General features: G+C 41.9%; 3 protein-coding genes across 3 annotated transcripts in view; 1 reads left to right on the top strand and 2 right to left on the bottom strand.

Annotated features, from left to right (window-relative positions):
- The window catches only part of LOC112259575 (transmembrane protein 125-like), a 2650-nt gene extending 2356 nt beyond the window's left edge, over window positions 1-294 (top strand). The window contains exon 2 of the mRNA XM_042329551.1: window positions 1-294. This exon is cut by the window's left edge and continues 1358 nt beyond it. The gene's annotated coding sequence lies outside the window, so the exon portion shown is untranslated.
- A 20281-nt stretch (window positions 295-20575) lies between these two features.
- Window positions 20576-50340, bottom strand: sec62 (SEC62 homolog, preprotein translocation factor). The gene is made up of 8 exons (XM_024435173.1): window positions 50260-50340; window positions 38796-38904; window positions 30419-30524; window positions 29993-30194; window positions 29763-29858; window positions 27453-27513; window positions 27157-27276; window positions 20576-23974 (listed from the first exon to the last, which is right to left on the bottom strand). Exons 1-8 carry the CDS (start codon window positions 50293-50295, stop codon window positions 23436-23438), a joined length of 1269 nt encoding a protein of 422 aa, XP_024290941.1. The 5' UTR covers window positions 50296-50340; the 3' UTR covers window positions 20576-23435.
- Window positions 50341-55888: 5548 nt separating this feature from the next.
- Window positions 55889-72089, bottom strand: part of LOC112261079 (sterile alpha motif domain-containing protein 7-like) — a 20065-nt gene continuing 3864 nt past the window's right edge. The window contains exons 2-7 of the mRNA XM_042329549.1: window positions 59215-59329; window positions 58596-58920; window positions 57640-58280; window positions 57362-57483; window positions 56867-56977; window positions 55889-56664 (exon numbers count right to left, since the gene is read on the bottom strand). Of these exons, the coding sequence (XP_042185483.1) occupies window positions 56416-56664; window positions 56867-56977; window positions 57362-57483; window positions 57640-58280; window positions 58596-58920; window positions 59215-59317 (1551 nt within the window). The 5' untranslated portion in view covers window positions 59318-59329 and the 3' untranslated portion in view covers window positions 55889-56415. The remainder of the gene's footprint in view (window positions 56665-56866; window positions 56978-57361; window positions 57484-57639; window positions 58281-58595; window positions 58921-59214; window positions 59330-72089) is intronic.

Below are 72089 nucleotides of genomic sequence, written 5' to 3'. Positions count from 1 at the left end.
TAGTTCCTCTGTGTTGTTTTGACTCACTTGTCCTATTTGATGTTATTATATTGACCCAAATTTGGTAGTCTTATCAGTGCTTAATTTGTAGATCGGAAGGTACAGGAACACTTTTTTTGCATGAAATCAGGTGACCTGGGGGGCTCAGAGGTACTGGAAAACATGACAAAATAGATTCACCTTTATAATAAAGCATAACGTGCATATCGTCGCATTCAGCTAGTGGCATAGAGTAGAGGCGCTTACAGAAGTTGCACACATGGGCAGTGGTGGAAAAAGTACTCAATTGTCATACTTGAGTAAAAGTAAAGATACCTTAATGGAAAATAACTCAAGTAAAAGTGAAAGTCACCCAGTAAAATACTACTTGAGTAAAAGTATTTGGTTTTCAATATAGTTAAGTATCAAAAGCACATTTAATTGCTAAAATATACCTAAGTATCAAAGTACAAATCATTTAAAATTCCTTTAAATTCCTTTAAGCAAATCAGACGGCACCATGTTATTTTTTAAATTTTAATGAACGGATAGCCAGGGGCACACTCCCACACTCAGACATTATTTACAAACTAAGCATTTGTGTTTAATGAGTCCGCCAGAACAGAGGCAGTAGGGATGACAAGGGATGTTCTCTTGATAAGTGTGTGAATTGGACCTGCTAAGCATTCAAAATGGAACCAGAACTTTTGGGTGTCAGGGAAAACGTACGGAGTAAAAAGTACATTATTTTCTTTGAGAATATAGTGAAGTAAAAGTTGTCCAAAATGTAAATAGTGAAGTAAAGTACAGATACCTAAAATAACGACTTAAGTAGAACCCTTAGTAGCCTAGGATGTGGGGAAAATGTGCCCTTTTATAAACGCATTTCATGCAACTCTACGTACTTTTATGACTGCAGACTTTGGAAGAATCTTTTTTAATACCATACAGATGATTGAAATGACAGGCTGGTTTGACACTGACAAACTGAGAATCTGAATTCATTAAAAAATGACCTAGTCTTGAATCCATCAATAGCCTAGGCCTAGATGTGTGGAGACACAAATGTATTTCAATGTATCATGGGTGCTGACTCTATAAGGAAAAATTGGCATATTAAATAACTGAACAAACAAATGTGAGGAAGTGCAATGCTGGAGAAATGAGAGTTGCAGGATCATGTCTTTCAGAGCAGAGAGAGGGCGAGAGAGCATAGAAAGTGACTCATTCTAGTTCTGTGAGAGACAAGCGTGCTTTTCTCTCGCACCACAGCAACGGCCATTCGTTGGTCTCAAATATAGGCTACAGTGTTGCGCAAACCTCAATCAACTTTTTTTAGGGGGCAGGAAAATGAATGGCAAGGCAACTCAAATGAACTTTGATCGCTTTTATTCACATTTTTACATTGCAAACAGTGAAAGTTATTTATCGTGCCACAAGAGGTACCGGATCCTACCAAATAGGTTTCCCGGAAAGGAACAGTCCAAAAATTAGAGGTGCCGGAATCCTGTTTAAATTAAGTACGGGTAGTCTTTCTAATTAACAGTTATGTGTAAAAAAAAAAAAAAATAGGACCAAACGCAGGGATGGTTGCAAGGTCCATATTAGGACAGTCTCAGCAGCACTTGTTCTAAGCTGTCCTAATATGGACACCGCACACTTATTTTGTATGTACTGTATCAGATGAATATCAACTTCTTTACAAATATGATGATATGGACTCAACAGCTACAGGTCAATCTGTCTGTATAGATTGTATATTCTACTGTTTTTAGCTAAATGCTGAGAAAAAAAGTGACAGTGTAAATAAACCTGAGAACTGTAAACAATTGATGAGAACAAACTAAGGTTAATCTTTTCTCCATGAGACTTATTGTCTTAATTCTTCATCAATTATGATAAAGTGGCAAAGAAAATGACTGAAAATATGTTTTTTTTTGTACAAGAGCCGCATTTCAATAATTTATTACCAAGTAGATTATAATAAATGTATCAATATCAATGGTGACATGGAAGTGTTGTTCATTTTTAAGGGTTGACAAAACAACATCACTTCAGCATAGTGTTTGATGGATCTCGCATCTTGAACATAATACAATTTTTACATCATATAAAAAGTGTCAAAAGACTACACAAAGTGCCATCAGAAAGTATTTATACCCCTGGACTTATTTCACATTTTGATTAATTACAGCCTGAATTCAAAATGGATTACATTGATAAATTGTCTCACCGATCTAGACACAATACCCCATAATAACAAAGTGAAAACATGTGTTTAGAAAAGTTTGCACATTTATTGAAAATAAAATACAGAAATATCCAATTTACATGAGTATTCACACCCCTGAGTCAATACATGTTAGAATGATATTTGGAAGTGATTACAGCTGTGAGTGTTTCTGGGTACGTCTCGAAGAGTTTTTCATACCTGGATTGTACAATATTTGCCCATTATTCTTTTCAAGCTCTGACAAATTGGTTGTTGATCATTACTAGACAACCATTTTCAAGTCTTGCCATTTTCAAGTCAAAACTGGAACTTGGCCACTCAGGAACATTCACTGTCTTCTTGGTAAGCAACTCCAGTGCAGATTTAGCCTTGTGTTTTAGGTTATTGTCCTGCTGAAAGGTGACTCCATCTCCCAGTGAATGGCTCAAAGCAGACTGAACCAGGGATTCCTCTAGGATTTTGCCTGTGCTTACAGTTGGAGTCGGAAGTTTACATACGCCTTAGCCAAATACATTTAAACTCAGTTTTTCACAATTCCTGACATTTAATCCTAGTAAAAATTCCCTGTCTTAGGTCAGTTAGGATTACCACTTTATTTTAAGAATGTGAAATGTCAGAATAATAGTAGAGAGAATGATTTATTTCAGCTTGTAATTCTTTCATCACATTCCCAGTGGGTCAGAAGTTTACATACACTCAATTATTATTTGGTAGCATTGCCTTTAAATTGTTTAACTTGGGACAAATGTTTCGGGTAGACTTCCACAATCTTCCCTCAGTAAGATGGGTGAATTTTGGCCCATTCCTCCTGACAGAGCTGGTGTAACTGAGTCAGGTTTGTAGGCCTCCTTGCTCGCACACGCTTTTACAGTTCTGCCCACAAATGTTCTATGGAATTGAGATTAGGGCTTTGTGATGACCACTCCAATACCTTGACTTTGTTGTACTTAAGTCATTTTGCCACAACTTTGGAAGTATGCTTGGGGTCATTGTCCATTTGGAAGACCCATTTGCGACCAAGCTTTTACTTCCTGACTGATGTCTTGAGATGTTGCTTCAATATATCCACGCAATTTTCCTTCTCATGATGCCATCTATTTTGTGAAGTGCACCAGTCCCTCCTGCAGCAAAGCACACCCACAACATGATGCTGCCACCCATGTGCTTCACGGTTGGGATGGGATTCTTCGGCTTGCAAGCACCTCTCTTTTTCCTCCAAACATAACGATAGTCATTATGGCCAAACACTTCTATTTTTGTTTCATTAGACCAGAGAACATTTCTCCCAAAAGTATGATCTTTGTCCCCATGTGCAGTTGCAAACCGTAGTCTGGCTTTTTCATGGCGGTATTGGAGCAGTGGCTTCTTCCTTGCTGACCGGCCTTTCAGGTTAGGTCTATATAGGACTTGTTTTATAGTGGATATAGATACTTTTGTACCTGTTTCCTCCAGCATATTCACAAGGTCCTTTGCTGTTGTTCTGGGATTGATTTGCACTTTTCGCACCAAAATACGTTTGATCAACAGGAGACAGAACTCATCTCCTTCCTGAGCGGTATGACGGCTGCATGGTCCATTGGTGTTTAAACTTGTGTACTATTGTACTATTGTTTGTACAGATGAACGTGGTACCTTCATGCGTTTGGAAATTGCTCCCAAGGATGAACCAGACTTGTGGAGGTCTACAAATTTTTTTCTGAGGTCTTGGCTGATTTCTTTTGATTTTCCCATGATGTCAAGCAAAGAGGCACTGAGTTTGGAGGTAAGCCTCAAAATACATCCACATGTACCCCTCCAATTGCCTCAAATGATGTCAATCAGCCTATCAGAAGCTTCTAATGCCATTACATAATTTTCTGGAATTTTCCAAGCTGTTTAAAGGCACAGTCAACTTAGTGTATGTAAACTTCTGACCCACTTGAATTGTGATACAGTGAATTATAAGTGAAATAATCGGTCTGTAAACAATTGTTGGAAAAATGACTTGTGTCATGCACAAAGTAGATCCTAACCGACTAGCCAAAACTATAGTTTGTTAACGAGAAATTTGTGGAGTGGTTGATGACTCCAACCTAAGTGTATGTAAACTTCCGACTTCAACTGTAGCTCCATACCTTTTCTTTTTTTGTCCTGAAAAACTCCCCAGTTCGTAACGATTACAAGCATACCCGTAACATGATGCAGCCACCACTATGCTTGAAAATATGAAGAGTGGTACTCAGTAATGTGTTGTATTGGATTTGCCCCAAACATAACTCTTTGTGTATAAAAGGAAGGAATAGGAATAAAAGGAATAAAAGTTAATTGCTTTGCCACATTTTTTGCTGTATTACTTTAGTGCCTTGTTGCAAACAGGAAGCATGTTATGAAATATTTTTATTCTGTGCAGGCTTCTTTATTTTCACTCTGTCAATTAGGTTAGCATTGTGTATTAACTACAATGTTGTTGATCCATCCTCAATTTTCTCCTATTATAGCCATTAAACTCAATAACTGTTTTAAATTCACCATTGGCCTCATGGTGAAATCCCTGAGTGGTTTCCTTCCTCTCTGGAAACTGAGTTAGGAAGACCCCCTGTATCTTTGTAGTGACTGGGTGTATTGATACACCATCCAAACTGTAATTAATAACTTCACCATGCTCAAAGGGATATTCAATGTCTGCTTTGTATTATGGTACTTGCTAAGCACATTTTTACTCCTGATCGTATTTAGGCATGCCATAATAAACGGGTTGAATACTTATTGACTCAGGACATTTCAGCTTTAAATTTTTTTAATCATTTGTAAACATTTTGAAAAACATAATTCCACTTTGACATTATGGAGTATTGTGTGTAGGCCAGTGTCAAATAAATATAAATTTGAACCATTTTAAATTGAGGCTGTAACACAACAAAATGTGGAAAAAGTCAAGGGTTGTGAATACTTTCTGAAGGCACTGTACATTCTTTAAAAAAGTACATGTTGTTTTTACAAACAGATCATCAGCATTGCAGAGCGTCTTCAGAAAATGAAAATCATTGCAACTATAACAATTTGCATCATCATTACTCATCTTCAATATGCAATATCCTTATCAAACTACATTTAAAAGAACTTCTCATTCGATGAGCCACCCTTAATAAAGGGTGGCTCATTTAGTCCCACACCTGAGAAAAGTCCAACTTTAAACTAAACATGACTCTTAAGTCTTAATGAAGCCGTCATAAAACCTTTATAAGGCTGACATTTAAATCATTCATAAGCAAACATCATGCCATATAAGTTTGGATTGGGTTAAATCCAACAATGTATAGTTGGTGTCCCTGTAAGGTGGTGTCCCCCAAGGTTCTATTCTGGGCCCTGTGCTTTTCTAAACTGTTATTAGGCATAATTAGATGTAATTACCATTTATATCATAATTTATGTATGTGTTTGCTTACAAATTATTTCAGTGGAACAAAACATTAGGAACACCTGTTATTTCCATGACAGACTAACCAGGTGAACCCAGCTGAAAGATTTGATCCCTTAGTGATTTCACTTAAATCCACTTTCGAGTAGTGTAGATGAAGGGGAAGAGAGGTTAAATTAGGATTTTTACACCTTGAGACAATTGAGACATACACATTGTATGTGTGCCATTCAGAGGTTGTATGGTAGTAGGTGCCAAGGGCACTGGTTTGAGTGTGTCCAGAACTGCAATGCTGCTGGGTTTTTCATGCTCAACTATCAAAGGACATCCAGCCAACTTGACACATCTTGTAGAGTCCATGTCATGCCAAGGCTGTTTAGGCTGTTGTTATGAGGGCAAAAGTGGTTGCAACTCAATATTAGGAAGGTGTTCCTAATGTTTGGTACACTCAGTGCACAAAGTGTGCTCTTCAGGAATGAATCCCGGTTTCAAATGTACTGGGCAGATGGTGTGTAATTGTGTCGTGTGAGTGAGCGGTTTGCTGATGTCAACATTGTGAACAGAGTGCCGCAAGCTGGTGGTGGGGTTATGGTATAGGCAATCATAAGCTACGGACAACGAACACAATTACATTTTATCAATGACAATTTGAGATAACGTGACAAGATCATGGGGCCCATTGTCATGCCATTCATCCACCGCCATCACCTCATATTTCACCATGATAATTTACGGCCCCATGTTGCAAGGATCTGTACACAATTCCTGGAAGCTGAAAATGTCCCAGTTCTTCCATGGCCTGCAAACTCGCCAGACACGTCGCCCATTAAGCATGTTTGGGATGCTCTGGATCGATGTGTACGACAGCATGTTCCAATTCCCGCCAATATCCAGCAACTTTGTACAGCCATTGAAGCGGAGTGGGGCAACATTCCACAAGCCAAAATCAACAGCCTGATCAACTCTCTCCGAAGGAAATGTCCCGCTGTATGAGCTATCTGTGACCAACATATCTGCATTCCCATTAATGTTAAATCTACAGATTAGGTCCTAATGAATTGATTTCAATTGACTGATTTCCTTATATGAACTGTAACTCAGTAAAAGCTTTGACATTTTTGCATGTTGCGTTTATATTTTTGTTCAATGTAGTATTTATGAAGACTTGATGAATGTTCTATAAAGCCTTAATAGGTTGTTGTTTGTTTAAAATGGGACCATGATCATTTCTCAGTATCTTTCATCTATCAACATATTCTCACCAGACTTGGATTCAAATACAAATTGTTTTCTTTCAAATACGTTGAGTGTTTGATTGAGACTGCCTGAAGTGCCTGTTTCACCTGGAGGGTGGATTTTTCCACTTTAGGGTGCCACACAAGCTCAATTAAGCACAGCTGGAGCATCTGAAAGAAAACAAATTTTATTTGAATCCTGGGCAGCATCTGCTCTGTGAAGTGAACCCACCACTGTCACCCAATCAACAGTAAATAATCATTTTCAACCAGTCCTGAAATCACCCAATGGTGAACTGAAGATCATCATCACTATCCTCCACCACCTCTCCTTCCATCCCTTCGTCCTCGTGACTCTCTGCCCTCGCCCTCTCGCTGGCCTGGATGTAATTATCCTCTATGAAGCCATCGTCGTCATCAGTATCCAACCCTCGATGGGTCCCATTACCGCCACGTCCTCGGCCCACCATGCCGTGCCCAGGGAAGGTCACCTCATCTGGGCTCTGCTGGCTGGCTGTGTCCCCCTCGGGGAGCAAGGAGTGGTGGTAGCTGGCTAGGTAGCGGTGGAAAAGGCGGCACTTGATGGCCACCACAATGAACAGGGAGACGGTCAGGGCGGAGGCCAGCACTGCAGCCATGTAGGGCCAGGTCTGGGAGCTAACGTCCTCACCAGGGGGAACAGCCTTGGTGGAGTTGACAGCTGTGGGATGCAGGGGACAGGAGAATGGGGTAAATTCTGAGAATATCCTGAGAATTTACCAAATACCCACCACACTAGCATACTACATAGATTGAAGCAATGTATTGAGCAAGCACCCTAGGTGGTATGCTAGTGTGAAAATTGGAACATAAGCATATTTATAGTAATTGAATGATTATTAATTACTGAACATGGTTATTTGTTCACTTTGTCCAAACTAATACTGTATTTAGCCTATACCAAACCAAAGATAACTTGTCAAGGTATGTCAAGGGTTAACATATGCCAGTAAACTGAAACAGTGTTATAATTTAGCACTGGATTAGTGAGCTTTATATGTAGTCTGGGAAGGTGTTTAATGTAACCTGGGCTGGCGTTATGGGCGGGACATAGGGGGCCTGGCCTGCCCTACCAACTCAAATTGTATTGGTCACATACACATGATTAGCAGATGTTATTGCGAGTGTAGCAAAATGCTTGTGCTTCTAGCTCCGACAGTGCAGTAATATCTAACATATTACACAACATAAACCCAATACACACAAATCTAAGTAGGAATGAATTAAGACTATATACATATTGACGAGCGATGCCATAGCGGAACGGACTAAGATACAGTAGAATAGTATAGAACACAGTATACACATATGAGATGAGTAATGCAAGATACGTAAGCATTATTAAGTGAATGAGATACCATAGAATAGTATATAAAACAGTATATACATATGAGATGAGAAAATGCAAGATATGTAAACATTATTAAGTGACTAAGATACTGTAGAATAGTATATAATACAATATATACATATCAGATGAGTAATGCCAGATATGTAAACATTATTAAAGTGACTAGTGTTCCGTACCTACCTCGCACATCGAAATAAAATATTGAAATATTAATCATTTATCTGTCCAGACAGCATCAGATACATAGACTACATGTAGTAAAACAGTGGCGCTGTTTCGCTCACTAGGATGCATTCTCTGGTGAGAGTTTCAGCAGAGAAGAGGAGAAGCGAGAGGACTCACTCTCACACGAATACGTCCAGAATAAGCACAATGGGTTGCTATGGACATAATATGCAGACCTAAGATCGTTACTAGCCTTCCCGCCTTTGGGACAACAGCTCCCATTGTTAGGGTTGAGACATGAGCATCTCGTCATTATATACAGATCTCCGGTTTCAGCCTCTCGCAAATTGGAAAGGAAAGTTGGCATGTGCACAGGGCACTGTTAAGATGCTGGCTTCCCCTAAAGTAAATAAATGTTTTGCCAGAATTATGTAATTACTCCTGTCTAAATAAAAACATCCAAAATACACCAGAGAGCATAACTTAACCAGAGGACCATTAGCTTATTTGAATATAGCTGTGGATTGTTTCAAATCATTTGTATGTAGGCCTATTTGGGAATCTAGCCATTTGAGCAGTGCACATTGCAAAATGTCTAGCCAATTAAGTTGCGGCTGTCAGTGAAAAGCATCTAAAATATGTGTGAAGATAATGTGTCTTGAGTATAACTTCAAATGCTGCAACAAGTGGGAGGGGTGTGTGACGAAGATATGGTGTCTCGCTCCAGAATGCGCTCAGCTGTCTCCCGCCAATTATTGCCCATTCATTGTTTCCTTGTGTGAATTATTTGCCCTTTGGTGGTTTATTGTTGATCAATTCTACATCACATATGTCACCAGTGGCCTAGTAAATGTACTATTAATCCCACTTCATTTGGTTACATACATTTCTGTTAAAGCATTAATTACAGTAATTTGCCATTCTCATTCTCGGAGGGGAAACATTGTTTGCAGAGTTCCCAACATGCTACACTTGTGAGTAAAACGTTTTGGTTGATTTCATAACCATTACGCGTTTTGTCAATCTTGTCATTGTCTTTTGTTTAGAGTGCTTCGTGAGCAATGAGCATGTGTCTGGTTTCACCGTCCTGATAACACCGAGGAAGTACGGGCCTGCGTGTATGCATTAAAAGTAGGCCTATCTGGTGCCGATTTGGCAATGTCTGATTTCTGATTGTCTTAACTCACCACATCCACCACTAATAAACGGAGCTTCTCAGTCATTTTTATTCACCTTACATATTGTAAATTAAGTATTTGTTTTAACATACATTGCGAATTATAGTTCCTCGGTATTTGATAAATATGTCCAACACTCACGGCCTTGATAAAAACCAAGCCTCGGTGTGAAAGAGCAAAACATCATGATCCCATATATCCAGTGGAAACGTCACTGGCGTGGGAAACTGATGGCCCAGAATAGGCTAGTTGATACAATGTTGCAACTTCGCTAGAGACAGGGCGGAGGAATAGCTAAAGTCAAACGGATAGAAAGGGAGGCAGACAGACGGAGTAGAATCTGATTGAAATAGCGATAATTTTCATCAGGATATTTTATACTGTTTTTTCCCCCCGGCTTTAGGCCTATGTACTGTATTCTACGCAGTTAATGATGGAAGTTATATGCCTACTGCAAATATTTATATAATAACCATCATATCGAAGTAAACTTGGAGTTACGCCATGACATGTTGTGTGGTCCTTCCACTACGACTCATCAGAAAAGCATGCCGTTCATTAGGCTACAGATTAAATAAATTATGATGAACTTCACAGGGTGGTGAAAGTGCAAGGTGATGAGCTTGATGCTCCTTTCCAATAAATATCGAGGGTTTTATTCTGGTGAAATCATCGATGCTTGCCTGGTGTGTGATAAATAAAAATAATCTTGCTCTTCTGTCCATAATAATCTCATCATGTAGGTTAAATGTGTGAGTTCATTAGAACGTGCGTTGAAGATGTCGTTCCCATAGCAACGATTAAAACATTCCCTAACCAGAAACCGTGGATTGATGGCATCATTCATGTGAAACTGAAAGCGCAAACCACTGCTTTTAATCAGGGCAAGGTGTCTGGTAACATGACTGAATACAAACAGTGCAGCTATTCCCTCCGCAAGGCTATCAAACAAGCTAAGCGTCAGTACAGAGACAAAGTAGAATCTCAATTCAACGGCTCAGACACAAGAGGCATGTGGCAGGGTCTACAGTCAATCACGGACTACAGGAAGAAATCCAGCCCAGTCACGGACCAGGATGTCTTGCTCCCAGGCAGACTAAATAACTTTTTGCCCGCTTTGAGGACAATACAGTGCCACTGACACGGCCTGCAATGGTTTCTCCTTCACTGCAGCCGAGGTGAGTAAGACATTTAAACGTGTTAACCCTCGCAAGGCTGCAGGCCCAGACTAAATAACTTTTTGCCCGCTTGAGGACAATACAGTGCCACTGACACGGCCTGCAACGGAATCGGCATCGCAAGGCTGCAGGCCCAGACGGCATCCAGCCGCGCCCTCAGAGCATGCGCAGACCAGCTGGCCGGTGTGTTTACGGACATATTCAATCAATCCCTATACCAGTCTGCTGTTCCCACATGCTTCAAGAGGGCCACCATTGTTCCTGTTCCCAAGAAAGCTAAGGTAACTGAGCTAAACGACTACCGCCCGTAGCACTCACATCCGTCATCATGAAGTGCTTTGAGAGACTAGTCAAGGACCATATCACCTCCACCCTACCTGACACCCTAGACCCACTCCAATTTGCTTACCGCCCAAATAGGTCTACAGACGATGCAATCTCAACCACACTGCACACTGCCCTAACCCATCTGGACAAGAGGAATACCTATGTGAGAATGCTGTTCATCAACTACAGCTCGGCATTCAACACCATAGTACCCTCCAAGCTCGTCATCAAGCTCGAGACCCTGGGTCTCGACCCCGCCCTGTGGAACTGGGTACTGGACTTCCTGGCGGGCCGCCCCCAGGTGGTGAGGGTAGGCAACAACATCTCCTCCCCGCTGATCCTCAACACTGGGGCCCCACAAGGGTGCGTTCTGAGCCCTCTCCTGTACTCCCTGTTCACCCACGACTGTGTGGCCACGCACGCCTCCAACTCAATCATCAAGTTTGCGGACGACACAACAGTGGTAGGCTTGATTACCAACAACGACGAGACGGCCTACAGGGAGGAGGTGAGGGCCCTCGGAGTGTGGTGTCAGGAAAATAACCTCACACTCAACGTCAACAAAACTAAGGAGATGATTGTGGACTTCAGGAAACAGCAGAGGGAACACCCCCTATCCACATCGATGGAACAGTAGTGGAGAGGGTAGCAAGTTTTAAGTTCCTCGGCATACACATCACAGACAAACTGAATTGGTCCACTCACACAGACAGCATCGTGAGGAAGGTGCAGCAGCGCCTCTTCAACCTCAGGAGGCTGAAGAAATTCGGCTTGTCACCAAAAGCACTCACAAACTTCTACAGATGCACAATCGAGAGCATCCTGGCGGGCTGTATCACCGCCTGGTACGGCAACTGCTCCGCCCTCAACCGTAAGGCTCTCCAGAGGGTAGTGTGGTCTGCACAACGCACCACCGGGGGCAAACTACCTGCTCTCCAGGACACCTACACCACCCGATGTTACAGGAAGGCCATAAAGATCATCAAGGACATCAACCACCCGAGCCACTGCCTGTTCACCCCGCTATCATCCAGAAGGCGAGGTCAGTACAGGTGCATCAAAGCTGGGACCGAGAGACTGAAAAACAGCTTCTATCTCAAGGCCATCAGACTGTTAAACAGCCACCACTAACATTGAGTGGCTGCTGCCAACACACTGACAATGACACTGACTCAACTCCAGCCACTTTAATAATGGGAATTGATGGGAAATGATGTAAATATATAAACAATGCTACCTTATATAATGTTACTTACCCTACATTATTCATCTCATATGCATACGTATATACTGTACTCTATATCATCGACTGCATCCTTATGTAATACATGTATCACTAGCCACTTTAACTATGCCACTTTGTTTACATACTCATCTCATATGTATATACTGTACTCGATATCAGCTACTGTATCTTGCCTATGCTGCTCTGTACCATCACTCATTCATATATCCTTATGTACATATTCTTTATCCCCTTACACTGTGTATAAGACAGTAGTTTTGGAATTGTTAGTTAGATTACTTGTTGGTTATTACTGCATTGTCGGAACTAGAAGCACAAGCATTTTGCTACACTCGCATTAACATTTGCTAACCATGTGTATGTGACAAATAAAATTTGATTTGATTTGATTTGATGTGTGAGTGCCAATACCAGAGTGGGCACACACATTTTTTTGAGAGAAAACCATCAGTAGAGTTGAAAATGCGAATGAAACCCATTTAATTTGTATTTTTTATTTGGTACATGGGAATTTACGGCAAACTGTATTTTGATCCCTACGACATCACGCACAGCCTTTTATCTGCAACAAGTATATTTGATGGAAACATCTCTGGTGGGAAAATTCACAAATTGTTTTTATGCAGATTTTAGAATATTCTCATGAAAATATAGCGCCAATTGGATGGAAACCTAGCTAATGTGTCCATATGGCAGAGACTGGTGATCTCCCCTTATTTGAATTTTAACTTTGAGATTTTAATCATTTTACTTCAAATTGTTATTATTTACCATGTGTCAATGCTTTTGAGAAACGAAAACATTATTATTGAAATGAAACTGTTCCACGAAAATGCGCATACAAAAATAATCATAATTTTCACGCAGATCGATAGAAATGATAGGATAAATTGTAAGCTTCGCCTATGGTCTTTACTAAAACGGTAATTTAAAAAAATATCAAAGGCCCGTCCAACTGATTCGTTCTGGCGCCGGCCCTGAATTTAACACTCTTCGAATTAAAGATACAGGTGAATTTGCTGTGAAAATGACACGAATGAAATGCATGTATTTGTCTGTTGACAGTGAATTATTTACTGTTTGTTGAGGCAAGGTTCTCATCACCTTCCATCGGGAAGTTGCTTTGAAATGCTTGACTTTCTCCCAGGACTGATCGAGGAGGATGTGCACCTGTAATAAGTGCCATCCAGAAACAAAAGGCCAGGATCGCACTGCAGCCCAGATGTTCCATGATGATCCTACAGAAACAAGAAGATTTGAGTGACATGTTGAGCAAGTGTACTTTAGAGAATCATTGTACCATCTAAACCGCTGTGAAATATATTTTCTATAACCAAAAATATAGTAATTTCTGCCATTGGAAGCTGGGAGAAGGGTGGAATTGTGGCCCACAATTCAGGGCGTCCTGCATGTGGGCATTCCTGCTCATGCAGGAACCCCTCTCTATACTTCTATTGGTACATTTTTAAGTTAGGACAGGTGGGGGGGCGTTAATGCACAATAACATTGGATGCCAGCCGTGATAAACCCCTCAGAAGAAGGGGCGACAACAGTAACTAGCTAGCCATACACAAGTGGTAGACAGTGTCCATTGCCCTCGACTGTCAGGCACTGTTTTCCTACAGTTCTGTTGATGACGGTGAGGGCGGGTGTTCGGCAGGTGGGAGTGAAGGACACTGTGTGCTAGCTTATCCAGCTAGTCTTAAGGAGGACGCCGGTACACAGTTAGCTAGTACACAATGTCACCCTAGCCTCCAGTCTGCTGTGCTAGCGGGAAGCGGGGACGACTGGTAGACTAGTACACAGCAGGCGGTGGTGAAACTATGCTAGCTAGCTAACTTGCAAGCTAGCATACAGTGTCGCTAACTAGCACATGGTGTTGCCCTAGTCTCCCCTCTGCTGTGTACCGGAGAAAACTGCGCCCGAAGGACACTGTCTACCCGTCTGTCGGTCACGGTTTTCTCCAGTACACAGCAGGCAGGGGTGACACTGTGTGCTAGCTAGCTAACTAGTGTCCTTCATCCCCAGATAATACTTTTATTTCCCTTTTTACCCAAATTCAAAACTGTCACACAAGCATGAAGATGTCGTGCTCATGCAGGAATCAATGGGGTGCTCTGTGGGGGTGGGGGGCGTGGGGATGGCCAACATGCAGTAACATCTCGAATTTTAGGCTGCAGTTGCACGCTATTAGAATCTGGTATTTTACCGAAAGTAAAATTTGCTAAATCAAAACTTAAGAACAGGAAGCATAGAAATTGCGCACATAGAAAATATCTACCGCTTCTTAGACTTGCTTTCAAAGAATATGGCAGATCTATAACACACATTTCTTAGTGAATTTGGTCAGGTGGGACAAAAATGGTCATATTACATGTTACACAGAGATACTAAACTCATCTGCCCTGTTCCACTCTAGCTCTTGGATTGGACACATTGATAGACTGAAGGGTCGTCTCTTGGACTCAATAGCGTAAACAGTTTATGCATAAGAATGAGAGTTAACAAAATTAAGGAAAAGTATGGAATTTACACAATACTGTCCAATCCATAATTAACACTCATTCTAATGCACCAACTACACCTGTTGATAAAAACAAGATGAGAGTAATAATATGATATTCAACACAGTGACAAAACAACCACTGGGGTGACACATTTTCAATAACAACCCACAATCAACCAAGGTTGACAGTAACAATTACATTATATCAAGGTTGTCACCACAAGTATTGTTTTGATTATCTTAATATTGCTCATAAACATTTTCCAAAACAAATTCTGAAAATAAAAGAGGGAATCTCCAGATTAAATGTTGAGTCTCGTGATACAGACAGGGTACATCAAGTCCTTTCTAGGTCAACAATATACCGTGGTCATATGACCACTGCATGCCTATAACTGACATGACTCAAAAGTATAGCTAACTCCCTCTCCATACTAATATTAACACATGATTTATATTACATACCTGACAAACAATATTTGTTGATATCCAAGTGGATTACAGAAGCTTCAAGATTTTACAGGTGTTTTGTCCCCTTGTTTAGCCTTTAAATAGCCTACTGTGACTTGTGCTAAAGGTTAAAGGACGTGTCACTGACTGCTCCATACATAGCCTTAAGAAAGAGAAAGTTAATAAGTAACTTTATTACTGGGTTTGGTTTGTCATTCATTCCTTAATTCCTATCTCTGTCCCTTAATTCAGTCCGCTATTTAAGGCTCAACAATGTGCTGGTAATTGGCTTAGTAATGTATTAAATGGATTCAGTGGGGCTCCCGAGTGACGCAGCGGTCTTGAGACGTCACTACAGACCCGGGTTCAATCCCAGGCTGTGTCAAAGCCAGCAGTGACCAAGAGACCCATGAGGCGGCACACAATTGGCACAGTATCGTTAGGGTAGGGGAGGGTTTGGCCGGCCGGCATTTCCTTGTCCCATCGCGCTCTAGCGAGTCCTTGTGGCGGGCCGTGCGCCTGCAAGCTGACAGCGGTCGCCAGCTGGACAGTGTTCCTCCAACATATTGGCGCAGCTGGCTTCCGGGTAAAGCGAGCAGTGTCAAGAAGCGTGTTTCGGAGGACGCATGGACCTTCGCCTCTCCCAAATCCATAGGGGAGTTGTGGCAATGGGACAAGACTGTAACTACCAATTGGATATCACAGACTTGGGGGGAAAAGTACAACAACAAAAATATATAATAATGGATTCAGTGGGGAGAGTAGTAGTATTTTCCTTGGAAATTACTTGCTGGCTGAAGCACCCATTTCTGTAAGCCTTGATTTCATTTGAGATGGTTCAAATGGAGTGTCAATAATAGGTACAGTGCATTCAGACCCCTTGACTTTTTCCACATTTTGTTACGTTACAGCCTTATTCTAAAATGGATTACATAAAAACATTTCACTCATCAATTACACTCAATACCCCATAATGACGAAACAAAAAACGTTTTAAAGAATTTTTTGCAAATGTATAAAAAAAAACAATTCAGAAATACCTTATTTACATAAGTATTCAGACCCTTTGCTATGAGACTTGAAATTGAGCTCAGGTGCATCCTGTTTCCATTGATCATCCTTGAGCTGTTTCTACAACTTCATTGGAGTCCACTTGCGGTCAATTCAATTGATTGGACATGATTTGGAAAGGCACACACCGGTCTATATAAGGTTCCACAATTGACAGTGCATGGCAGAGCAAAATCAAACCATGACGTGGAAGAAATTGCCCGAAGAGCTACGAGACAGGATTGTGTCGAGGCACAGATCTGGGGAAGAGTACCCAAAGATTTCTGCAGCATTGAAGGTCCCCAATAACACTGTGGCCTCCATTATGCTTAAATGGAAGAAGTTTGGAACCACCAAGACTCTCCATAGAGCTGGCCATCCAGACAAACTGAACAATTGGGGGAAAAGGGCCTTGGTCAGGGAGGTGAACAAGAACCCAATGGTCACTCTGACAGAGCACTAGAGTTCCTCTGTGGAGATGGGAGAATGTTCCAGAAGGACAACCATCTCTGCAGCACTCCACCAATCAGGCCTTTATAGTAGAGTGGCCAGACGGAAGCCACTCCTCAGTAAAAGGCACATGATAGCCCGCTTTGAGTTTGACAAAAGGCACCTAAAGGGTTCTCAGGTCTGATGGAACCAATATTGAACTCTTTGGTCTTATGGATGCGTTAATGCAACATTAAAGGTCCTCAATGATGTCACCATTGCCCTTAATTATAAGCAATGTTGTGCTGCTATTTTTATTGACTTGGCCAAAGCTATTGATACGGTAGACCATTCCATTCTTGTGGGCCGGCTAAGGAATATTGGTGTCTCTGAGGGGTCTTTGGCCTGGTTTGCTAACTACCTCTCTCAAAGAGTGCAGTGTATAAAGTCAGAAAATCTGCTGTCTCAGCCACTGCCTGTCACCAAGGGAGTACCCCAAGGCTCAATCTTAGGCCCCACGCTCTTCTCAATTTTCATCAACAACATAGCTCAGGCAGTAGGAAGCTCTCTCATCCATTTATATACAGATTATACTGTCTTATACTCAGCTGGCCCCTTTATAGTGACTGGGTGTATTGATACACCATCAAAAGCCTAATCAATAACTTTACCATGCATTGGAAAAGCCCCCTGGCCTTTGCGGTTGAATTTGTGCTTCAAATACACTACCTGACTGAGGGACCTCAGATAGTTTCAAGGTTACTAATGTAAAGTTTTATTAGTCCTATTTACAGGATACACATGGTATACATCGTCCAATGAAATGCTTACTTGTATGTTCCTTCTCGACAATGATAATTGTATGTCTGGGGTAAAAAAAAAAATGCTGTTAACCCCTATCATTGCACACAGATTGAGTCCATGCAACTTATTATATCATCTTCTAAGCACAAGTTGACTCCTGAACTTATTTAGGCTTGCTATAACAAAGGGGGGAAATACTTATGTAACCAAGAAATTTGACATTTCAATCCCACTTTGTAATGCAACAATGTGAAAAAACCCAAGGTGGTGAATACTTATGATATGCACTGTATGCCCGGAAACACATGTACTTAAACACACACACACACACACGAGTAATGAGCAAAGTTATTGATATGTCCACGCTTCTTCCCAAATTAGCCATTGGTAAACATACATCCTTTATCACTACCATAACAGAAACTCCAGGGGGATGATGCAGACCAGAACACTACTGCCCACAATGGCTATGGCCAATACATAGCATCAGCAAACCAGGGTTTATATACATCACTTGTTGTAACATACTGTACCTGACTGTATCCAGATGCTTTGATTGAGTCATTTGATCCCAACTTTGATGCATGATGTTTTTCTCTGCTCAGGATTTGTTTACAAAGGTGATGTTTTGACTCACCATGACTGAAGGCTTGATGTGCAGACATAACACAGATCTCATCTTTGTCTTTTGATCCAAAAGGTTTGCACCAATATGTCTACAGTACATTGATCCAAATGGTTTGCACCAATATGTCTACAGTACATTGATCCAAAAGGTTTGCACCAATATGTCTACAGTACATTGCACATTGAAAATATTCTGCGTGTTGAGTTAAATGGTGGTATGAAGATGTCCTTGATTTCGTTGTTGACCTATATGTCTTTACAATCAGTAATGGGGGTGGGGGAGTTATGCTTGTTGTGTAGCTGTGGAACATATTTCCTCCTAAAGGTCAGTAAAGATTACCATCATCAGCAGAAGCAGCAGCAGTAGTATAAGAGCAGCTATATAGCGTGTAGCCTTAGGGCTGCACTCACTCAGTAGCTTTTCTTTGTTTCGAGACAAAAATACAGTACAAGCACATACACAATCTTGGCTGAATCAAAGGAAAAACCTCCAATATCTCTCTTCTTTGATTTTTCACTTGGAATGACCCTCCCCCTCAGTCCCCCCAAACAAGCGAGTGTTATTTGGCCAAACTGTTGACAAGTAATTGAGGCTACGGATTGTACCTGTAATATTACTCCTGAACTTCTTCCTCCCCTCAAGGCATACAATATTGACAAGCTGACTTCTGTGTGCATGTCACGGACATGGCTCCACAATGCACCTGGCAGCACTGGAGAGAGAAGGTATTGGACAAAGCAGCAAGTTTTTCGACGGGGCCAATATTTATATTTATATTTCCCTTAGTATGCTGGTATTCATAATTCTTCAATACAATGGGAAAGTATGTACACACTAGCACTGTAAATGGTACGCCAAATTCATTATATTAATTATATACATTTACATTTGGATGTTGTCATTTATTTATTATGAATGAATGGCATAACAATATAGAAAGGTAAATGTTTATTTTATTGTGAATTTGGCATACTATTGAAAGTACGTACACACCACAAACACAAGCAGTACACACTAAAGGCTATGGCAACAGTGCTAGAAGACCAATATGTGACTGTGCGTTGGCTCTATCTAGGGGCCAAATAGGGAAGCACCTAAATGCCACGACACCTGGATCAGCTTGTTATACAGTACCAGTCAAAAGTTTGAACACACCTACTCATTCAAGGGTTTTTCATTATTTGTACTATTTTCTGCATTGTATAATAATAGTGACGACAATCAAAACTATGAAATAACACATATGGAATCATTTAGTAACCAAAAAAGTATTAAACAAATCAAAATATATTTGAGATTTGAGATTCTTCAAATATCCACCCTTTGCCTTTATGACAGCTTTTAAAGATTGAAATTCAAATCTCCAATATCAACCAACTTTACCTTGGTCCCGAACCGAACCATATACCTACCGGCTTAATAAAAAGTTGAGTAAAAAATATTTCCCTCTGGATATTTTGTCTCAAATTTCAAGCAGCAGAAGGACAAACTTCACAGACAACCAGTTGAGTAAGTTTACATGTAATTGTATTCAACATTATGGGTTGTAAGGAATAATGTCTCAGGCTGTACATACATACCAATTCATTCTGTATTACAGCCTGATTAATCGGACTATAGCTAGCCTAGCATGCTGACCAAAAAGGCAGATTAAAGGCCCAGTGCAGCCAAACATGATTTCCTTGTTTTATATATTTCCACACTGAAGTTGGAATAATACTGTGGATTTCAAAATGTTTTTTTAATGATACAGCTTACACTAAAAGGGAATTAAGACAGATTGAATTTTAAGCCTGTTTTTGTCTGCCTGGGTACATCACCAGGCAGTAAAACTATTAAATACACCAATAAGAAAGAGTTCCAAACCACTCTGCCAATAACAGCTAGTTTTCCATTTTCCCCTCCCCACTCAAACCACTGTCAGACAGTCCTAGCAAAATTATTGCTTGAGAAATTGGTGTTTGCTAAGAAGCTATTGTTTTTTTACCATTTTAAATGAAAACAAATCGCAGTAAGGTACTTAATTGTTACAAGAAATGATTTGATAATGAGAAAACTGGCTGCATTGGACCTTTAATTAAAAACTAACAGAATTTCAATCTTCTAATGATATAATTAACCCAGCAGCAAATGACACCTTTCATCCCTGGATTGAGGTATGTTTTCAAGCCATATCTCTGGTTCATCACAGCGATGCAAATATTACGGGATAGCTGCTTTACGACTTGAGAAGGTACTGCTTTTCGACTTGAGAAGGTACTTAACTTCAAGTCGAGTTTTGGCGAGCTCTTTCGAAGCCTGGGGTTACCTGCAGATGAAAAACTTTTTTTTAAATGCATAATTTCATGCACTAACAATTAATACAAATAAGCCAGGAAACTCAATTGCGTTCTATATTTATTGCAATGATAAGATACAGATATACAATTAAATTATATTCCAATATTGCAACAGACAGTCTCTCTGATATTGATCCAAATATGGTCAACTACATGACTAAAGACATTTTGACCAGATAGAACATGTATTTTGATTGGGGAAAAGCAGCATAGTTTAATACTACAATATACAACAGACTGTGCACGAAGAACACTCAAAAGAACAATTAGAGATTTTCATGAAAAAGCCCAAATTCATAATACAGCTACTGGCACCTCGCTTTCCAGAAGACATCAGGAAACAGAAAAGCAATTAAAAAAAACATACTTAGAAAAAGACAAAAAAAAGCTACACGATGTGCAGTTGTTAGTAGTATACGTGTCCTGTAGAAGAGCTACACGCTGTTGAGAAGAGTTCAGGGAAACACGTCGATGAAGAAACCAGCTGGAGGCCTAAAAATCGGAGGTTAACATGCTCTTCGAAGAGGAAAGCAAGACTGAGTACTTGTACCCCTTTTCACACTAGTGAGCCTGAACAGAGATGTACTGCCGCCTGTCTGGTTACACATCCAGCATAGTTCCAGGAACAAGCCGGCACTACAAAATAGTGTGATATGAGTGTCTTGAAGATACTCCTCAGTCGACTACATTGGGTCGATCTGTCGATCTGGGGAGAACATTCCACCCAGAACATTTTGTGTGGAAGAGCAATATAAATGTTATGCAAACCACTGCCAATGAGTTTCTCAACCACTAGTTAATCATTCACTATTCTTACGTGACTTACAGTAAGTAGCCAAATGGACAAACTAGCTACATTACTCTTCACACATTCAAAGAAATGACAGTGTAAAATCGATCAATATAAAATAAAACAAAATTAGGTAGCCCATCTGATCCACACATAACATAATCCACATTTCTAGTGCTTGAAGGTACCCAATAATGAGTACAGTACACTCTTGACAATATGCCTATTAGAGGTCAAAATTATAGCAAAAGTTTAATAAAAATACAAATAAATTATGAAAATAAGTCTTGATACCAAAAACCTAAACAAAAATGTTTCTGTTCAGGTTGAACAAAGTAGGTTCATAATTTCTCAGACTAAGTTTGTGTGTGTGTGTGTGTGTATATATCCATATATATATATTTATATAAACATATATATACACACACACACATTTGATATATCAATAGATATCATTATATAAATGATACATTTATCTATTTTATCCTCACTATGAGTAAAAAATGTGACCTTACGAATGGACAGTCTTGGACCACAGCCCACGTATTGCAACAATTGAGGAGAATTGGACCACGACCCCATTTGGTTTCAAATGGAGTCTCCATGCATTCACAGGGGTCTTCATCGTCGTCTGTTAGCTTGACTAGAATACCAATGAAGGCAACACAACAAACACAAACATGAAAGGATGGGCATCCGAGTTGAACTGACAACAAGCCTACCATCTTCATTATACGATAGTTTGTTATAATAGTATTAAGTACACTGTCTGCTTTGCATGGCTTAAATAGAACTGAAGGGAGAATGAGATCGAAGTCTACAAACCAATGCCCTGGCTCCTATACTGCTCTGCATTCAAAAGGTTAGGAATTTGACACTTGTTAAAAAAAAGAGTAATTGTACCAAAATCCCTTGCTGACACTTTTGACATGTCTTCTCGTATGAAAACAGCATGCATTGCAACAACAATTTACGTGTTTGGCACTATTTCATTTTGACGCCTCATTCTAAATGATGCATACAAACCTCAAACCGTTTTCCCATTCTATCTTTGCTGCCTGCACATGTGTGGCCTCAAATAAAGTTATTCTAGTAAGGAATATTTTAGATGATCAGTTTTACACTTAAAATGAGTGCCACTGCTCATGGACACTACTCTTATGTAATGGACATGACTCTTGCGAAACTCTGATTTTATGTGTGTGCAGAACTGCACGATGATCATTATCAACCATACAAACAAGCATTTCTCATTGAAAATAGAAAGCACTGCAAAATAAAACAAGGCTGGGGGAGAAACTACAGATTCTGGTCCATCCAGATTAGTTATATTGGCGCAGGCAGCGGTTGGTCAATTGTAACGTGATGGCCGCCTACGAGAGATCAGATTCTGGCTTTAGTCCAAATACAAGAGCTGAACTGTGTACAGAGGGCCAGTTGCCACTGCTAGTACAGGACACTTGACCCAGTTGTGTGACAATGGTCCAAAGGAAAGGTTTGAGTAGGGAAAACGTGCCTACTGGACACAACACTGGGCTTAACTTTACTTTGATTGTACCAATCACACATCTTTCATAAGACCACAGTCAGGTGGGACAGGTAGAGAAGATGGCAGTATTTATCCTGGCAAAACAAGGATTCCATTGTTCTATAATTCCCTCATCTGTGGAGATTGACTAAAAACTTTGCCTCACGTACAAAAACAAGACATACAAGGGACCATTGTACACATAACATGTAGAGCAGATGAGTCTTTCTGAACTAGGATGATATGGGATAAAGTCATAACGCAAGTACCAAAAAATTGGGAAAACATCGGGAGAACAATCATGACAACTTCCTCAGACAAGCACATCTGTTAAGTTAGTTTGCATTTCTCAGTTGAAATAATTTCAGAACCACAATAAGGCGTTTTTTTTTCTCTTCTCTTTTCCATTGTCATAGCCGATTGCTTCGTTTCACCGGTGTCAATACCAAGACAGACATGGTACAGTATAGTTAGTGGAAGATCGGAGCAGACAAGATGGGGAGGTGTCTCCTCAGCGAGGTTGAGAGAGGACCTGGAGGAGATCCTTCAGAGGAGGAGAAGGTGGTGGTGGTAGTGATAATGTTTATGTTTGAACAGACAAGGGCTTTGCCTCACCGTCTCCCTTCTCCTCCACTCCTCTTTCCCCCTCTCCTTCCCCTTCCGTGTGCTGCTCCAGCTCTTCGCGGGTGATCATCTCAAAGTCGTTTCCGTTGCTGTGCTGCGAGCCCTCGTCCTCCCGGCGGTCGCTGTCCGTGTCCGAGTGGCGCCCGGCGGCCCTCGCCAACGTCCCAGCCGCCTCAGTCACCTCGCTTTCTTCCGTCCCTTTTGGCGCTGTGCCCTCACCCTCTTCTATTTCCACCTCTCCTTCCTCCTCTTCCTCCCCACCATCACCCTTCTCCTCGCTGTCTGACTTCTGGGCCTTGGCTGCGTCTGCATCGGTGGATTTGCCTTCCGTCTTGTCCGGGCTCTTCTTGCTGTAGCCCCGTGGGCCCTTGTACTCGTGCGTGTAGAGCGGGCGGAATGAGTCGATGAAGCCCACATCGGCAGTCAGGTTGGGCAGGAACCAGAAGTGGTGGCGACCGCCCGTCACCAGCCAGATGATCAGGAACAGGATGCAGCGAGCTGATGGGAGACAAACAAAAACCATGTCAAATGGCATTGTAATGTTAAGGTAAAAGCCTGCAAGTAACATCATTGGTTCTGAGGGGAGGTAATGAAGTCCTATGAAGTCAACTTAGGTGCATTGTTACCAGTTTTGACTAGGGTAAACAAGTGGTAAACTTACCAGGGCTGGGTTTCCCAAAAGCATCTTAGGGCTAACTTCGTTGCAAGAACCTTTCTAAATCTCCGAGCTGTTCCCCAAAATCATTGTTAACTGAAGTTGCACTTAAAAATGCTCGTTATTTACAGACTGGCTCAAGCCACTCGTACAATAGCTAAGCGAGACGTTAGATCATTTGCCTTTGTTCACAGAAGACCTCCGCTAAACAGAATCAAGATGTTTATCGGTCTTTTTGTGACCGCCGATAACTTCAGAACGATACGCGTGTGTGTATATAATGTGTAACATGTGCAATGACTTGCCAAATCTACAATTTAGTGCATTATTATAGGGTAAGCATGAGAATAAGCTGCCTCAATATTTGCAGCAATATGGTTGATAATATACACTACATTACCAAAAGTATGTGGACACCTACTCATCGAACATCTCAATCCAAAACCATGGGCATTAATATAGAGTTGGTCCCCTCTTTGCTGCTATAACAGCCTCCACTCTTCTGGGAAGGCTTTCCACTAGACGTTGGTACATTGCTGCGGAACTTGCTTCCATTCAGCCACAAGAGCATTAGAGAGGTCCAGCACCGATGTGGGCGATTATGCCTGTTTTGCAGTCAGCCATCCCAAATGTGTTCCATAAGGTTGAGGTTAGGGCTCTGAGCCAGCCAGCCAGTCAAGTTCTTCCACACAGATCTCAACAAACCATTTCTGTATGAACCTCACTTTGTGCACGGGGGCATTGTCATGCTGAAACAACTTCCAATAATAAACATTTGCTGAACAAAACACATAATAAGTTGCATGGACTCACTCAGTAACAGACTTTAACATAATTTTTGAATGACCTCATCTCTGTACCCCACACATCCAGTACAATTATCTGTAAGGTCCCTCAGCTGAGCAGCGAATTTCAAACCAACAATTTCAACCACAAACACCAGGGATGCCTTGCAAAGAAGGGGACCTATTGATAGATGGGTACAAAAAAAACAATGAACATCCCTTTGAGTATGGTGAAGTTATTAACTACACTTTGTATCAATACACCCAGTCACTACAAAGATACTGGCGTCCTTCCTAGCTCAAGAGAGGAAGAAAACCACTCAGGGATTTCACCATGAGGCCAATGGTGACTTTAAAACAGTTACAGGGTTTAAATGGCTGAGATATAAGAAAACTGAGGATAGATCAACAACATTGTAGTTCACTCCACAATAATAACCTTATTGACAGAGTGAAAGGAAGCCTGTACAGAATAAAACTATTCCAAAAACATGCATCCCGATTGCAATAAAGCACTAAAGTAATACTGTAAAAAATGTGGCAAAGAAATTCACGTTTTGTTCTGAATACAAATAGTTGTGTTTGGGGCAAATCTAATACAACACATTACTGAGTACCACTCTCCATATTTTCAAGCATAGCGGTGGGCTGCATCATGTTATCAGTATGCTTGTAATCGTTACGGATTGGCGAGTTTCAGGATAAAAAAAGAAACGGAATAGATCTAAGCACAGGCAAAATCCTAGAGGAAAAACTGGTTCAGTCGGCTTTCCACCAGACATTGGGAGATGAATTCACGTTTCAGCAGGACAATAACTAAAAACGCAAGGGCAAATCTACACTGGAGTTGCCTACCAAGAAGACAATGAATATTCCTGAGTGTCCGAGTTACAGTTTTTACTTAAATCTACGGCAAAACCTGAAAACGGTTCTCTTGCAATGATCAACAACCAATTTGACAGAGCTTGAAGAATGTTGAAAATAATAAATGGGCAAATATTTACAATCCAAGTCTGCAAAGCTCTTCGAGACTTACCCAGAAAGACTCACAGCTGTAATCACTGCCAAAGGTGATTGTAACATGTATTGACTCAGGGGTGTGAACACTTGTGTAAATGAGGCATTTCATTTTCAATACATTTGCAAAAAAAAACTAAAATCATGTTTTCATTTTGTCATTATGGGGTAATTTGTGTAATGGGTGAGAAATCAACTTGAATCAATTTTGAATTTATGTTGTAACAACAAAATGTAAAAGGGGTATGAATACTTTCTGAAGGCACTGTAGATAAAATATAGTGTTAATGCATATGATTGTGTTGACTCCCAATCACCTCCGTTTTTAACCAAAAGATTGGGCGAAACAGTTCATCCCCTGAATGACTGAAGGCAGCAGACAATATACTAGGTGTGATTTACAACCTGATAGCAATATTTAGACTACTTAACGATTTATGGGTGAATTTTGTTAATCATGCATTGACTGCATCCATTTAATTCTGCCAACGGTGCCTTATTGTATGTAATGTTTTTTTTGTCAAGGCATAAACTGTGAATGATATTTTAGATGGATATTGTGATCATCTATGCATTTCATTTCTGTAAAGTACTTAAAACAGTGTCGGTTCCACTAAGTTCCATTGGGCCCAGATCAACTATTAAAAGGGTAAAGAACAAAACAAACTTTTTATTGGAATTTCATTTAAGGGTTGGATAGGTGTGATTGTGCTTTATTCTACCTAGCATATTAGGAGAACATGTTGAAAGTACCATATTGATTGAAACTAACCAATCTTTTCAGGGAGTACACAAGTGTCTAGAGCAGGGATGGGCAACTTTGATGGGGGTGGGGGCTCATTGGCTCGTGCAGTCACGAGTCTGCCTTAGCCTGTTGGGGGCCTTAAGTGGAATGTTGTTCAATCAAGGCTGGAATGAAAACCCGCAGACACTCGGTCCTTATATTTGAGTAGCACAAGATTAATTCATTACATCAGTCAACACAAACCGATATTGAAACAATAAAAACATCTACCTGCAATAGAGCTTGCTGGGAAATATGATGGGTGTGGTTTTGGTTCAAAGTGAATTGCATGAGTTCAGGCGAGTTCATTTTTACACTGGAGAATTCTGTGAATACGAATCCAAAATGTTGTTTTTTTTTGCTGCTGAAATGGGTTAATTGAGTGACTGACAAGAGAAACCCCCCCCCCCAAAAGGCGTGTTTTCTTTCTGTCACTTACCAACAGCTAACAGCAGTATACTGGCCACGAAACAGCCTGCTGCCACGCTCAGGTAGTACACACCCACACGCATCTCAGCCGGCCACAGTGGGAAAAGAGTGGCCGCAATCACTGCAATTACTACAAACACAGGGACAGACACGCCTTAGTAGAGTGCAAAATAACCATTGTTATTCTCTTCTTTACCAATTCAGTTGCAGTTCAGTCATTTGTGTGAATGACTGTTTAATCAGGTAGTTTAAAAAATGTCAACAAAATTTAATATTCTGGGTAATTAACACTACAATGCCACTCACCCAGAATCAGTCCCATGGCAAAGGTTTTAAAATGGACCGGATCATAGATCCAAACAAACACCTGGGAAGTGGAGTAAATGTCAATTTTACATTTTATCTTAAATATTTGTTTATTTGGGAAAGAAAATCTGAATGCACCACAATTCACCATTTTCAGATATTACATGGTGTAGTCAGCGCATGTCACATTGAACCATCTGCCATCATATGGAAACAAGCTAGCCTGGCAAACTGACGCCGCAAAGAATTTGGGTCTTATCATGACATGTCATGGAGAATTTGTCTCGTAAAGTGCACCCTCACAGTTATTTTGTGAAATAACCTTTTTTCTTGGAATTCTCTCAAATGCCACATGGAAACACGAACACCAAAGTGCTGAATTCATGTACAGTTGAAGTCGGAAGTTTACATGCACTTAGGTTGGAGTCATTAAAACACGTTTTTCAACCACTCCACAAATGTATTGTTAACAAACTATAGTTTTGGCAATTCGGTGAGGACATTACCTTGTGCATGACAAGTAATTTTTCCAACAATTGTTTACAGACAGATTATTTCACTTATAATTCACTGTATCACAATTCCAGTGGGTCAGAAGTTGACATACACCAAGTTGACTGTGCCTTTAAACAGCTTGGAAAATTCCAGTAAATGATGTCATGGCTTTAGAAGCTTCTCATAATAGGCTAATTGACATAATTTGAGTCAATTGGAGGTGTACATGTGGACACGGAGGTGTACATGTGGAAACTGTATTTCAAGGCCTACCTTCAAACTCAGTGGCTCTTTGCTTGACATTATGGGAAAATCAAAAGAAATCAGCCAAGACCTCAGGAAAAAAAACTGTAGACCTCCACAAGTCTGGTTCATCCTTGGGAACAATTTACAAACACCTGAAGGTACCACGTTCATCTGTACAAACAATAGGACACAAGTATAAACACCATGGGACCACGCAACCGTCATACCGCTCAGGAAGGAGACGCGTTCTGTCTCCTGGAGATGAACGTACTTTGGTGCGAAAAGTGGAAATCAATCCCAGATCAACAGCAAAGGATGCTGGAGGAAACAGGTACAAAGGTATCTATATCCACAGTAAAATTAGTCCTATATCGACATAACCTGAATGGCCGCTCAGCAAGGAAGAAGCCACTGCTCCAAACCGCCATAAAAGAAAAGCCAGACTACAGTTTGCAACTGCACATGGGGACAAAGATTGCACTTTTTGGAGAAATGTCCTCTGGTCTAATGAAACAAAAATGGAACTTTTTGGCCATAATGACTGTCGTTATGTTTGGAGGAAAAAGGGGGAGGGCTTGCAAGCCGAAGAACACCATCCCAACTGTGAAGCACGGGGTGGCAGCATCATGTTGTGGGAGTGCTTTGCTGCAGGAGGGGCTGGTGCACCTCACAAAATAGATGGCATCATGAGAAAATAAAAATTATGTGGATATATTAAAACATCATCTCAAGACATCAGGCAGGAAGTTAAAGCTTGGCCGCCTATGGGTCTTCCAAATGGACAACGAAACCAAGCAAACTTCCAAAGTTGTGGCAAAATGGCTTAAGGACAACAAAGTCAAGGTATTGGAGTGGTCATCACAAAGTCCTGACCTCAATCCCATAGAAAATGTGTGGGCACAACTGAAAAAGTGTGTGCGAGCAAGGAGGCCTACAAACCTAACTCAGTTACACCAGCTGTGTCAGGAGGAATGGGCCAAAATTCACCTAACTTATTGTGGGAAGCTTGTGGAAGGCTACCCAAAACATTTGACCCAAGTTAAACCATTTAAAGGCAATGCTACCAAATACTAATTGAGAGTATGTAAACTTGTGACCCACTGGGAATGTGATGAAAGAAATAAGCTGAAATAAATCACTGTCTCTACTATTATTCTGACATTTCACATTCTTAAAATAAAGTGGGGATCCTAACTGACCTAAGACAGGGAATTTTTACTGGGATTAAATGTCAGGAATGGTGAAAAACTGAGTTTAAATGTATTTGGCTAAGGTGTATGTAAACCTCCGATTAAACTGTACTTACAAAAACGCTCAAACTGTACAATTTCTCTGATTCAGAGGGGTTGGGTTAAATGCAGAAGACACATTTCAGCTGAATACATTGTTGGACAACTGACTAGGTATCCCCCTTTCCCCTTCCTTCAAAGCGGATATTACAAATACCTCTGGCTAAAGAGGTTTCTCATCTACATGTCAACTGAAACATGCTCACTTTTCCAGAAATTCTTGCCTTCATATTTCCCTATCCTAACCTGTTATCCGAGGTTACCCTGTGTTCCAACTCACCTCATTCCCATCCAGGAAGAGCTGGTCCTCATGAGGCTCCAGTTTGAACTTCTTCTTCGCATCTTTCTTCTTCTTTGGCATTCCGGGGCTTTCATCCTGAACAAAAATAGACTGCAAGATCAGATCCATGGTCTTTATAGAAATATGACTGATCCATGTCTATGATGAGACTGCTTTAGTGGTCTACTTATAACATGCATATGGCCTACATATTCACAGAATTTACTTACACTCTTCTCCTTCTTTACATCTGAAGCCTCGGCATCCTTGGCATCCTTCTTCTCTTTCTTCCCCTTCTTCTCCTCCTCCTTGCCGCTGTCGCCCTTAGCCTTCTCTTTTTCTTTCTCTTTCTCCTTATCTTTCTTGATGTCCTTCTCTGGCTTCTTCTTCATGACTTTCAGAGCGCGGTGGAAGAACTGTTTCTTCAGCAGCCTGAACAAGGAGAGCAGAAACAGTGTGGTAGATAGTTAGTCTAGTGTAAAGTTGTCGTTAGCTAGTCAGGGTAGGGTGGTAGTTAACGGTAAATAGTGAAGTGTATAGTCAATGTGGTAGTAAGTGTGGTGTAGCGTGGTAGTGATATTAGTTAGTCTAGTATACAGTGGTAGTGATGGTAGTTAGTCTGGTGTGGTATGTTGTTGAAGGTAGGTGGGTCCCACCTATTGCAGTAGTCCACCACAGAGTCTCTGGTGGTGAACACAGCCTCCTCTCCCTTCTTGGCCTTGGCCCACTTGGAGTCCAGCAGAGAGTCTACTGCCTTGGAGGCTGACATGGGGAAACCGATAACATGTTCAAACATACAGACATAGAGATACGGAGTGTTGAAGCTCAATGGCTATCATGCCATGTCAACCGCTGATGTGTGGGACCAGTTATCAGAAGGCTCAATCCAGGTCAAAAGTATCCCTTGTTGTCGCAATTCTGTTCATAAAGAGACAGTGATTAAATATTCCAAACAATTGTTGTGGGATCATAGACAACATCTTGGTTGTAGCATGTGGTATATAGAGCTTTGGTCTAGTTTTGTCGTCAAGACTCATCCAAGGGGGGCATAGGCTCACTGAAAACAATTATTTTGTTCTGGGTGAACATTCTGAAATCCTGGCCCCTGGGGATATGATGTGTACAAAAACTACTCTCCAACAGACACAGAAGCTCACACAGACATTTAACCCACAACTGTGCAAACAACATTTACTGACACTGTTGAGTGCAGCAGCTCTGCTATGGGGCTAACATTGAAAAGGTACTAAAACGTGATAGGATATCAGTCTTTGGCCTAAACAAGTAACCCTCTTTGAATATTGTATTAATCCACATCTTCATTTGAGACAGACCAAATGGCACAGTTCCAAGCCATCTTGTATCTATACCATTTCAAGCCAAACCCATGGCTTGAATGTACAAAACATTAGGAACACCTTACGAATATTGCACCCCCTTTTACTCTCAGAACAGCCTCAATTCATTGGCGCATAGACTACAGGGTGTCGAAAGCCTTCCACAGGGATGCTGGCCCATGTTGACGCCAATGCTTCCCACAGTTGTGTGAAGTTGGCTGAATGCCCTTTGGTTGGTGGACCATGTGATAAACAGGAGAAAGTGTGAAAAGCCCAGCAGGGGTGCAGTTCTTGACTCTCAAACCGGTGCGCCTGGCACCTCCTACCAGACCCTGTTCAAAGGCACTTAAAATCTTTTGTCTTGTCCATTCGCCCTCTGAATGGCAGATAGACAATCCATGTCCAGGCTTAAAAATCCTTCTTCAACCTGCCTCCCCCGTTCATCTACACTGACTGAAGTGGATTTATCAATAAGGGATCATAGCTGTCGCCTGGATTCATCTGTTCAATCTGTCATGGAAAGAGCAGGTGTTCCTAATGTTTTTAGTGTAGTGTTACCTACTGATCATAGCATGTTTGTGTTGGAGAAGGTCTGATCTGAAATCCCACAGCTGAGGCCATGAACTGATTCATGTAAATGTCAAGTTTGATTTTGAAAATAGATCTTATTGCAATTCTGGCTTTTCAAACTAACACAGACATTTAGATGATTACTGATACTTGGTTAAAGTCTGTGCCGGGCGCTGATGTGTCTCTGAATGGATACAATGTTTATAGATCTGACAGAGGTGTGGGTGTCACCATATTCATAAAGAACAACTTGCATGTTGCGGTGTGTACATCCACCTCAGTCCACGAACAATTTTAATATCTTGTCCTAAATGTAGGCCTGGGTATTTGTGCCCAACTAACATTAGTGGCAATTTATCACCCTTCCCAATAGATCTTAGCAAATTGTCTGACTTGCTGTCTAACTACGCTGAATCTGAATGATTAACATTGGGTGATCTTAACCTGGATTGGTTGATGCCGGTATCAGACAGACCTAAATATATTTGTACTGAGCTAAATTAACTCAACTGATAACTAAACCAACCCGCCCCAACTTAAAAACACCATGAAAAATCTACTCTTTTGGAAATCATTCTGACAAACACCCCTTATAAAAGTATACAGCCAATGGAGTCTTTGCTAACGAGCTCAGTGACCATTGTCCCATTGCCTGAATTAAAGATACTAAGCGATCTAAAATTGTGTCCATGCATTATTACAAAGAGACATTTCAATGACCAACATTTCCTGTATGACATGGTTGGGAGGGTGTGTTGTCCTCTATCTCCGATTCGGAACAGGCCCTGAAATGTTTTACCTCTCTGTTTAACTCTGATGCAGATAAGTATGCCCCATATAAGAGATTAAGGGTAAAAGACTGCTATAACCCTTGGTTCACACATGAATGGCCTGAAAGATTTCATGAAAAAAAACTTAGCTTGGGCCAAGGCTAGACTGACATTCTACTTCAAAGGCAGTCCTTCAGATATTCAAGAAATAGACGTCTTACTCTGTTCAGAAAAGCAAAGTGAACATACTTCTTGAATTGTGTATCTGAGAGGTTGAAATCCCCCCTCGAATTGCCCCAGCAGGTTAAGACAGCCTCTGGTCCCATAACAGACTAAATAGACCACATTTGTGGTGCTTTGCTTAACCATTTTGCCTCATTCAAATAGATATTTGAAATAATGGTTTCTGAAAATAGCTCAAGCTCCACGAGGAGTCCTTTATTAATCTCTAAACAGACAGCAGAGACTGATGCACTTCAAGGCACTCTTTTTCCCTTTGAATCATTTTGTGTCAATGATGTAAAGTGCCATGTAAAAAATGTATCAAAAGATATCCACTGGAGTTTATTTGCTTTACCACTTTCTACCTCAGCTTTCTGTCCCCCCCCCTCACTGTAGAACCTTTGACCCGCATTTTTTATTTAACAATTGCCTCTGGTGCAATCCATATTATCTGGAAGGGGTTACATGTCCTCCCTTTTTACAAAAGGTTGAGAGGCTTCTGACCTAGACATCTACCACCCAAATTTCTAAACTATCCTGCAAAAATATTGGAATCACTTGCAAACTCTCAGCTAAGAACTTTTTAACTTCAAATGATATTCTTAATGTGTACCAGTCTGGTTTTTAGAACTGGACATAGCACGGTGTCAGTCTTAAATGACATTAAATTGCTTAGATCATAAGAATCACTATGTTGCCATATTTATAGACCTATCCAATGCCTTCAATACTGTCAACCATCCCCTACTCATTCAAAGGTTGTCTGAAATGGGCCTCGACCAGGTGTCTTGCAAGTGGTTTGGGAGCCATCTGTCAGAAAGGACGCAATGTGAGCTTTCTGATGGTGTCAAGTCACCTCGATATTACTAAAGGTGTCCCGCAGGAGTCGATTTTGGGACCTGCCCTCTTTACTATTTATATAAATAATATTGGTCTATCTGCAAAAAGTGTAACATTCATCTATATGTAGATTACATTTATGTACTCTATTGCCCCTACCAATTTTGTCGCCCTGCAGAAAGCCCTTCTTGTTTTACAAATTAGTACTTAATGTGGGAAAAAATAAATGTATGCTGTTCTTGTAGAAATATTTCAGATGGCTTAAGTAGGCTTCTTTTATATAAATAGATCATGCCTCTCCTTAATTAGGAGGAAACAGACTGACCAAAAGTATGTGGACACTAGGGATGAACATTCAGGTGGAAACTTTGTGGGAATTAACGGGAGTATATGGGAATTAACGGGAATATATGCAATTAATATAATTTAAATGTATATGTTTTTTTGTATTGGATATATTTACCATATTACATGGAGACAGAAACATTAACCTTTTACCTTGTGAGTAGACAATTGCAAATTATTAAATCCTTCCAATACAAATAAAAAACAAAACAATTTAGTTACGAATTGAACTTTAATTAAATGAGTTGACTATTCACATGGGATGATTTCACTGAACAACAAAAGGGAATATTGAATGATCCCCAATGACCCCATCGCATCTCCCCAAAAACAGACTCTGTAAAATGATAGTCTGGAAACTAAAGCTTGGGTTGTCTTCCTCTCAGGCTTCTCCCTGGACCGCCTCAATGTCCACCTCTTGAACAGACTCTGAGGCCTCATCTTCACTGTCACTTTCCAACCTTGTTGAGGATGACTTCGTTGTCAGGCTCAAAAAAGCCTCAAATTTGCCCGAATGGCCACCAATTTTTCAACCCTTGTATTGGTCAGCCTGGTGCATGCTTTGGTGTGTGTGTTCCCAAACAAGGACCAGTTGCGCACTGTGGCGGCTGATGTTGGTGGGATTTGGAGGATGATGGAGGCAACAGGGGAAAGAGCCTCAGATCCACAAAGTCCCTTCCATCAGGTGGCTGATGAGATATGTTAGCATGACTGCCATATTGCATGTCCATCCCAATGCCCTTGCTTGGAAGTGTCCTTTGCCAGACTGCCAAGAACCTTGCCCTCAGCCAGACCAAGTTGGCGAGACACGGTAGTGATGACACTATAGGCCTTGTTGATCTCTGCACCAGACAGGATGCTCTTGCCAGCATACTTGGGATCCAACATGTACGCTGCGGCGTGTAAGGGCTTCAGGCATAAGTCTTCACGCTTTTTGATGTATTTCAGAACTGGAGCAACAGTGAAGTGGGCAGGGCAGTACAGATTTATTCTCTTATATTCTCTTACAATCAGAATCTGAACATCAGACAGGATGCGATTGTCTCCCTCAATCCCTGCAAAGGCTACTGCTATAGGTTTCAGGAGCTTCAGGCGGCTTACCACGCTCTCCCAAAATACAAGATCCAGGAGGATCCTCTTGATGGGGTGTCCATATCGGCAGACTGTGATATGGCCATTTATTGGAGAGACTCCTTCCCCTCCAGGAAACTGTCAAACACGATGACAACACCACCAAAACAGGTGTTGCTGGGCAGCTTCAATGCGGTGCTCTTATTCTTCTCACTCTGCTTGATGAGGTAGATTGCTGCTATAATTTGATGACACTTCACACGCCTAACCATTTCCTTGGCTCTCTTGTAGAGTGTATCCATTGTTTTCAGTGCCATGACGTCCTTGAGGAGCAGATTCAATGCATGAGCAGCGCGGCTAATGAGTGTGATGTGAGGGTAAGATCCCTCCACTTTAGAAAAAGCAGCCTCGATGTTCGCAGCATTGTCTGTCACCAGTGCAAATACCTTCTGTGGTCCAAGGTCATTGATGACTGCCTTCAACTCATCTGCAATGTAGAGACCAGTGTGTCTGTGCTCTTGTAGAATACTGGTTGAGGGGTGGAGATGTAGTTAATTATTCCTTGCCCACAAACATTTGACCACCCATCAGAGATGATTGCAATACAGTCTGCTTTCTCTATGATTTGCTTAACCTTCACTTGAACTCTGTTGAACTCTGCATCCAGCAAATGAGTAGATAGAGCATGCCTGGTTGGAGGGGTGTATGCTGGGCGAAGAACATTCAGAAATATCAGAAACATCTTGGCCATGTTCTGTTATAATCTCCACCCAGCACAGCCAGAAGTGTACTGGCCACCCCTCATAGCCTGGTTCTCTCTCTTCTTCCTAGGGAGTTTTTCCTAGCCACCATGCTTCTACACCTGCATTGCTTGCTGTTTGGGGTTTTAGCATGGGTTTCTGTACAGCACTTTGTGACATCTGCTGATGTAAGAAGGGCTTTATAAATACATTTGATTGATTGGACTTTTCTGTAGGCTACTATTCACTAGTTAACTTCTTTGGGACAGGGGGCAGTATTTTCACGTCCGGATGAAAAGTGTGTCCAAAGTAAACGTCCTGCTACTCAGACCCAGAAGCTAATATATGCATATTAGTAGATTTGGATAGAAAACACTCTGAAGTTTCTAAAACTGTTTGTATCGTGTCTGTGAGTATAACAGAACTTATTTGGCAGGCAAAACCCAGAGGACAAACCGTTCAGATTTTTGTTTGTTTTTTGAGGTCACTCTTTTCAATGGGTTTTCATTGGGAATCCAGATTTCTAAATCGACTTTCCTGCAGTTCCTATCGCTTCCACTGGATGTCAACAGTCTTCAGAAATGTGAGTTTTTTCCTTTGAGAAATGAAGTAACAATGTTCAGAATGACGGTAGAGAGAAGTGTACTCTGATAGAGGCGCACAGATCATCCCGTCTTCAATTTTATCGATTATTTACGTTAAAAAATACCAAAAGTTCTATTAGGAAAGTAGTTTGACATGTTTGGACAAAGCTTACAAGTAACTTATGAGACATTTTGTAGTCATGTTGCGCGACTTGGAACCGGTGTTTTTCTGGATCAAACGCGCCATATAAATGGACATTTTGGATATATAATCGACAGAATTAAATCGAACGAAAGGACCATTTGTGATATGTATGGGACATATTGGAATGCCAACAGAAGAAGTTTGTCAAAGGCAAGGCATGAAATATATCTTTATTTCTGCATTTTGTGTCGCGCTTACAGGGTTGAAATATGCTTTTCTGTCTTTGTTTCCTGGGGTGCTATCCTCAGATAATAGCATTGCTTGCTTTCGCTGAAAAGCCTTTTTGAAATCTGACACGTTGGCTGGATTCACAACAAGTGAGGCTTTAATTTGGTATCTTACAAGTGTGATTTCATGAAAGTTACATTTTTATAGTAATATATTTGTATTTGAAACTCATGTATGTCATATAAAATATATAAAACAGTGCATTCGGAAAGTATTCAGATCCTTTGACTTTTTCCACATTTTCTTACATTACAGCCTTATTCTAAAATGGATTAAATTGCAATCTACACACAATACCCCATAATGACAAAGCAAAAACAGGTTTTTAGAATGTTTTGCTAATTTATTAGAAATAAAAACTGAAATAACATTTACATAAGTATTCAGACCCTTTACTCAGTACTTTGTTGAAGCGCCTTTGGCAGCGATTACAGCCTCGAGTCTTCTTGGGTATTGCGCTACAAGCTTGGCACACCTGTATTTGGGGAGTTTCTCCCATTATTCTCTGCATATCCTCTCAAGCTATGTCAGGTTGGATGGGGACCGTCACTGCACAGCTATTTCCAGGTCCCGAGGCTGAGGTCCTGAGCGTTCTGGAGCAGGTTTTCATCAAGGATCTCTGTACTTTGCCCTCGATCCTGACTAGACTCCCAGTCCCTGCCGTTGAAAAACACCCCCACAGCACGATGCTGCCACCACCATGCTTCACCGTAGGGATGGTATTGGCCAGGTGATGAGCGGTGCTTGGTTTCCTCCAGACATGAAGCTTGGCATTCAGGCCAAAGAGCTCAATCTTGGTTTCATCAGAGCAGAGAATCTTGTTTCTCATGCCCTGAGCCCTTGAGGTGCCCTTTGGCAAACTCCAAGCGGGCGGTCATGGGCTTTTTGCTGAGGAGTGGCTTCCGTCTGGCTACTCTACCATAAAAGCCTGATTAGTGGAGTGCTCTCTGACCAAGGCACTTCTCCCCTAATCACTCAGTTTGGCTGGGTTGCCAGCTCTAGGAAGAGTTGGAAAACGTTTTGAACCACCATTTAAGAAGGAAGGAGGCCACTGTGTTCTTGGGGACCTTCAATGCTGTAGACATTTTTTGGTACCTTGGCATCAACACAATCCTGTCTCTGAGGTCTACCGACAATTGCTTCGACCTGGTTTTTGCTGTGACATGCACTGTCAACTGCGGGACATTATATAGACAAGGTGCGCCTTTCCAAATCATGTCCAATCAATTGAATTTACCACAGGTGGACTCCAATCAAGTTGTAAAAACATCAAGGATGATCAATGGAAACTGGATGCACCTGAGCTCAATTTACAGTCTCATAGCAAAGGGTCTGAATACTTACCTTATTTAGGCATCAGTTTATTTTTAATACATTTGCAACAATTTCTAAAAACCTGTTTTTGCTTTTTCAATATAGGGTATTGTGTGTAGATTGATGATGACGTATTTTTTATTATTAATCTATTTTTGAAAAATTGAAGGGGTCTGAATACTTTCTGAATGCACTGTACTTCTAGTAATTTTTTCAACTGATACCGGGGAGACCTTCAGACGAGTCTTGTGAGACCTGTGGGCTTCCTAGAGCAAAACAACCAACATGTACGTGTTTGTGAGAGTCTATTGTGTAGCCCAAACTGTTCTGACAAGAGACGGAAGTTGGCAAAGCCATTAAGAAAACCCGCTAAGACCTCCAACATTTTCAACCTGTCTCTGTAATGCCTAAATGTTTAAAGCAGACCACATAGTCCCTGTGCCCAAGATCGCCATGGTAACCTTAAGGCAAATATTTGTCTATTGTATTCTATACATGCTGGTTTTCGCAGGCTATACCTGAGACATGAAACAGATAGGTGGGAGGGCATACAGGCTGTCGCCAATTTATTAAAGCTCAATTTGCCTAAATGGGTAATGGAAACACTTCAACCACTACTTTTTATTCAACGCTAGGTTTTCGCGACACTGGGTGTTTAATTGTGGCGCTCATTACGTCCAGCTGGTTTTAAATCGACAAGATCGTTACATGGAAACGCAACCAAGTAGGCAATAGTCACATCTATTTTCTATGCTAACTTCCTAAATGTCGACCAAAAAAAAGCTTATGGAAAACATATTTACTGACCGATGAAGTAGTCCACCCGATGGCCCATCATGTTAGTGGATTTGGTGGGGCAGTTGAAACGGAGGAACTTGGCCACTGCCTTCTCCTCCTTGGTGGGCTCGCTCACCTCCTACACACACACAGACACACGTGAGGAAGGCACAAAATAAAGTAGGCCTAAATGTTGTCCTTTCACTACTTCTACTTTCACTACTTCTACAGAGCAAGACTTCCGGCGCCGACAGAGATGGCCGCCTCGCTTCGCGTTCCTAGGAAACTATGCAGTTTTTTGTTTTTTTACGTGTTATTTCTTACACTAGTACCCCAGGTCATCTTAGGTTTCTTTACATACAGCCGACAAGAACTACTGAATATAAGATCAGCGTCAACTCACCATCAGTACGACCAAGAATATGTTTTTCGCGATGCGGATCCTGAGTTCTGCCTTACAACCAGTGTAACCGAGTGGATCACATGCAGCGACCAAAAAAAAACGACTCAGAAAAAGAGGGAAACGAAGCGGTCTTCTGGTCAGACTCCGGAGACGGGCACATCGTGCACCACTCCCCAGCATTCTTCTTGCCAATGTCCAGTCTCTTGACAACAAGGTTGATGAAATCCGAGCAAGGGTAGCATTCCAGAGGGACATCAGAGACTGTAACGTTCTCTGCTTCACGGAAACATGGCTCACTGGAGAGACGCAATCCGAGCGGTGCAGCCAGCGGGTTTCTCCACGCATCGCGCCGACAGAAACAAACATCTCTCTGGTAAGAAGACGGGCGGGGGCGTATGCCTTATGGCCAACGTGACATGGTGTGATGAAGGAAACATACAGGAACTCAAATCCTTCTGTTCACCTGATTTAGAATTCCTCACAATCAAATGTAGACCGCATTATCTACCAAGAGAATTCTCTTCGATTATAATCACAGCCGTATATATCCCCCAAGCAGACACATCGATGGCTCTGAACGAACTTTATTTAACTCTCTGCAAACTGGAAACGATTTATCCGGAGGCTGCATTCATTGTAGCTGGGGATTTTAACAAGGCTAATCTGAAAACAAGACTCCCTAAATTTTATCAGCATATTGATTGCGCAACCAGGGGTGGAAAGACCCTGGATCATTGTTACTCTAACTTCCGCGACGCATATAAGGCCCTGCCCCGCCCCCTTTCGGAAAAGCTGACCACGACTCCATTTTGTTGATCCCTGCCTACAGACAGAAACTAAAACAAGAAGCTCCCACGCTGAGGTCTGTCCAACGCTGGTCCGACCAAGCTGACTCCACACTCCAAGACTGCTTCCATCACGTGGACTGGGAGATGTTTCGTATTGCGTCAGACAACAACATTGACGAATACGCTGATACGGTGTGCGAGTTCATTAGAACGTGCGTTGAAGATGTCGTTCCCATAGCAACGATTAAAACATTCCCTAACCAGAAACCGTGGATTGATGGCAGCATTCGTGTGAAACTGAAGGCACGAACCACTGCTTTTAATCAGGGCAAGGTGTCTGGTAACATGACTGAATACAAACAGTGCAGCTATTCCCTCCGCAAGGCTATCAAACAAGCTAAGCGCCAGTACAGAGACAAAGTAGAATCTCAATTCAACGGCTCAGACACAAGAGGTATGTGGCAGGGTCTACAATCAATCACGGACTACAGGAAGAAACCCAGCCCAGTCACGGACCAGGATGTCTTGCTCCCAGGCAGACTAAATAACTTTTTGCCCGCTTTGAGGACAATACAGTGCCACTGACACGGCCTGCAACGGAATCATGCGGTCTCTCCTTCACTGCAGCCGAAGTGAGTAAGACATTTAAACGTGTTAACCCTCGCAAGGCTGCAGGCCCAGACGGCATCCCCAGCCGCGCCCTCAGAGCATGCGCAGACCAGCTGGCCGGTGTGTTTACGGACATATTCAACCAATCCCTATACCAGTCTGCTGTTCCCACATGCTTCAAGAGGGCCACCATTGTTCCTGTTCCCAAGAAAGCTAAGGTAACTGAGCTAAACGACTACCGCCCGTAGCACTCACATCCGTCATCATGAAGTGCTTTGAGAGACTAGTCAAGGACCATATCACCTCCACCCTACCCGACACCCTTGACCCACTCCAATTTGCTTACCGCCCAAATAGGTCCACAGACGATGCAATCTCAACCACACTGCACACTGCCCTAACCCATCTGGACAAGAGGAATACCTATGTGAGAATGCTGTTCATCGACTACAGCTCGGCATTCAACACCATAGTACCCTCCAAGCTCGTCATCAAGCTCGAGACCCTGGGTCTCGACCCCGCCCTGTGCAACTGGGTACTGGACTTCCTGACGGGCCGCCCCCAGGTGGTGAGGGTAGGCAACAACATCTCCTCCCCGCTGATCCTCAACACTGGGGCCCCACAAGGGTGCGTTCTGAGCCCCCTCCTGTACTCCCTGTTCACCCACGACTGCGTGGCCATGCACGCCTCCAACTCAATCATCAAGTTTGCGGACGACACAACAGTGGTAGGCTTGATTACCAACAACGACGAGACGGCCTACAGGGAGGAGGTGAGGGCCCTCGGAGTGTGGTGTCAGGAAAATAACCTCACACTCAACGTCAACAAAACTAAGGAGATGATTGTGGACTTCAGGAAACAGCAGAGGGAACACCCCCATCCACATCGATGGAACAGTAGTGGAGAGGGTAGCAAGTTTTAAGTTCCTCGGCATACACATCACAGACAAACTGAATTGGTCCACTCACACAGACAGCATCGTGAGGAAGGCGCAGCAGCGCCTCTTCAACCTCAGGAGGCTGAAGAAATTTGGCTTGTCACCAAAAGCACTCACAAACTTCTACAGATGCACAATCGAGAGCATCCTGGCGGGCTGTATCACCGCCTGGTATGGCAACTGCACCGCCCTCAACCGTAAGGCTCTCCAGAGGGTAGTGAGGTCTGCACAACGCATCACCGGGGCAAACTACCTGCCCTCCAGGACACCTACACCACCCGATGCTACAGGAAGGCCATAAAGATCATCAAGGACATCAACCACCCGAGCCACTGCCTGTTCACCCCGCTGTCATCCAGAAGGCGAGGTCAGTACAGGTGCATCAAAGCTGGGACCGAGAGACTGAAAAACAGCTTCTATCTCAAGGCCATCAGACTGTTAAACAGCCACCACTAACATTGAGTGGCTACTGCCAACACACTGTCAATGACACTGACTCTACTCCAGCCACTTTAATCATGGGAATTGATGGGAAATTATGTAAATATATCACTAGCCACTTTAAACAATGCTACCTTATATAATGTTACTTACCCTACATTGTTCATCTCATATGCATACGTTGATACTGTACTCTATATCATCGACTGCATCCTTATGTAATACATGTATCACTAGCCACTTTAACTATGCCACTTGGTTTACATACTTATCTCATATGTATATACTGTACTCGATATCATCTACTGTATCTTGCCTATGCTGCTCTGTACCATCACTCATTCATATATCCTTATGTACATATTCTTTACCCCCTTACACTGTGTATAAGACAGTAGTTTTTTTTTTTTTTTGGAATTGTTAGTTAGATTACTTGCTCGTTATTACTGCATTGTCGGAACTAGAAGCACAAGCATTTCGCTACACTCGCATTAACATCTGCTAACCATGTGTATGTGACAAATAAAATTTGATTTGATTTGATTTTGAGCATAGTAAATAACTTCTATATCAGACCAGTGAAGCAGATCAGCCAGTTAACCCAGGGCAGGGGTGGGCTTTAGGTCAAGTTGAAGGAAACTCCCACTCACTTCCTCACACGCAACCCAGTACCAGTTGCATACATTTCCAGGTTCCTGCAGGGTCGGGACTTCCTTCCCCAGCACACCTTAACTGGACTCACCTGCACCCTAATCAGTTGATTCCTTCTTTGTTTTCTTCTTTATCCTCATGTGTGGAACCAAAGAGGAAGAGATGAAGCGAGAGGTTTTACTCATCCCAAAATCTATCCACGAAATTATGCCCACGAAGTGAGGATTTTTTTTATGGTCAATGAGTGTCGAATTTGGGCAACAAATAATATAATTGCTAATTTGCTACGCGAGTCTTATTTAATCTAATATAAGCTTCGTAATGGTTAGGTTGTTACAAATGTAGTGATAAGTAAAACACGTGGCATTTTTGGAACTTTGAAAGAAAGAAAAAAGAACTTCATATCAGAGTTATATCTGTTGTAATAGATCTGTATATAACCCGTTTTGGCGTGTACATTGCCATTTAGGGCTTCCACCATTTTAAAGTGTGGGTATTCCTAGGAGCTGGGAGCGATCAGCCAATGAAGAAGAAAATGTACTACTTTATAATGGAGATAGCCTCAATGGCGCTGCTAATGATGACACAGACACTATAATGGCACTCATCCAAATATGCGTTCTCTAGCTCTATGGCCTGTTCACACGAGTATCTGCCCTTTCATTGGCTAGAATGGTCCCATCTGATCTCAACCTCTCCCGCCTGCGATCCATCTTTGAGGGCATGTATTTCCATTGTTAGAGCGCTTACTTGTCTATCTAGTCAACATTATAGACAGTCTTAGGTTGGAGTTATATGCAAGCTGGCGAGGGCCCAAAAAGGTAACAATGATTTTTCACAGAAACATGCGGAACATGAGTGTAAACTGCATTTCAGAATGAGGCTGTCACAATATCAACATTTTACTAAAGATGTGATACCAGAGCAAGTATCACGATAATGAGTAGTATTGGGATATCACAGGTGATATCCTGCTATTGACACACGTTGAATTATGCAACAGAATGTGACAACCGTAATTAATGAGGCAGTCTAGACAGCGCAGGTGAGTGCCGGTAGGCCTACACAGAGGAAGTTTGTGGTTGCAGCCCTGTTCCACCACGTTGCATATATGCAAATACACCCAGAGTATAACAAACATAGGCTTGAGAGAAACAGGAACCCCATCACTGTCTGCACACCTCAGCTCGCCATTGCTGCAAAATAACATTTTAAAACCGATGGAGATGCGAACGGACGGAGAGAAGCAGCTGGGTAGGATAATGGCTGGTTTGGGAACGCGTGATATTGGATGAAGAACTCGTTCTGATAGGACATCACGCTCTGGACTTGGTCTGATATTCTATTTTTAGGATTCGTAAGAATGCATTCTGTGCTCAGTCATTCATTTCGATATGAGAAACTTACACAATTATCCATTTGGGGGTGGTAATGTTAGATTGGCAACTTAGATGCTTGCTAACTAACGTACATTGTGTGTATAATAATTTGCGCTATTGAAACACACAGTACCAGTCAAAAGTTGACACACCTACTCATTCCAGGGTTTTGCCTTTATTTTATTATTTTATACATTGTAGAATAATAGCGAAGACATCTAAACAACAAAATAACACATGAAATCATGTAGTAACCAAAAAAGTATTAAACAAATCAAAATATATTTTAGATTCTTCAAAGTAGTCACCCTTTGCCTTGATGACAGCTTTGCACACTCGTGGCCTTTTTCTCAACACGCTTCATGAGGTAGTCACCTGGAATGCATTTCAATTAACAGGTGTGCCTTGTTAAAAGTTAATTTGTGGAATTTCTTTCCTTCTGAATGCTTTTGAGCCAATCAGTTGTGTTGTGACATGGTACGGATGGTATACAGAACATAACCCTATTTGGTAAAAGACCAAGTCCATATTATGGCAAGAACAGCACAAATAAGCAAAGAGAAATAACAGTCCATTACTTTAAGACATCATCAAGCGCTATGATGAAACTGTCTCCCATGAGGACCGCCACAGGAAAGGAAAACCCAGAGATACCTCTGCAGCAGAGGATAAGTTCATTAGAATTAACTGCACCTCAGAATGCAGCCCAAATAAATGCACCAGTGTTCAAGTAACAGACATCTCAACATCAACTGTTCAGATGAGAATCAGGTCTCTGTGTGAATCAGGTCTCCATGGTCGAATTCCTGCAAAGAAACCACTACTAAAGGAAACCAATAAGAACAGCCTTGCTTGGGCCAAGAAACACTCACAATGGACATTAGACTGGTGGAAATCTGTCCTTTGGTCTGATGGGTCCGAATTTGAGATGTTTGGTTCCAACTGCTGCGAGACACAGAGTAGGAGAACAGATCTCTGCATCTGTGGTTCCCACCGTGAAGCATGGAGGAGGTGTGATGGTGCTTTGCTGGTGACACTGATTTATTTAGAATTCAAGGCAACTTAACCAGTATGGCTACCACAGCTTTCTGCAGCGATACGCCATCCCATCTGGTTTGCACTTTGTTTGAATTTGTTTTTCAACAGGACAATGACCCAACACACCTCCAGGCTAGAGGTCGACCGATTATGATTTTTCAATGCCGATACCGATAATTGGAGGACCAAAAAAAGACGATACCGGTTAATCGGACGATTTTTTAAATTTATTTGTAATAATGACAATTACAACAATACTGAATTAACACTTCTTTTAACTTAATATAATACATCAATAAATTCAATTTAGCCTCAAATAAATAAAACATTTTCAATTTGGTTTAAATAATGCAAAAACAAAGTGTTGGAGAAGAAAGTAAAAGTGCAATGTGTGCCATGTGTGCCATGTAAGAAAGCTAACGTTTAAGTTCCTTGCTCAGAACATGAGAACATATGAAAGCTGGTGGTTCTTTTTAACATGAGTCTTCAATATTCCCAGGTAAGAAGTTTTAGGTTGTAGTTGTTATACGAATTATAGGACTATTTCTCTCTATACCATTTGTATTTCAATAACCTTTGACTATTGGATGTTCTTATAGTCACTTTAGTATTGCCAGTGTAACAGTATAGCTTCCGTCCCTGTCCTCGCTCCTACCTGGGCTCGAACCAGGAACACAACCACAACAGCCACCCTCGAAACAGCGTTACCCATGCAGAGCAAGGGGAACAACCACTCCAAGTCGCAGAGCGAGTGACGTTTGAAACGCTATTAGCGCGCACCCCGCTAACTAGCTAGACATTTCACATCGGTTACACCAGCCTAATCTCGGGAGTTGATAGGCTTGAAGTCATAAACAGCTCAATGCTTGAAGCATTGTGAACAGCTGCTGGCAAAAAGCACGAAAGTGCTGTTTGAATGAATGCTTACGAGCCTGCTGGTGCCTACCACCGCTCAGTCAGACTGCTCTATCAAATCATAGACTTAGTTATAACATAATAACACACAGAAATACGAGACTTAGGTCATTAATATGGTCGAATCCGGAAACTATCATCTCGAAAACAAGACGTTTATTCTTTCAGTGAAATACGGAACCGTTCCGTATTTTATCTAACGGGTGGCATCCATAAGTCTAAATATTCTTGTTCATTGCACAACCTTCAATGTTGTCATAATTACGTAAAATTCTGGAAAATTAGGTGGCCCAAATTGTTGCATATACACTGACTCTGCGTGCAATGAAAGCAAGAGAAGTGACAATTTCACCTGGTTAATATTGCCTGCTAACCTGGATTTCTTTTAGCTAAATATGTAGGTTTAAAAATACATACTTCTGTCTATTGATTTTAAGAAAGGCATTGATGTTTATGGTTAGGTACATGTTGGAGCAACGACAGTCCTTTTTCACGAATAAGCACCGCATATATGCAATGCAGGACACGCTTGAAAAACTAGTAATATCATCAACCATGTGTACCATGTGTAGGCAGGCTCCTCGTGGAGTGCAATGTAATCAGGTGGTTAGAGCATTGGACTAGTTAACTGTAAGGTTGCAAGATTGAATCCCCGAGCTGAAAAGGTAAAAATCTGTCGTTCTGCCCCTGAACAAGGCAGTTAACCCACTATTCCTAGGCCGTCATTGAAAATAAGAATGTGTTCTTAACTGACTTGCCTTGTTAAATAAAGATTAAATAAAGGTGTATATATATATTTTTAATTCGGCCAAATCGCTGTCCAAAAATACCGATTTCCGATTGTTATGAAAACTTGAAATAGGCCCTAATTAATCGTCCATTCCGATTAATCGGTCGACCTCTACTCCAGGCTGTGTAAGGGCTATTTGACCAAGAAGGAGAATGATGGAGCGCTGCAGCAGATGGCCTGGCCTCCACAATCACCCGACCTCAACCCAATTGTGATGGTTTGGGATGAGTTGGACCGCCGAGTGAAGATAAAGCAGCCAACAAGTGCACAGCATATGAGGGAACTCCTTCAAGACTGTAGGAAAAGAGTGAAGGCAAAGTGTAGCTACTTTCAAGAATCTAAAATATATTTTGATTTGATGCCATGTGTTATTTTTGTTTTGATGTCTTCACTATTATTCTACAATGGAGAATGGTAAAAAACCCTGGAATGAGTATGTGTCCAAACTTGACAGGTACTATACTTCACTTCTTAACAATAAACCGCAGCATTATTTCAAACACAGGATGCTTACCGAGTTGCATTCCAAATTCCAAATCAGGAACAAAGTTTGTTAAGTGCAGTGAGTGATGACACAGCCACCAGAGAAGGTAACGTTACTGATCACACAGCAGGAAAATTTCTCCCTTCTCAAAACCTATTGGATGAGAAAGCCAGAGGTCCCTCCTCTCTGACCTTCTCCTCCAATGGGTTTTGAGAATGGGGCAAAAAGATACAATGGTCGTGTGTTGGAAGACCAACCGATGTCGTAAACTCCAGCGTAAAGAGAGTCATTCGCTATTGAAGTTTTATTTCTCTCTCTCGGAGGACCTGAGCCCTAGGACCATGCGTCAGGACTACCTGGCATGATGACTCCTTGCTATCCCCAGTCCACCTGGCCTGGCTGCTGTTCCAGTTTCAACTGTTCAGCCTGCGGCTATGGAACCCTAAACTGTTCATATTTACTCTAGAGGTGCTGTCCTGTTGCATCCTCTACAACTACTGTGATTATTATTATTTGACCCTGCTGGTCATCTATGAACATTTGAAAATCTCGGCCATGTTCTGTTATAATCTCCACCCGGCACAGCCAGAAAAGGACTGGCCACCCCTCACAGCCTGGTTCCTCTCTAGGTTTCTTCCTTTCTAGGGAGTTGTTCCTAGCCACTGTGCTTCTACACCTGCAATGCTTGCTGTTTTGGGGTTTTAGGCTGGGTTTCTGAGATATTAGCTGATGTACGAAGGGCCATATAAATACATTAGATTTGATAGAGGACTGAGGGTCTTCCAAATATTGAAATTGTGTAAATAGTTACCCATATTATTTTGTACATGTATATTTTTTCCTCCATTTGGGGGGGGGTGTTAGAATACATTATAGTTATTTGTTTCAAAATGTATACCTTCACCAATTTGGCCACTTGGGTACATTTGGGCTACTTGTGTGGGACACCTGGGTGACTTCATGATAAATGTCACGTAAGCACACTCATTTTGGAAGTTATCATTCTGAAACTTTGCACAAGTACTGTTACCCTCTTATGTTTTTCACTGAAATGGTCCCCATCATCCTATCTGAATGTTTGTTTTATCTTGTTCATTTTAAAGATGATGATACAACAATAAGAAAAAAACGTATGTTTTTTTTCATTGTTTTATCTAAACCAGATCTATTGTGTTATATTCTCCTACATTCAATTCACATTTACACAAACTTCAGAGTGTTTTCTTTCAAATGGTACCAAGAATATGCATATCCTTGTTTCTGGGCCAGAGCTACAGGCAGTTAGATTTGGGTATGTCTTCAGGCGGGAATTGAAAAAAGTAGGGGGGTAGCTCTAAGGGGTTTAACACTTTTTTGGTTACTACATGATTTCATGTGTTATTACATAGATTTGGTGTCTTCACTATTATTCTACAATGTAGAAAATAGTACAAATAAAGCAAAACCTTTGAATGAGTAGGTGTCCAAACTTTTGACTGGTACTAAATATATATATATATATTATTTTTATAGCTCCGCTTGTGTGCATATTCAGTAATACTATGTACCTTGGTATGGTACAGAAACGGTATGACGATATGAAAATCTGGATACCGCCCAACCATAGCCAACGTCTTGGCCAAGTCCTAGTAATCTGCCTGCTAGCTAGCCAAACAAAAGTCTATCAGACCACATAAATAACGGTCCAAATCTGAACAATCAGGTGAGGATAATCAGATAGCAGACAGATTACCATAGCCATTAGCCCAAACAAAGGAAGCCATGTTTCAAAGTTGATACATGTGCATCCAGGTATACATTTGCGGCTGAGTCAATTTATTTTAATAACATTATTTAATACATGTTATTAAAGCCCCATGCAGCTTTTGCTCACTGTATGTCTAATAAATCACTGTGTGTGTTTGTTTTGGCTATGCTCGCTTTACATTCACTTCACGCATCATGGTAAAGCAACATTACAAGCAGTTATTCCTGAATATTATTACCATACCATGAGTGAGAGAGCACGCAAACCGGTGGTAAAGGAATTGATAGCATTCTAGCTGTTGCTATCTGTTCTTTCAGGAGAAAACTGCCATAAATAAATGAGATATGGGGCTGCAATTTTATGACATTTTGCTTGTAATCTTAGCACTGCAGTGAGGTATTTCATAGTCATCATCAGGTTTGTGAGGTATTTTATCGTCATCATCAGGTTTGTCGCGTTGAAGCGTGTTATGAGTTTGTCTCAAACAAAATTGAGAGGGACTCACACCCCACGGTACACTTGTCAAGTCTTGCTGGTAAAAGTATTGCAATTTGAGCAAATGACCAATACATCTCAAAATAAATCCTGATACTATCTACGTTAAGTTACCGCATCGATTGGAAAATGAGAAATTGGCTATTTTCGTGCAGCCATCAAACATTAATGAATGAGGATGTACTGGCACATCATTGACATTTGGCTTGCTAAACAGTATTTATGCATCCCAAAACACTCAAACACGCCTGCACATTTGGTTACAACCGCAACTTTGCCTGCTTTAAGTCAGCTAGCTACGGTCATTGGTGATGGTAGCTAGTAAGATATCGCTAAAAGATGTTAAGTAGGTTACGTGTTTTGCGCGAGCGTTCAATACATGAGGTGTATTCATCAGTATGTTTCTGATGAAAAACGGAAGCATACAGAGTAAACGTAACCGGGGGACGTACCTGAATTTGCCCAATAAATTCGTTCAAAACGTTTTGCAACGGAAATCGAATACTACACCCCTGGTTTCTGTGATACCCCGACACAGTGAAATATTCGGGTTACAGATAACGGTCTACATAGAACATTACTTCCTGCAAAATAAAATATTTCAGTGGCTAGCAAGCTAACGTTAGCTAGCTACCTGCTACTAGCAGCTTTTCGCCAATCAACTGCATCGATTCACCAGTAAGATTCCCTTCATATAAAACTAGCATGTTGCTGAAACTTATACATATTGCCATGTCCGAAATGAGAACGGTTTTCAACTCTGTAATATATCAAACCAAATATTATCTTCTGCCAGTTAGCGTTAAAATGATTTTACCTGGATCCGTTTCTTATGCCTCCTGCGCTCCGCCATGATCCTCCAACACTGCTCGTCTGACGTGTGTTCACGTACGGGTAGCATCGCGATAGCAAAAATTATATTCGTTAGGGTTTTACAACAGACTACATCTTAAAGTCGTATTGCTGCCACCTACTGTTCGGGATGAAAATAAAAGATCACAAAAGACAAAAAATATGTGGATAAAAATACTCATACTGACTACCAGAAAGTCACTCAATATTCTCCATGCCTCTCCTGTTAAAATTAATAATCCATGTCTGATGGGGGGGGTGGCACACATCTTCCGTTGCATATAACCCTTGCAACTCTTCCGCTGTGAATTCCTGATGCCCCAGATACTTTCCTGCCGCAGCCACAATGATGGCCAATTTCTTTGACTTCCTTGCTACTTGATCCGTGTAGTTTCACATTTGCAAATGAACGGCACAAAATCCACTTTATTTACATACAGCATGTCTGGTTCTCTTACATGCGTAGGGAGGTATTCATTATCAAAAACAATAGCACTGACAAACTTTCTTCCATTCCTACATTCACTATGTGGGTCACGCAATGGGCCTAACCACACCTGGGATTCTCATTGCAAGGATTTCCTCCTTTATTTCCACCAACACCCCAGAGATGACTCCTTTAACAGGTGCCCTACTCAAGAGTTCGAAGCATGACACTTCAGGTGGTCCTTGTCCGACATACACTTATCATTCCCTTCAGTTTTCAACTATTTCTTCTTTTTCATTCCCTTCTTTGATACTACCGTTCTCCATTCCTCTTCTCTAACTCCACTCGCCTCGCTTCTCGTTTCACTCTCGACATCCACTTCCGCCATGATCCTCCTTGAGTGAGCAAAATGGATCAAAGCACTACATTCCCAAATACCCAAGATTAATTTTTTTCAACAACAGACCCTTCTTCAAAAAATGTAATCGAATTAAACACCTTGTAGTAATAATGTTTAATCCAATATATGGCTACTGTTATGTGTTTTAAAAATAGCCTTACCACTTTATCTCAAATGGATAAAGAGTGTTCATTCTAATCTAGATAAACTGGAGGCTTACTGAACACTTTTAGATCATGTGTAGCTATCTAGAAATTATTTATATCATTGATTTTCAGTGTCCATTGCTACATCAAAATTGAGTAACAACTGTCCCCGTAGTGACCAGGAATGTTCCTGATTTTTTTGTGCAAAAGTTGTGATTTGATAGATTTGTTGTGAAATTAAAATCAATCATTCATATTCAATCATAAAAAGGGGCAATATTCATTGGAAATAATGATTTTACTAAAACAAAATCAATATATTAGCATCTAAATAATACTCTTTAATCTTTCCCAAACAGGTTCTACATTTCATTGGCTGCATTTAGACAGGCAGCCCAATTCGGATATCTTTTTCACTAGTTGGTGTCACGCCTGCTCCCGTCCCCCTCCTTGGCGCGCGAGGGCGCCAGGCTACCCTTCTTTACATGCACCTGTCACCATCATTACGCTCAACAGCGCTCATTGGACTCACCTGGACTCCTTCACGTTGTTGATTACCCCCTGTATATCTGTTTGTTCCTTGGTGGTGTTCCCTGTGTCCGCATTAGTTGTTGTTGTGTTCCTATCCAGACTCTGTTCCTGTTCCTTTTCGTGTCCGTCAGCTATTAAAACTTCCATCCCTGTACTTGCTTCTCATCTCTTGCATTGATTCTTACAGTTGTTTTTTTGACAAATCAGACCAGCTCGGAAAAAAATCTAATGCGAAAAGATCTGATGTGTTTGGTCAAAAGACCAATTATTGGAAAAAATATCAGAATTTGGCTGCTGTGTGGACGCCACCGTCGGAAGTAGAGTCACTGCCTGCATCGGCAAAATGGCAGCGACTTGCACAGCGCTGTAGTTGGTAGTGAGGTTACGTTTATTAATACCAGAGCTCTGGGGCATGTGGTGAAATCGCTAAGAAGTTTACTTCGAAGCAGTGTGCCGAAGCAGTGTGCTTTTATCACTTCATCAGAAGAACGTGAACAATGACGTCCGAAGCTTTGTTTCTTCCAACAACCACCTGATTGGTTTTGTATTGGTTTCAGTAGAAGATAGAAAGGCTACTCTCTGCACGCGCTGCAGCGTGTGGGACGTCATCTATAATAATTTGGTTGCTCTAAATTCTTTTGACCAGCAGGTGCCACTAGTGTACACTGTGTTGATCAAAGCCTTGAGTAATGTACCTATTTTCGACACAATTGGCTGGAAAGCTCAATGCTAGTTGGTCTGCACTGCAACGCTGCTCAATGAACAAAGGAATGTTTGACAGGAAAGAGGGGCCGAGCACTGAAAGTTATTCTAATTTTCACAATCTACATGGGAGGTGTGAATTGCAGGCTGTTACCACTTTCCAAGTGGTCAGGTAGAAGCCACATTAGGCTAGCCATTAGCCCAAACAAAGAAAACAAAATCAAATCAAATCAAAGTTTATTTGTCACATACGCCGAATACAACAGGTGTAGACCTTTACAGTGAAATGCTTACTTACAGGCTCTAACCAATAGTGTAAAAAAGGTATTAGGTGAACAATAGGTAATTAAATCAATAAAAAAAGTAAAAAGACAGTGAAAAATAACAGTAGAGAGGCTATATACAGTAGCGAGGCTACATACAGGCACCGGTTAGTCGGGCTGATTGAGGTCGTATGTACATGTAGATATGGTTAAAGTGACTATGCATATATGATGAACAGAGAGTTGAAAGTTTCAACTTTCAAGTTGATACATGTGCATCCAGGTATACTTTTGTGGATGAGTCAACTTATTTTCATAACATAATTTCACATGATTTAATGCATGTTATTAAAGCCCCCATGCAGTCTTTGTTTACTGAATGTCGAATAAATAAATCACTGTATGTTTATTTAAGGAAAATAAGTCCAAAATATATTTTTTTATCATTTATTTCGCTGAGCCTCCTTTGGCCTTTGAAATGCTCGGGTGTAATCTTGTGGGCTTTAGAAAACAAATGTAAATATATTTATATATACAGCCCTGATTGGTTGAAAGGATGATCTAGAGCCCACCCCCTTAACCAGAGGAACAGTCATTATTCTATTACATTCAGATCACATTGTGACATGAGGTGGGCCAAAAGTTCCATCCCATCTGAACAGGCTGAAAATCCAGGCATTTTTTTCATAATTTTCACAATTTCAGAACGTTATTTCGAACTCACTAGCTAGGTTTCCATCCAATTGGTGACAGATTTTCATGCAAATACTCTAAAATCCACATGAAAACAATATGTGCATTTTCCCACCTGATAAAAGGGATAAAAGGCTGTGTGTATATGATGTAGTGCACATAAATACATTTTGCGGTTCAATTCCCATGTACCGAATATAGAAAATACAAGTCAAATGTGTTTCCATCGCATTTTTTACTTCACTGATGGTTCTCACAAAACACTTTTCCATTACACTATATATACCAAGTGTGTCCGCTCTGGTATTGGTGTAACGACTGTTTGAAGACGAGGACCAAGATGCAGCGTGGGACGTGTTCATTTTTATTAAACTGAACACTGAAATAACAAAGAGAACGAACGAAACAGTTCTGTCTGGTGTAGACACAAAAACAGAAAATAACTACCCACAAAACACAGGTGGGAAAAAGCTACCTAAGTATGGTTCTCAATCAGAGACAACGATAGGCAGCTGCCTCTGATTGAGAACCACACCCGGCCAAACACACAGAAATAAAAAACATAGAACACAAAACATAGAATGCCCACCCCAACTCACGCCCTGACCAAACCAAAATAGAGACATAAAAAGGATCTCTAAGGTCAGGGCGTGACAATTGGCACATGCTCTCTAGCCGACAGCTCACAGATACAGTGCTAGTATAGCCTACATGATGAGATTATTATGGACAAAAGAGTGAGATTATTTTATTTGTCAAACGCAGCCAAGCATCGATGATCATTTCACCAGAATAATACCCTCGATATTTATGGGAAAGGAGCATCAAGCTCATCACCTTGCACTTTCACCAAACTATGAAGTTCATCATCAGTAATTTAATCTGTATCCTAATAAACTGCATGCTTTCCTGACAGTTGGAGTGGGAGGACCACACACGTCATCGTGCAAATCCAATTTTACTTTGATATGAAGGTTATTCTATCAATATATGTGCATAAAAGCGTTTCCACCTAAACTTCTCACATAATTCATTTTACAGACACAAAAAGATCCCACCTTGTCTAGTGTATTTTGTTATGTCGACATTTGGAAAGTTTACTGACAAATTGTATGTTTCCGTCATAAACATTTCTATCCGACATGTACTTTACTCGCGTTAAATGGTTGGATGGAAATCTGGTTATAAGTGTGGAAATATCATTACAAAAAAACAGGAAAATCACATATTTAACTGCACTGCTCCTTGTGTGCTTTGTAAACTTTAACACGTGAAACAAAACATTGACTCATTTTGAGACCATAGGAAATATGTTGACTGCTATGTTAAACAATTGTAGTAATGGTTGCTTTGGTTGTCAACAGCCTTGTGGCTATTGTAGTCTTTTTACTGTAGAAAAACAAGAATCTCTAGGTGAGGCAGGCTGCATGCGAGGGAGGGCTACCAGCGCAGGCGCCTAGACAGTCTGGAGCTGACCCATGGGTCGTATTCCCCTGCTCAGACGTTGCTGACGCATGCCAGATCTTATAACGCCTGGATAGGTATTTTACGTATCAGCTAACGACATCATATGTTATAGCAATCTGGTTCCCAACAGCACAGTCAACCATTGGTTGATGCATGCAACTTCTGAGCAGGGGAATACAACCATGGTCTCCTGAATATGAAACAAGGTACAAAAAAAAGACCCAAACGTTTGAATTAGAACTAAATACTGTACATACAAAACAATTCCATCATATTCTTAGCAGTTTAAACACTGTATGACACACACTAGAAAACTGAACCGAGCACGCCCCCATTCTCATCGACAGGGCTGTAGTGGAGCAGGTTGAGAGCTTAAAGTTCCTTGGCGTCCACATCACCAACAAACTAACATGGTCCAAGCACACCAAGACAGTCATGAAGAGGGCACAATAAAACCTATTCCCCCTCAGGAGACTGAAAATATTTGGTATGGGTCCTCAGATCCTCAAAAGGTTCAACAGCTGCACCATCGAGAGCATCGAATTGCATCATTGCCTGGTATGGCAACTGCTCGGCCTCCGACTGCAAGGCACTACAGAGGGTAGTGCATACAGCCCAGTACATCACTGGGGCCAAGCTTCCTGCCATCTAGGACCTCTATACCAGGCGGTGTCAGAGGAAGGCCCGAATAATTGTCAAAGACTCCAGCCACCCTAGTCATAGATTGTTCTCTCTGCTACTGCACGGTAAGCGGTACCAGAGCGCCAAGTCTCGGTCCAAGAGACTCCTAAATAGCTTCCACCTTCAAGCCATAAGACTCCTGAACAGATAATCAAATGACTACCCAGACTATTTGCATTGGAATGCTGCTGCTACACTCTGTTATTATCCATATGCATAGTCACTTTAATAACTCTACCTACATGTACATATTATCTTAATTACCTCGACACCTGCCCCCGCACATTGACATTGACTCTGTACCGGTACCCCCTGTATATAACCCTGCTATTGTTATTTACTGCTGCTCTTTAATTATCTGTTATTCTTATTCTTACTGGTTTTTATAGGTATTTTCTAAAAACTGCATTGTTGGTTAAGGGCTTGTAAGTAAGCATTTCACTGTAATACCTGTTGTATTTGGCGCACGTAACAAATACAATTTGATTTGAACACAATAGCCTGATGGAAATGGTAAGCAGCTTAAAAACAGCTCTTAGGGCTGAAACACTTGCTGAATTCCAAATTGACCCCTACTTCCTACTACCTATGCACTTCTGACTGTTTGCAAGGATTGGACAGATGAAATTAACATTCCACCTTGCCAATCAGAGGGCAAGATGCATCCATTACTTATACCCACCCAATGCTTAAAGATCGACATTAAGTCCTTAGGGGGTTTGTGTCTATATGTACAGTATGTGGTAGGAGCTAGGGGTCGACTTGGAACTGAGTCACTGGCCCGAGGACTCGTACCTCCCTCACTGATGCCTCAGGCAGTTTCACTGCTGGCCGAGGGGGGAGAGGGGTTGTCAGTCTCTGGGAGGGGGTCTGTGGGTTTCCGTCCTTCTGGGTCTCTGGTGCAGGGGCTGCCCATCATCTCCACACTGTTACAGTATACAGGGGAGCTGATCTCTGACGATCTGTCTCCTCCTGCCTTCTCAGATGTGGCCTGTAGGGCGGCGGCTGCGGAGAGTGGGAGGCTCATCATGTAGAGCATGCTGCCTAGCCGGCTCGAGACCTGGTGAGTGGGACAGAAAGAGCGATACCATGAGATATTCTAATAAGCAATGTGCTGATTTCATTATTACTCTTTTCTGAAAATGGTTGTGTGCAAGGTTATAGTAAATATAATCCATTGGAAATTAAATAGACAGCACTCCAGAAAATTTTGGTCTGCTGTCCGAATTTGTGAGGCTAACTGTTTTTGATGGTTTGTATACCTGTGATCGTATCTTGAGTGCCGGGCCCAGCTTCAGTCCCATCGTGTCCAATAGATGGTCTTCTGTCAGGAATGGCAATGTCTCTCCATCTATCATGTGGTCCTTGAACGTCTGCAGGGAATAATCAGGTATGATGAGGAGTAGTATAGTAATGCATATCCATAAGACAATTTCCTTCAAGACAGACGCAGCAGTATGACAGCAATGCAACTTCCTGCTTACATATATTATCAACAGAGTTCAAATCTGCCAAGATGGCCTCTATATGCTCTCTTCCAAAGTTCAAATGCCTCAAGGTAGGGTGCAAATTCGAAAGAGTCAATAGTGGCAGTCCTGGCCAATTTTAATTCTGTTGCTGATTTACACTTAGTGTACAAAACATTAGGAACACCTTAATATTGAGTTGCTATGTCAGTCTATGTCATGGAAAGATGAGTGTATATTTGTAAGCACGAAATCACTTGTGTTTGATAATTATTAGGAAATGACACCAACCTGAGCATATTCAGAGCAGCTGGGCATGTTTTTGATGAAGATGTACACGTCATTCACTGTCCACTTCCTAAGGTCTTCAACAGAGGACATAGCTTGCCCGTTAAGAAAGAGATTGGGTGGCCCTGATCAAAACAAAAGACAAAATGTGTTAACACACATACGGCTCACATCTGTCACATCTGTCCTTGTTCATATACATTATAGAAATCAAATCAAAGACAGCAGCATATCCCCTGAATGGTTTGATCAAAACAAGACTGTAGAAAGTAGACCCTCACCAGGAGGGTACATGTAAGGCATGCCTGGGATAGGTCCACTGGCGGAGGGATACTGGAACGCAGAGCATTGACTGGGCCTGTCTTTGTCGCTGGCGCCACTGTTGCAGTTGGTGACGTCAGGGCAGCCATCTTGACTGTTTATGCAGGCTTTTCGCAGGCCCTGCGTCGCCTCCTTGTAGCTCTTTCTGCCATTCGACGAGAGCTCTGTGTCCAATTTGGCTTGATGTTGTTTGCCGACTGCCTCCCCTCCCATGTCCATTTTCCCCTCTGCCTCTTTCTCATCTCCAGAGGCACCCCCGGGACTCTGCTCCACGCTCTTGTCCTCCGATTGGCCCTTGTGTCCAGACGCATGGCTCTCTGCACTCTTGTGATTAGTTGCCCTGCGACCAGTCCTGCGGCCCCTCTCCCTCTGCAGCGTGCTGATTGGTGGATAGGGGCTGGAGGACATCAGGAGGTTGTTGGCCTGCATTTCCTCCAGGGTGGTACGGTGGACAAAGAAGTCGTGGCCGTCTGGGAGGCGCTGGCGCCCCCGGAGTGCCATAGCGTTGGACTGGTACATCATGGGCGCATCCATACCCATCAGACCCTTCTGATGGGCGTTCTCCATCTCCTTCTGGTGGAGGATGGCATTCATCTCCATCCTGAAAAACAACCAATGTACACCAATCAGACACAATACATCAAGACATAACAAAATAAACCAGTTAGATATAGCAATACACCAACAGGACATAACAATAAACTTATCTAGGTCACATGGGCTCTGAATATGGGCTCTGTATATATTCAAATCGTATCTGCCAACTGCTCTGTAACATAGTGCATAGAACAGACCCTTGGTATCAGGTTGAAGGGGGCTATAAAAGGAAGGCTGGGATATCCAAAGCCCTATAGTCCATGATGTGTACTTTGACAAGCCCCGTGACAAGCAGCTGCAGGTAAATGTCAGACAATACCTGGCGATATTCTGCTTGTGGATGAGCTCCTGTCGCCGGGCAACTGTCTCCATGGGCTCTGAGGGCATGAAACTGTAACCAACTCCAGGGAAGCCCCTGCCAGAAATTCCAGGGTGTGGGGGCATGGGCGGACCCAGGTGACCCCCCATGTGCATCTGCCTGGCCTCGGAAGATACCATCTCCGAGGGTGGAACTAGCTCTCGTTCCATGAAGCGAGGCTCAAACTGGGTGGGCACCCCCTGTATCCTCTGCTGTCCTTGGGCCAGGATCTGAGGAGCCATGGCTATCTGGTTCCTCATCATCATCTCCTGCCTCTGACATAGCTCTGAAACGCAACACAGTAAACACAATGTTAGATGTGTAACAAGTCTACAGAATTAGGGCCGTACTGACCACTAAGTTTCTACTGACTATGTGACTTGACCAGGAAAAGCTCTGGGCCCCAGTAAATTAACTTGGTTAAGGAAAAGTTCCTGACTCCAAGATTGTAAAGCATAAAAATATAGAGTGAATTTTCTAAGCAAGGCTGAGGATTTGCAAGCTAATACCTATGGCTTTAACTCAGCAGACTAACAAAGTCTTGAAGCATACAGATTTAAACCAGGTGGGTCAGCCTTACCTCCAGCAGATATGCCGTTGACCAGGCGGTACCAATGTTTCTCGTCCAGAGCGCCCTGCTCCCCCATCGCTGACATCTTCCTCAGCTGCTCCCTTGGGGTCATGACCCGACCTTTCTGTGGAACCGAGATGAGGAGATTAGTGTATAGATTAGTATATAAAACCAGTGTTTCTCAATCTGTGGCCCGTGGACCGGCACCTGTCTCTGGGATGTTGCTGACTGGATCTCGGCTTGGTTAGCTGACAGCAATTTAGTCTGTTTTCAAGTACTAGTGTTAAATTGGTCTGAAGCACCCTAGCTTACGTATCCCTGGTACAGGAAAGATCACATTTGCCCGGGAACAAAAACAGTTGAGTGGTGGTGAGCAGATTATTGTTTGCTCGGAGAGGGCAACCCTCTTTAAATGTCTTGTAATTTTCCTCTTTCAACACTAGGTGTCACCCATGACTTGTAAATTCTAAGGCCCTCAATGACGATGATGATGCTACACAGTTAATACTGTATGCACGAATGTAGCCTCTTCGAGAACCAGGCTTCCCTAATCTGAAAGCCCGGGGAAATCAAATGCCTTGATTGTGCAGTGCTCAAAATGTGCCTATTAGTGCTGTAGAAGCAAGAGTGTGAGAGGATGGACAAGCAATCACTGATTAAAACCCCATGAAAATTTGTTAATGTATGCCATGTTTGTGCTGACTTTCAATTTCAATAAATCGTAGACTGTCGGTCACACTTGATACACTAAACTTATACCATAGCCCTTAGGTAGACACGCCATAACGTTGTTTTCTGTTCAAGCAGAGGAGTAGTAATGCATTCATCGACTCGGAAAACAGTGAACATAACAGTGAACATAACACGCAGCACCCCTTCTACGGTCATGTGGGCGAAGGGTTCTTAAAAATGTAACAGCCAATAAAAATGGAGCCACTGGAATCCAGCAGATGTTTCGGCTAATACAATATCCTCCAGGCCTCCAAAGGAGGCATGACAACAACGTGATTTGGAGGTATGTTTGCGCGAGACTAGCGCTAATGTAACTGAACAGATAGATATCAAACCTGGGTTGTTGGTCTCACACAAGACTGTGTTAGCCTAATGAGCAAAGCTATAGCCAACAAGGGATGCAGCATTAGTCCACATGTCTCAGAAAGATTAGGCTACTCATCAGTAATCACATGAGCGTTTGCCTGTTCGACAAACCCTTCCACTACACTATAACTATACTTATTAATAGGTTGAGCATGTAAACATAACTAGGCATTGCTAAGCATGTGGTCATCAATAGTATTTCAGGGAGAAAGCCACAGATGAAGTGTTCCTGTGGAGATTTAAAAACCTGTTGGCTGAATTTAAGTTGGCGGAGGGACCAAATCTATATCGAGGAATACTGTCTCAACATTCACCTCAGAACAGGAGAACTCCAGGAGAACTCCACAAATGGAAAATACTGTCTCCAGTACCTCCTTCTCACTTCTACAGTCATTGTAAACAAACAGACCATGTCATTATATTACACGCACACACAGTGCATATCATTGGCCGTCGCTGCAGATTGTCATTACACCCAATTGACTTAGACACCTCTGATTAGCCTCTTATGAATAAATCCCATTATTAAATATTAGACAGAACAGGCAGTGCTTTAATCCAGGGATAATAATCCTGGGCCAGTATGGGCAGTAGATTTACACAACATTGGAGATATAGATTACAACACTAACTAAATGGGAGATGAAGGGAAATAGCAGAGGACACTTAGAAATAAATGTGGTCATGGGGGAACTGAAATGACTAGGTGTCTCTCTTACTTTGTGTGTGGTATGTGTGTGTGTGTGTGTGTGCATGTCTCTATGTCTAGATACATATATAGTATACCATCCATCCATACACCCTGAGTTTATTACCCCCTCTCCCCCCTCTCATCTGCGGCCATAAGGTCCAGCCTAACCCTAACCGTTAGCAGCCCGTAGCCTTAGTCAGTTATTACCCCACAGTCCCCTAAAGTTACCTCAGACTCATCTAATCTGGGCTCCAGTAATCCTGATATTAGTCCCACCCAGTCTGCCAGGCCCAGAGAACATCTGCTGACCCGCGTGTCTTCCAACCCGGTCTGGGGGCATTGGCAGGGCCAGCAGGATCCAACACCTTATCCTCCCCCTCTCTCCCCTACTATCCGATTAGCCTAAATCCTGGCTATACAGCATTTTTAAAGGGATGTGTTGGAGGTAATCCAGGCGTTTAGGAGTTTTACCCTCAGAAAACCTTGTCTGTAAGCACACCGGACAAAACACCCTGAGTGATAAACCTATTAGCCTCCATCAGCCCCTTGAGATGTCCTGAAAACACCTTGGGGGATAAACCTGTGAGAGAAACAGTTTATGAGGGAAATATCTGGCTACATAGTCACCCTGGTACCTGCCACCAATGGCACTCTACACACAACATTTGATCTTTCTTCTACTATACTAAGCAATTATACACAGGGGCGGATAGAGGTAAAAAGAGAGAACATTTAAAAAGATTAGATAAACCATACCGGATTACTGTAAAAGATGTGGTTCAAGGTTTTTTATGTCCTCCTTAGGTAGCCTGACTGTATATTTGCACAAGTCTTTACTTTGTGTATTAGGAGTTTGTGTGTCAAATGTCTCTATTCAACCAAATATGGGTGTGAGAAAATCTGTTGCTTCATTGTGTCATTTTACCTGTGTGAATGTCAATGTACGTTTGTCTATGCGTGTATAAATAAATGAAAACTCACCCAGTTAGTGACCAGACCAACGCTTCAAAACAACAAACAGACTAATGTACATTCAAGCCTGTCACACCTATCATTACTGTACTACCAGTCAGAAGAGGAACGGAATCCTAGTCTTTGTGGTACAGAGTTCAACTGGAAAAACTATTTGTACTCAGTAATTAATCTTACACAGGAAGAGTAGAGCTTGCATGAACTTGAACCAAAAGTTTGGGGTAAGTCCGAAAGGCCTGGCCCCTATTGCAACACAGACAGTAAGAATTGCCTGAAATCAAAGCAGCTACTACTGTACAACCTTTTGATTCAGTAAAATGCCGATTTCATTTTGGTTCCAATGGCGGCAACACCAGGGTTGTGGGTTTGATTCCAGCAGAGTAGCAGATGACCTTTAGCTTGAGTCCTAAATGGGTAACTTCTGACTAATGATACAATTAGTCAATCCTCATTTACTAACTAACTAACTAACTAACTAACTAACTAACTAACTAACTAACATGGGTGGAAGTAATGAATTATAAATACTCTCATTAATGTAATTGAGTAGCTTTTCCGAGTACTTGTACTTTTTCAGAGAATTTTTCAAAGTCAGTAATTTTACCTAAGTATATTTTTAATGAAGTATTGTACTTCGCTACCTTTTAAAACCATCCACTACAGAGTACAATTTTGTAAGTTATCCATAAAAGTAGTCTACGGAAAGTTCTGTGGGCGGCATCACTCGCATACAGGCCAATCAAATCAAGCTGTCCACCCAAAAAAAAAACTTTGTGAGAGAGATGCTTTTCATCAAAGAGGTGTGTCTGAAAAACAATTGAGACGGAGGAGACTGAAGAGTCAGGAAACAATCGAGACACAGACCCAGGACTTTTCTCAATTAGAAACTCCTGCATCCTCTCCTTCGCCCTCACTTGCCTCGTTTTGACAAAGGTCAAAGGTAATCGAGGAAAGGTTGCGTTGCGTGGAGAGGGAAAGTTGCTGAAAATGCGCTGGTATGAAATTAGACTCTCCTTCTCCAATCGCGTGTTATCTGGCAAATTACGTTTACAGGGTGGAATCTCAAAATAAATGTATAAAGTGATTTTTTTTAAAGCTAGTTGTACAAGAAATGTTATGGATAAAAAAGATAAGTAGCATATCATCATTGTTCAATGTTGGCATGCCTTTCTCCTTCCTGAAAATAATAGCTGATTCAAAGAGTGCGTGACAGATTTCAAAACTCTTCTGCGAAGGACTCAGGTAGGATACACTTGTGCTTTATCACCAAAAGGAGGCTATTGAGGACTTTCTTCTTCTTCTTCTTCTTCTTCTTCTTCTTCGGGGTTTGAAGGCAGTTGCCATTCAATATGTTGCATCACTGTCCCCAACTGGATAGTATAAATCCATTATACCTTGTGATACAAAATGGGATAAAAAACAATCTTCCAACTAACCCTAAACTCATTAAAAACCATTAAAATCCCACTACTTTGACCATATCTGCTCCTGCTCCTGCACCATGCCAATGGTCAATGGCCTGGGACGACGGGGCACCACCACTCAACACAACCTGTAACTCTTCCGAAGTCAAATCTCGTACATCCAAGTACATCTCTGCAGCTGCCACCACAGCATCTATATTCTGTGATTTACTTTCCATTTATGCAGCACCGTTGACAGCCATTGCTATGAATACTAAGAAGCCAACCTCTGTGGTGGCACAGATCTTCAACTCACAGGGATCCTCTCAGGATCCCTCACCCTTGACCCATCCTCCTCTACCATCTTCACTGCGTCAGCATATGACACCTTCTGCACTACTCTGATTCTGGTGACAACAACACATGCCTCCCTCACACCGGACACTTCCGATCCTCAGAAACATGGGCACACCTACAGTACTTTTCCACCCGACCTGATACCACATATGAATCAGCCAAAATATCCACATCTCTAAGAATCTCACCCCCACTTGACCAAATTCATCTTTATCATAACCATGTCCATCGATGCAAGGCTCGAGCTCGAAGCTCCTCACCACAAATTCCACTTCACTTAAATCTCCCTCATTCACTTCCATTTCATCTCCAAAGCTCGGTCTGGCGGACATCTCACTCTTTTTGTACTTGACCCCAGTCTGCTTCGACACACCATGTCCTTTTTAATCTTCATCAAATTCAGATTCAATCTCTGCTTTCAACCTCAACCTTCAACCTCTGCTGTAGACCACACTATCTACCTAGAGAGTTTTCATCTGTATTTTTTGTAGCTGTTTACAATACATACCACCACAGACAGAGGCTGGCACTAATACCGCATTGAATGAGCTGTATTCCGCCATAAGCAAACAAGAAAACGCTCACCCAGAGGTGGCGCTCCAAGTATCCGGGGACTTTAATGCAGGGAAACTTAAATCCGTTTTACCAAATTTCTACCAGTATGTTAAATGTGCAACCAGAGGGAAAACAACTCTGGACCACCTTTATTCCACACACAGAGACGCATACAAAGTTCTCCCTCACCCTCCATTTGGCAAATCTGACCATAATTCTATCCTCTGGAAGTGCCAGTGACTTGATCAATAAAAAAAGTGGTCAGATGAAGCAGATGCTAAGCTACAGGACTGTTTTGCTAGCACAGACTGGAATATTTTCCGGGATTCCTCCGATGGCATTGAGGAGTACACCACATCAGTCATTGGCTTCACCAATAAGAGCATCGATGACGTCATCCTCACAGTGACCGTACTTTACATACCCCAACTCTAAACCAGAAGCTTATAAGAAATCCCGCTATGCCCTCCGACAAACCATCAAACAGGCAATGTATCAATAAAGGAATAAGATCGGATCGCACTACACTGGCTCTGAAGCTTGTCATATGTGGCAGGGCTTGCAAACCATTACAGACTAGAAAGGGAAGCACAGCCGAGAGCTGCCCAGTGACACGAGCCTACCAAACGAGCTAAACTACTTCTATGCTCGCTTCGAGGCAAGTAACACTGAAACATGCATGAGAGGACCAGCTGTTCCGGAAGACTGTGTGATTATGCTCTCCGCAACCGATGTGAGTAAGACCTTTAAACAGGTCAACATTCACAAGGCCGCAGGGCCAGACAGATTACCAGGACGTGTACTGCGAGTATGCACTGACCAACATGCAAATGTCTTCACTGACATTTTCAACCTCTCCCTTTCCGAGTCTGTGATACCAACATGTTTTAAGCAGATCACCATAGTCCCTGTGCCCAAGAACACGAAGGTAACCTGCCTAAATGATTACCAACCCGTAGCACTCACATCTGTAGCCATGAAGTGCTTTGAAAGGCTGATCATGGCTCACTTCAACACCATTATCCCAGAAACCCTAGACCCACTCCAATTTGCATACCGCCCCAACAGAATCACAGATGATGCAATCTCCACACTGCCCTTTCCCACCTAGAAAAAAGGAACACCTATGTGAGAATGCTTTTCATTGACTACAAATCAAATCAAATTAAATTTTATTTGTCACATACACATGGTTAGCAGATGTTAATGCGAGTGTAGCGAAATGCTTGTGCTTCTAGTTCCAACAATGCAGTAATAACCAACAAGTAATCTAGCTAACAATTCCAAAACTACTACCTTATAGACACAAATGTAAGGGGACAAAGAATATGTACATAAAGATATATGAATGAGTGATGGTACAGAGCGGCATAGGCAAGATACAGTAGATGGTATTGAGTGCAGTATATACATATGAGATGAGTATGTAAACAAAGTGGCAAAGTTAAAGTGGCTAGTGATACATGTATTACATAAAGATGCAGTAGATGATATAGAGTACAGTATATACGTATACATATGAGATGAATAATGTAGGGTATGTAAACATTATATTAGGTAGCATTGTTTAAAGTGGCTAGTGATATATTTTACATCATTTCCCATCAATTCCCATTATTAAAGTGGCTGAAGTTGAGTCAGTGTGTTGGCAGCAGCCACTCAATGTTAGTGGTGGCTGTTTAACAGTCTGATGGCCTTGAGATAGAAGCTGTTTTTCAGTCTCTCGGTCCCAGCTTTGATGCACCTGTACTGACCTCGCCTTCTGGATGATAGCGGGGTGAACAGGCAGTGGCTCGGGTGGTTGTTGTCTTTGATGATCTTTATGGCCTTCCTGTGACATCGGGTGGTGTAGGTGTCCTGGAGGGCAGGTAGTTTGCCCCCAGTGATGCGTTGTGCAGACCTCACTACCCTCTGGAGGGCCTTACGGTTGTGAGCAGAGCAGTTGCCGTACCAGGCGGTGATACAGCCCGACAGGATGCTCTCGATTGTGCATTTGTAGAAGTTTGTGAGTGCTTTTGGTGACAAGCTGAATTTCTTCAGCCTCCTGAGGTTGAAGAGGCGCTACTGCGCCTTCTTCACGATGCTGTCTGTGTGGGTGGACCAATTCACTTTGTCTGTGATGTGTACGCCGAGGAACTTAAAACTTACTACCCTCTCCACTACTGTTCCATCGATGTGGATAGGAGGGTGTTCCCTCTGCTGTTTCCTGAAGTCCACAATCATCTCCTTAGTTTTGTTGACGTTGAGTGTGAGGTTATTTTCCTGACACCACACTCCGAGGGCCCTCACCTCCTCCCTGTAGGCCGTCTCGTCGTTGTTGGTAATCAAGCCTACCACTGTTGTGTCGTCCGCAAACTTGATGATTGAGTTGGAGGCGTGCATGGCCACGCAGTCGTGGGTGAACAGGGAGTACAGGAGAGGGCTCAGAACGCACCCTTGTGGGGCCCCAGTGTTGAGAATCAGCGGGGTGGAGATGTTGTTGCCTACCCTCACCACCTGGGGGCGGCCCGTCAGGAAGTCCAGTACCCAGTTGCACAGGGCGGGGTCGAGACCCAGGGTCTCAAGCTTGATGACGAGCTTGGAGGGCACTATGGTGTTAAATGCCGAGCTGTAGTCAATGAACAGCATTCTCACATAGGTATTCCTCTTGTCCAGATGGGTTAGGGCATTGTGCAGTGTGGTTGAGATTGCATCGTCTGTGGACCTATTTGGGCGGTAAGCAAACTGGAGTGGGTCTAGGGTGTCAGGTAGGGTGGAGGTGATATGGTCCTTGACTAGTCTCTCAAAGCACTTCTTGATGACGGAAGTGAGTGCTACGGGGCGGTAGTCGATTAGCTCAGTTACCTTAGCTTTCTTGGGAACAGGAACAATGGTGGCCCTCTTGAAGCATGTGGGAACAACAGACTGGGATAGGGATTGATTGAATATGTCCGTAAACACACCAGCCAGCTGGTCTGCGCATGCTCTGAGGGCGCAGCTGGGGATGCCGTCTGGGCCTGCAGCCTTGCGAGGGTTGACACGTTTAAATGTTTTCCTCATGTCGGCTGCAGTGAAGGAGAGTCCGCGTGTTTTAGTTGCGGGCCGTGTCAGTGGCACTGTATTGTCCTCAAAGCGGGCAAAAAAAGTTATTTAGTCTGCCTGGGAGCAAGACATCCTGGTCCGTGACGGGGCTGGTTTTCTTTTTGTAATCCGTGATTGACTGTAGACCCTGCCACATACCTCTTGTGTCTGAGCCGTTGAATTGAGATTCTACTTTGTCTCTATACTGACGCTTAGCTTGTTTGATTGCCTTGCGGAGGGAATAGTTACACTGTTTGTATTCGGTCACGTTTCCGGTCACCTTGCCCTGGTTAAAAGCAGTGGTTCGCGCTTTTAGTTTCACACGAATGCTGCCATCAATCCACGGTTTCTGGTTTGGGAATGTTTTAATCGTTGCTATGGGAACGACATCTTCAATGCACGTTCTAATGAACTCGCTCACCGAATCAGCGTATTCGTCAATGTTGTTGTCTGACGCAATACGAAACATATCCCAGTCCATGTGATGGAAGCAAGTCTTGGAGTGTGGAATCAGATTGGTCGGACCAGCGTTGAACAGACCTCAGCGCGGGAGCATCTTGTTTTAGTTTCTGTCTGTAGGCAGGGATCAACAAAATGGAGTCGTGTTCAGCTTTTCCGAAAGGAGAGCGGGGCAGGGCCTACAGCGCAGCGTTCAACACCATAGTGCCCTCAAAGCTCCTCAATAATAACCTAAGGACCCTGGGACTAAACACCTCCCTCTGCAACTGGATCCTGGACCTCCTGACGGGCTGTCATCATTAAATTTGCCGATGACACAACAGTGGTAGGCCTGATCACCACCAACAACGAGACAGCCTATAGGGAAGAGGTTAGAGACCTGGCCATGTGGTGCCAAGGCAACAACCTCTCCCTCAACATGATCAAGACAAAGGAGAAGATTGTGAACTACAGGAAAAAGAGGACCGAGCTCGCGCCCATTCTCATCGACAGGGCTGCAATGGAGCAGATTGAGAGCTTCAAGTTCCTTGGCGTGCACATCACCAACAAACTAACATGGTCCATGCACACTAAGACAGTCGTAAAGAGGGAACAACAAAACCTATTCCCCCTCAGGAAAGATTTGGCATTGGTCCTCAGATTCTCAAAAGGTTTTACAGCTGCACCATAGAGAGCATCACAGCCTGGTATGGCAACTGCTCAGCCTCCGACCACAAGGCACTACAGAGGGTAGTGCGAACGGCCCAGTACATCGCTGGGTCCAAGCTTCCTGCCATCCATGACCTCTATACCAGGCAGTGTCAGAGGAAGGCCCTAAAAATGGTCAAAGACTCCAGCTACCCCACAGCAAGCAGTACCAGTGTGTCATTCGTTTTATTAGTCATTCGTCAACTGGCCTCTGCACAGTTTGGATTGATTGATTTTATTAGTCAGAGAAAACAAACATATATATACACACAGTACAAAGAATTTAAAAAGTGACCAGGATTGCACAATGATTTGAGGTCTTATTTCCATTGTGGTCCTTATTTTACATTGATAAATATACAATTACATAGATACATACAAAAAAAGGTTGTACTGTTCACACATTAGCCAGCTTTTGACATTATTTTTTAAAAGTAGTTAGGGTTGATATGGCTTTTGAGTTGCTGTGGTGGTTTGTTCCAATCAACAGCACATGTACAGTGGGGCAAAAAAGTATTTAGTCAGCCACCAATTGTGCAAGTTCTCCCACTTAAAAAGATGAGAGAGGCCTGTAATTTTCATCATAGGTACACTTCAACTATGACAGACAAAATGAGAAAAGAAATTCCAGAAAATCACATTGTAGGATTTTTTATGAATTTATTTGCAAATTATGGTGGAAAATAAGTATTTGGTCACCTACAAACAAGCAAGATTTCTGGCTCTCACAGACCTGTAACTTCTTTAAGAGGCTTCTCTGTCCTCCACTCGTTACCTGTATTAATGGCACCTGTTTGAACTTGTTATCAGTATAAATGAATAAAAAAATATAAATTAAATGGGTTTAAATCACATTTTCAGCTCTAGGCCTACTGGTGTTTTTGTCATAAGAAAACATGTGCCTACTCTGGTATTGAATCAAACATTGAAATCATAGGGCTTTTACACAGTAAATTGAAAACAATAACGCAATTAGTCATTGCATTGTAGGCTAATCTCGATAGTGTCACTGTTTTGTCCCTAAACAATAGGGGAGCTTTATGAGCTGTCTCATGTCTTCACTGTTCTTTCATGTGCAATGATGAACCTGGCCTCTCTGCTGCCTATCAGCTATTGCTATTTTGTTGTTTTGGATTCATATTGAAAATTGATGCAGCTTTCAATCCTTTTATGTGCAGTATGATTGCTAGTTAGCCTATTTAAGATCTGGACAAATGATCCACCTAGCCCTATTGTCACTATGAATTGTGGATAGAGGGCAGTATAGAAAGACTGGTAGACTATAGTATATTGACCTATGGTATAGTCAAAGTTAGCACATGGAAAAGCGTAGTGCATACGGGAAGTATCAATACACCTTGATATAGGGGAGATGCATGCAAGCGGTTTAGGAAATTTGGCTAGATGGAGTAACTTTAAACGGGATTTTTAAAAATGCACTACCCTCCCGTGTGCCCAATAAAAGAACACACAAAAACCCTCCCGAAAGCAAAAACAAAAAGTTAGTCAACCCTACCCTTACCCAGAATAGCGGAGGTGGCTTCATACAACAACTCTTGTCTCGAACTTGAGGAAACATGTAGAGGTAAGATAACTAGATGTAAATCGTAAAAAATGTTGAACATGATGTCTTTAACAGCTAGTAGGCTTCATGTCTAGCATGCTAATGTTAGCTAACTATCCTTGCAACTAAGTTAGCTAGCTACATAATAGCCGTTATTGTGGCTAGCAAGACATTGTCACTATGTGTGGTGGCGCACAACATCTGGGCTAGCTAAGAACATTAGCTAGGCTGATGCTAGCTTGCTAATGCTAGCTTGCTAATGCTAGCTTGCTAATGCTAGCTTGCTAATGCTAGCTTGCTAATGCTAGCTTGCTAATGCTAGCTTGCTAATGCTAGCTTGCTAATGCTAGCTTGCTAATGCTAGCTTGCTAATGCTAGCTTGCTAATGCTAGCTTGCTAATGCTAGCTTGCTAATGCTAGCTTACATGGTCATGACACAGTATTTAGAGAGACCTGGCTAGGATTTTTAGCTATGTACTTTCTCCATGTAAATTAGGAATTCACCTAAAAGCCAGTATCAGATAGAAAGGGAAAAATTGTATTCTTGTATAAAATTGTATTCTACTTTGAAGAATCTCAAATATAAAATAGATTTGGATTTGTTTAACACTTTTTTGTTTACTACATGATTCCATATGTGTTACTTCATAGTTTTGATGTCTTCACTACTATTCTGCAATGTAGAAAATTGTAAAAAATAAAGCAAAACCCTTGAATGAGTAGGTGTGTCCATACTTTTGACTGGTACTATATATTTTTTCACTTTTACTTACTTAGCTAGCATCGAATGCAGCTAGCTAGTTTAGCCTAGTCAAACACCCAGCTCAAACAGAGAGGGGTGTCATGTTAGCTAGGTGGCTTTCCAACAATGGAACTTTGGTTTTATGAATTTATTTCCACCGGAGCCCAATGGTGCAACTGCTAAACTGCTTGCTGCTGACTGTTCATGGTACTGCATGATTGTAGCGGGTTTACTAACACGTTAGTTCGAGTAGCTTTGTTTAAATGTTTTATTTAACATCTTATTTTTCTCATTGAGATGAAATCTGTTTTTCAAGAGACACCTGGTCCAACAGCAGCAGGGGAAACAACTTTCATACACTAACACAACATTGAACAAAATTATAGACACACATACAGTACAACAATTACATATTACGTAAAGAAACAAATGTCATAACTAAAAAACAGCTCTCCTAAAGACAATTACACTCTTCTATGATATTTACATCGACCAAGTGTTTAAACTCCACCAACATGACTAGATCATCACATTTTTAAATGTTCAGGAGAGAATTCCAGGACCACGGAGCTGAGTAACTAAAATTATTTCTACCTTGTCCTGTTCTAATTCTTGGTATTGTTAAAAGCAAATAAGAATGGGTGTCTTAACGACCGTTCCACAGGTGCATGTTCATTAATTGTTTACAGTTCATTGAACAAGCATGGGAAACAATGTTCAAACCCTTTACAAGGAAGATCTGTGAAGTTATTTGAATTTTTATGAATTATCGTTGAAAGACAGGGTCCTAAAAAAGGGATGTTTCTTTTTTTGCTGAGTTTATATATCACTAAAATCTAAAGCCGCCAGTAATGTATATCGAACCAGCTCCTTCCTGGCTTCCAGAGAAAAATAAGCTTTATGCCGGTAATAAATACACATTTTCAGCTTGAGCTTCCTTATCAAGTTCTCCACATGAACAGTGAAGCTCAGCTTGTCATCCACCCTCACTCCCAAATGTTTGTACACTTTGACTTGCTCTATGGTATGTCCATCCAATGTAGCAATGACATGACTAGTAATATGCCTGGCATTTGAAATTACTGTGCATTTTGTTTTACCCGAATTCAGAACTAAAGCATGACCAGTTATACCACAACATTTTAACCTTTGTACCAACACAGCATGGTCCACGGTGTCAAATGGCTTTGACAAATCAATAATGTCAGACACACAATGTAACTTCTTGTCAAGAGCACAGTGAATGTCATTTCAAACCTTCAATGTTGCTGAAACATTGCTGTGGCCAGACCTAAA

This window comes from Oncorhynchus tshawytscha, linkage group LG10 (assembly GCF_018296145.1).
Source record: "Oncorhynchus tshawytscha isolate Ot180627B linkage group LG10, Otsh_v2.0, whole genome shotgun sequence".
Classification (NCBI taxonomy): domain Eukaryota; kingdom Metazoa; phylum Chordata; class Actinopteri; order Salmoniformes; family Salmonidae; genus Oncorhynchus; species Oncorhynchus tshawytscha.
The sequence above is the reverse complement of the archived record's forward strand: the minus strand, read 5'-3'. Positions and strand labels throughout refer to the sequence as shown.

What these genes read in the sequence shown, in the direction of transcription:
- sec62 (XM_024435173.1), bottom strand. Translation starts at nt 50,295, where the DNA reads ATGGCGGAGCGCAGGAGGCATAAGAAACGGATCCAG. An exon ending in GTGGTGGACTACTGCAATAG is followed by an intron (nt 30,195 to 30,418) that starts GTGGGACCCACC and finishes CTCCTTGTTCAG; the next exon opens with GCTGCTGAAGAAACAGTTCT. An exon ending in TGCCATGGGACTGATTCTGG is followed by an intron (nt 27,277 to 27,452) that starts GTGAGTGGCATT and finishes CTGTGTTTGTAG; the next exon opens with TAATTGCAGTGATTGCGGCC.